We start from the raw sequence: 72089 nt of genomic DNA on the forward strand, positions 1-72089 counted from the left end.
ATCCCAGGACCTGGAGATCATGACCTGAGCCAAAGACAGATGCCCAACCAACTGAGCTACCCAGGTGCCCCTGGATTTTTTTTTTTTTGAGGCAGTTTATCATACTGGTTAATTGTGCAGGCTCTGGAGAAAAACTTCCTGGACTCCAATCCTAGCTCTACCACTTACTAGTTGAGTGACCTAACTAACTGCTTTGTGCCTCAGTTTGCCCATCTCTAAATTGGGGATAAAAAATAGCACCTGCTCATTGAGTTGTTGAGTGGATTGTGCACAACTGTTAATTATTTCTTGCTGAACACATATCAGCATACCTGGATAACAGTGAACCAGAAGCTTCTGACACAGCCAACATCTCCTTCCCATGTAGTAGGCATGGACACTGCCATGATTAAATTTACATGTGTCTTCCCCATGGCTAGTTTCTCAGACAACGCTCTGCCTCATTCTGCAAAGGTGTGGCCCCAAACTCTGAGCCAGCTCTCTCAGATGCGTAGAGCCCCTAATCCTTGAGCACTGACTGGATCTTGGCTCCTGCTTTAAGACCTGATTTCTCCCACAGAGCCAGCCATTTGGGGTCAGAGAGCAATGTCTCCTGACTGCTGTAAGTGCCCCTCCTATTACTTGACTATCCCCTAGCTGAGCGGGGATCTGGAGCCAACAAACACCCACCCAAGAAACAGTTCTGATGGCCCCAAGAAACAGATCGGTCACCCTTTAACAGACGCACGCGCACACACACACACATATATGACAGGAATGGGGCCACCTACATTGTATTAGTGAGAAAAACATTTTAGAAGGGATAGTTAGTGCATTTCCAATCACCAAGTCCTCAGAGGCTTGTCTTTCAGGTTCTAGACAGAAAGAATGTAAGATCTAGGTGTCCAAAAAAACATTTTTTTTAAGGCAAGGGGAGCAGACCCCCTAAGAAAAGCAGTGGGAGAGAGAAAGTGGGGGCAAATCAGAGGGGATAATAGGAGCTAGAGAAGGAGAGGTCAGTTGAAAGAAAGACTCAGAGGAGCAAGACTGAGGGAGGAGAGAGATGGGAAAGAGGCAGGCTGGCAGGGGGAAGGGGGGAAAGGGATGGAGGAACTCCTTCCACCCCAGCGCGATGTAACCAGTGCAGCTCCGCTTCCCAGGAAGGCTGCAGAGGTTTGGCCGATGGACCGGAGAGCTGCAGCTCCCCAGAGCCGGCAGACACTTTCCTCCCAACGTGCCCAGTGCCCAATGAGGGTGCCCTGTGCATGCTAATGAGGCAGTCTAGGACAGCTTCACAAATAATTGCTCAAAGTGTTCAGTAACTTACCAGGCTGGGAGTCAGTGGGCTGCAGAATGATGGGGCACAGCTCCTGGGGGACCCCCAGCAGAGGGGGCCTGGTCTCCAGGTACCCGGTGCTCACAGGTTAGTGCCTGCAAGATGACGGATTTTCCATTCAGTCGGGCACCAACCCAAAGGTAGGGAGAGCCAGACCAAAAGGCAAAAAAGAGGAGGGGAACCTGCTTGTGTTTTTGTATTTAAATTGTTTTTGAGCCCACGTAGCCCTGGGAGTCACATGCTGCCTCCAACATCACCGGAGTCATCACATGATACAGGTCCCCCATCATGTGATAAGACAATTCTGCCTAACTTCGGCCCCCCGCCCCCACCCCCACCTCACAGACTGACAGAGTGCTTCTGGAGGAGCCCCCCTCCATGCAAAAATCCGTGGTTGAGGGTGGGATGCAGATGGAGAACGCTCAGAGCCCACGCAACACTAAGATCTTGATGAATACTTAATACGCCTTTCTCTCTCCTCCTAAGCTACTGCGACTTGGAGCCGTGCCAGCCTCATTTGAATTCCAGCCTTTGTGAATAACTCAAGTGTCGCCACCGTTGCTCCAGCAATTGCAGGGCGTTTGAGCTCACACCATCCTGCCTCGTTCTGGAAAGCCCAGCTCGGCTGCCTCCCCGCCCCGCAGCTTCCATACCGCCTCACCGAGCAGTGGGAGTGGGGCGGAGGTGGGGAGACGGCGCCTGCTGAACCTTCTAGGCTTTTTTTTTTTTTCCCCTCAGCTGCAGTAAGAGTCAGGTGGGGCCCGTCTGGCTCTCTGATTAGGCTGTCTCCTCTTTACTTGGTGATCGTAGCTCTGCTCTGTCTGCAGGCACTCTCTCTCTCAATCTGCCTGTGTGCATGCATTTCTGTTTCTCTCCTTAATCAGGATACAGTTGAACGCATTTGGCTTCCAAATCTATTTGGCTCGTTTCCTCCCATTGCAGTAACCTCCTTTTCTCATTTATTCATTCACTCTAACGACAAGCATTTTTGTAGAGCCCCTACTATGTTGCAGGTCCTGTGCTGGGTGGTGGTGAGGAGAAGGGGAGGGAAGAGAGGGCGAGGAGATGCATAAAGTGAGGGGTCTGTGTTCTTGAGGTGATGCTGTCTGTGAGAGGCCCCAGAAACACACACAGAGGCAGCAGATGCACGTTTCAGAGTCACCCAAACTGCCGCACCAGTCCGTCTACACCTGAACCTCACCGCTACCTCCTTGCCCTCCATTCTGCCCAGTAGAGGAAATGGACTCTGGGCCATTTTTCTCTGCTTCATATTTAAAGCAAACGAAATTAAAGCTTTTTCTCTTGTTGCTCTCCACACTGGGGTTGGTACTAAGCTCTGATACTCACTCCAGTGAACTAGTAAGCTGTGTGGACCTTAGAAGGAGACAGAGTGCTTCCCTGTCGCTTTGCAATGTGGGGGCGAGGTCCAGCAAAGGAGGATGATGTTTTAAGGCCAGATGGGTAGCGGTGTAAAATGCCTCTCACAGGAAAGAGCCTGCTCCAAATAATAAAAGTTCTATACTGTTCTATACGGGAAAGGAGAGAAGGTGTCTGTGGCACACACAGATGACTGCTTACCCCGATGGAGTTTACGAGATGTGATACTTTGTTTCCTGCATGTGGCAGAATGGGGGTTTAGGGTGGAAATTAGACTTGGGGGTAGACTAACAGAGAATTTACATTTCTGTACACCCAAGTTTGTGTGACCGGGAATTTTGCATTTGCTATATCTGTTTGTGTTGCTCTTGTCTCCCCCAGACAACGAGGACCTCAAGGGCAGAGACCTTGCCTTGCACATTTCTACAACTCATATTCCTTGTCAACAAAATCCCTTTCTTGTTCCAACAGCAATGTTGCCAACCCCAGGGATGACCTGAGTGACTGCTCCAGGGGTGGGTATGTGACAGCTCTTGCCAGAGGCGGTGAAAGGGTCAACTGCTTGGACCTTCTGGAAAGATTTGTCCTACTTGATAAGAGAGAGGCTCGTGAGGAAAAAAGTCCTTTTCTTGCTTGCTACGTTTTGCCCCTTGGATGTGGTTACGGGAGTCAGCCACCATGTGACAATGAGATAAAGAACATCACTGACATGCTAAAGATGACAAAGAGGAAGGACAGAAGAAAACATAGATCCTTCATGGAACGGAGCTGCCAAACCGACCAGCTGTTTTAGGAAAATTAAGCAACTCTATGGTTTAAGCTCCTTTTAGCCAGATAGTTTCTCACTTGTGGTTAGATACATACATCCTAACTGAAACAGCACCCAGGGAATTTGGCAGCTGCTACCTGATCATCAATGGCCTTTGAAGGACAGCATCCGTGAAGCTGTGGAGACGGAAGCCTGGTGATAGTGGGTTAAGAAGTAAATTGGGCCCCACATCGGGCTCCCCGTTCAGCGGGGAGCCTGTTTCTCCCTCTGCCTGCTACTCCCCCTACTTGTGTACACACTCTCTCTCTCTCTCTCTCACTGTCAAATAAATAAATAAATTCTAAAAAAAAAAAAAAAAAGAAGAAGTAAATTGGAACATTCTGTTCTTGACAATACAGTGGACCCAACAGTCATAGAGAAGTTCTGGATAAAATATAGCAGACATTCCTTTAAGTCATAGCTGAGCTCTCTAAAAGGGAAGAAGAAACAAAACCAGAGAGCTAACCACATAAGTTAACCCTGTGCCAATCCTGAAGAAGTGGCGCTTGGTGGGGACATGGTATCCTTAGAAGATTGGGTTGTAGCTCTAAGCAGCTGTTGGTGACAAAGTCTTGTGCCTGAAAGCTGGAACTGAAATTTCCACATCAACTTAGGGACCTTAAAGCACTGTAGTCTCAGTGAAAATGTGGCACAGAACAAAGTTTACCTTTATGTCCAAACAAACATGGAATCTTGTGGGATTTAACCTGAATTCTAGGTCAGGGAAAAAAACTGACTCCTCCTGATAATTAAAAACCATGGCCTGTCCTCATGTGTCTTTAATGTTTGAATATACAGTTGACTCTTGAACAATGCAGGGGTGAGTGGCACTGACCCCTGATGCAGTCAAAAAGCCATACACAACCTTCGACTCTTCAAAAACTTAACTACTAATATCTTACTATTGACCAGAAGCCTTACTGATAACATAGTCGATTAATACATATTTTGTATATGTAATATATACTGTATTCTCATAAAGTAAGCTAGAGGAAAATGTTATTAAGAAAATTGTAACAAAGAGAAAATACATTTACAGTAACGTAAAACAAAAAAAAGTCCATATATAAGAGGACCCGCACAGTTCAAAACTGTGCTGTTCAAAGGTCAACTGTAAACCACTTTTATGACCCAGGAATATCAAAATAAAAAATAACACATAAAGGGGAAAGCCTTGGACAGGCAAACATAAAACTGATCTAGAGGCAAAGTTCTTAAGCCCAGGCCTCACAGAATTCCCACAGATTAAGGTCCCATTGCAGATGAGTTCATAACCCAAAATTATAAAACACCAGTTCTTTTAACACATAAAGTGCTAGTAGAACAAAGAGCAGGACAAACCCTATAAATTTTGTATAATAAAACAGTTGAGGGGCACGTGGGTGGCTCAGTTAAGTGTCTGACTCTTGATTTCAGCTCAGGTCATTATCTCAGGAGCCTGGGATTGAGCCCTGTACCCCCTCCACAGGCTCCCTGCTCAGCAGGGAGTCTGCTTGTCTCCCGCTCCCTCTGCCCCTCCTCCTGCTCATGCACTCTCTCTCTCTCTCTCTCAAATAAATCCTTAAAAAAACAGTTGAACGAAGTCTATTAAAAAAAACTTTATGCTTAACTTTTAAAAAAGAGGGAGTGCCTTTTGATTACAAATAAGATGGAACGACAGAAATTAGATGTACCTGTCTGCCTGAAATTGAAAAAAAAAAAAAAGACAAATATAAGACAACAGTTTTTTGAAGACGTTGAACATCAAATAACAAAGGACAGTGATCTGCAGGACAAAGGAAACAGATGAGTTGAGCCTTATTATTGCCCCATATTACTGCCCAGACAGAGGCTGCAATGCAGAGGTAGAACTCAGACTGAGGCTGGTGGTCTTCCCAAATCAAAGAGACGGAGCTGGGAGTCCAGGGAGGCCAAGCAGATGGAGTGTGCAGGGCAGGGTGCTGGCAGAGCTGCACAGAAAATGAACTCCAGAGACCTGCAAAGGTGCCTCCCAAGTCTTCAAGCTGAGTACATATCATCATATGCATGTGAGAAAACTACCTAGAACAATGGAAAAAACTACCCAAAAGGATTTGAGAGACCAAGTTTTGGGGCACACATAGGGCCAGGAATCACCCCTCCTCACTACCTAGGATGGAAAACTTCCTAATTCAAGGGTATCAGGTGCAATTGTCAGAAATGTTTTGCCTCAGTGGTAATGAATTACCCCTAGACTAAACACAACTCTGGTTTAGTCAAACAAACTTTAAAAGCAAGCCTTGAAAGGATCAACAAGGAACTTAGATGTATCCCATACCAAAGTTAACAATATTTAAAGAAACAAAAAAATAGCGAGCACACGTCAAAGGAAAATTCACTGTCTACCATCCAATCTCAAATATTATCAGACATGCAAGGAAACAGAAAAACATAACTCATAGAGAGGAGAAATCAATCAAAACTAATCTAGAAATGGCACAAAAAAATAGAATTAGTATATAAGGAAATTCAAGCAATTAAGATTATTATGTTCCATAATTATTCCATACAAGAAGCTAGAGGAAAGATGAGATATGTTAAGTAGAAACATGGACAATATAACAAAGAACAGAATCAATCTTCTAGATGTGAAAACTATAATGACTGAGAAGAAAATTACACTGCAGAAAATTAAAAGCAGATTATACTTGTAAGATATTAGTGAACCTGAAGACATAGCAATAGAAATAATCCAAAATGAAACACACAGAAAAAAAAGATAGAAAGAAAGGCACAGAGCATTAGTGAGCTAGGGGACAACTTTGAGCGGCCTAATAAACACATAATTGGAGACCCTGAAAGGAGGGGGATAGAAAAAATATTTTAAGAAATCATGACTGAAATTTTTCCAAATGATGAAAACGATACACATGCAGATTCAAAAAGCTAAACAAACACCAACCATAAAAAACATAAGGAAAACTATACCAAAGAACGTCATAATCAAATTGCTTAAAACCAATTATAAGGAGAAAATATTAAAAATGGTCAGGGATCATTTGCTGGAATTGCTATAACTAAAAAAACCCATATGCTTTTGTGTTGATAAAGTTGTGGAGGAATTGAAATCCTCATGCATTGCTGGTGAGAATGTAAAATGGTATAGCCACTTTGGAAAACAGTTTGGCAGTTCCTCAAGAAGTTAAACATTCAATTACTATTTGATCCAACAGTTCTGATCCTAGGTATATACCCAAGAAAAATTAAAACATGTTTTCATAAAAACTAATACATGAGTATTCATAGCAACATTAACCACAACAGCCAAAACATGGAAACCCAAATGTCTGTCAACTGATTAAAGAGAAGCAAAATATGGTATGTACTTACAATGTAATGTTATTTGGCCATAAAAAGAAATTAAATACTGATACAAGGTATAGCATGAATGAACCTTAAAAGCATTATGTTAAGTGAAAGAAGGCAGTCACCAAAAAAAACACATATTATATGATCCCTTCATATCGACTATCCAGTATAGGCACATCTGTAAAGAAAAGTAGATCAGGGCTGGAGAGATAAGGATTTGGGGGATGTGGTAACAGCTAAAGGGTATGGGTTTCCTTTCAGGGTGATAAAATGTTCTAAAGTTGATTGTAGTGATCACTGCACAACTCTGTGAATACACTAAAAGCCAGTGAACCGTACATTTTAAATATACAGTATGTGAATTACATTTCAATAAAGCAGTTATAAAAAATAAAAGAGGGGGCGCCTGGGTGGCACAGCGGTTGAGCGTCTGCCTTCGGCTCAGGGCGTGATCCCAGTGTTCTGGGATCGAGCCCCACATCAGGCTCCTCCACTATGAGCCTGCTTCTTCCTCTCCCACTCCCCCTGCTTGTGTTCCCTCTCTCGCTGGCTGTCTCTATCTCTGTCGAATAAATAAATAAAATCTTTAAAAAAAATAAAAAATAAATAAAAGAACAATGAGAGAAGGGGAAAGATATTTTACAGAGAAACAAAGGTAAGGATGACAGATTTTTGTTGGAAAAAATGCATATGAGAAGACAGTATAACATCCTTAGAGTCCTAAAAGGGAAAAAGTGAACCTAGAATTCTATACGAACAAATAAATCTTTCAAAAATGAAAGCAAAATAACAATACTTTTAGTCATATAGAAGCTGAAAGAATTCATCCCCAGCAGACCTTCACTCTAGGAAATGTTCAAGGAAGTTCTTCAGGCAGAAGAAAATGATGCCAGATGGAAATCTGGATCTACATAAAAGAATAAAGAGCACAAGGAATGGTAACTATGTGAGTAAATAGAAATACTTTGCTTCTTGTTATTTAAATCTCTACAAAAATAATAACAATGTATTGTAGGTATACAAAATAAGTAGAAGTAAAGTATATGACAAAAACAGCACAAAAACCAGAAGGGCAGAAAAAGAAGTATAATGTTGTAAGATTCTTATACTAACTACATGTGAAGTGGAGTATCACTTGTAAGTGGGCTGCAATAAGTTTAAGATGTCTACTATAAACCATAGAGCAAGCACTAAAATAACATAATTAAAAGTCATAGCTAATAAGCCACAGAGGAGATGAAATGGAATAACAAAAATATTCGTTTCATCTAAAAGCAGAAAGAAAAGGAAAAGGGAAACAAAGAACAGATCATCTCAGCCCATTCATATCAACAATCACATTAAATGTAAATGATCAAAACACCCATTCAAAAGCAGAGATTGTCAGATTGAATAAAAAAGCAAGAAATCAACTATATGCTAAAAGAAACCCATTTTGAATATAAAATACAAATAGGCTAAAAATACATGCACAGAGAAAGATTATACCATGCTAACATTAACCAAAGGAGGGTTGGAATGGATCTATGAATACTGAACATAGAGAGATGTCTACTACAAGAGATAAAGAAGGTAATTTCCTAATGACAATAGGAGTTAATTCATCAAAAGGATATAACAAACTTAACATTTATTCACCGAGTAAGAGAGCTTCATAATAAATAAAGCACAACAGATAGAACAGTCAGGAAAAACGGGCAAGTCCACAATTACAGGCAGATATTTCAACATCCATCTTTCAATAATTAATAGAATTAGACAAAAAACAAGCATAGATGACTTGAACATTTTGACAAACGCGCTCTAACTGACATTTATAGGACACTCCAAGCAAACAACAGCAGAATACACATTTCTTTCAAGTGCACATAGAATGTTTACCAGGTTAAACTACAGCCTCGGTCATAAGACAAATTTCAATAAACTCAAATAGATAAAAATCATACAAAGTATCTTCTACCAAAATGGAATTAGAAATCAGTAACATAAATATATTTGAAAAATCTCTAAATATTTGGAAACTAAATAACATACTTCTAAATAACCCATGGGTGAAAGGAGAAATCAAAAAGGAAACTAGAATTTTGAACCAAATAAAAATAAAAATTTAACATATAAAACTGTGTTGGATGCATCTAACATGGTATTTAAATGGAAATCTGTGACACTAAAATGCCTATACTAGAAAAGAAAGACCTCCACTCAATAACTTCAGCTATTGCCTTAAGAAATTAGGAGGGGAAAAAAGCAAATAAAACACACAGTAAGCAGAAGAAAGGAAATAAAAAATTAGAATTGATATTAACAAAACAGAAAACTAAAAGATAATACAGAAAATCCATGAAACCAAAAGCTGATGTTTTCAGATCAATAAAATTAATAAACTTCCAACTATGCTGATCAAGGAGAAAAAAGAAGACACAAATTAACAATATCAGGAATGAGAAAGAAGGCATTGCTCCAGATTCTATGAATATTAAAAAGGATAAGAAGAAGATACTATGAGTAACTGTATGTTGATGAATTTGACAATTCTGATGAAATAGGCAAATGCCTGGAAAGACACAAACTGTCAAAGCTCACTCAAGAATAGATAGATAACTTGGATAAGTGTTGTATCTATTAAAGAAATTGAAATTGTACTTAAAATCTTTTCAACAAGGAAAATTCCAGAGCCAGATGACTTCAGTGAGTAATTGTACCAAATTCTTAAGGAAGAAAAAATTCCAATTCTACACCAGTTCTTCCAGAAAACTGAAGGAGGAGGAATATTTCTCAATGAACTCTACAAAGCCAGCACTATTCAGATAGCAAATTCAGACAAATACAGTACAAGGAACATAACTAAAAATTAATATCCCTCTTGAACATAGATGAAAAATTCTTAACAAAATTCTATTAAATTGAATTTAATATCATATGAAAAGGCTACCACATAATGATCCAGTGGGGTTTATTCCAACAATATAAGGTTAATTTAACATTTAATCGATGTAATTCACATAACTAGAAAAGAAAACCCACATAATTATTTCAATATATGCACCCCCAAAATATTGGACAAAACACAACACTCATTTCTTTTTTTTTTTTTTTAAAGATTTTATTTATTTATTTGACACAGAGAGAGAGACAGCCAGCGAGAGAGGGAACACAAGCAGGGGGAGTGGGAGAGGAAGAAGCAGGCTCCCAGTGGAGGAGCCTGATGTGGGGCTCGATCCCAGAATGCTGGGATCACACCCTGAGCCGAAGGCAGACGCTTAACGACTGCGCCACCCAGGCACCCCCACAATACCCATTTCTAATAACTCTCAGCAAACTAGAAATAGAAGGGAATTCCCCCAACCTGATAAAAGGCATCTATGAGAACAATCTACAGCTAACATCACACATAGTGGTGAAAGACCAAAAACTTTCCCCCTAAGATCAGGAACAAGACAAGGACGTCTGTTCTCACTACCACTATTCGACATTGTATTACAGGTCTTGGCTAGGGCACTTAGGCAAGAAAATAAATAAATAAATAAAGGCATCTAGATTGGAAAGAAGGAAAATTGTCTTTATGTGCAGGCAAAAGGGTAATTTATATAGAAAATAGTATTAAAAGAGTTACTAGAGGGGCGCCTGGGTGGCGCAGTCGTTAAGCGTCTGCCTTCAGCTCAGGGCATCATCCCAGGGTCCTGGGATCGAGCCCCGCATTGGGCTCCCTGCTCCGCTGGGAGCCTGCTTCTTCCTCTCCCACTCCCCCTGCTTGTGTTCCCTCTCTCGCTGGCTGTCTCTATCTCTGTCAAATAAATAAAATAAAATCTTTTTAAAAAATAAGTTACTAGAATTAACATGGTAAGTTTAGTGAGATTTCAAGATACAAGACCAATTTCCAAAATTGTTGCTAGACACTAGCAACTATCAGAATGGAAATTTTAAGAAATACTACGAAAATATGAAAAGCCTGGGGACAAATCTGACCCAAAATGTGTAAGTCCTATACACTAAAAATTACAAAACCCTGAGAGAAATGAAAGAATATCTAAATAAGTGTAAAGGTACCGGGGTTTATGGATTGGAAGACTCAGTATTGTTAAAATGTCAATTCTCCCCAAATTGATCTATTGACTCAATTCAATCTTAATCAAAATTCCAGAAGGAGGGGTGCCTGGCTGGCTCAGCTGGTGGAGTGTGTGACTCTTGATCTCAGGGTTCTGAGTTCAAGGCCCACACTGGGTGTAGAAAATACTTAAAAATAAAATCTTAAGAAAAAATCCCAGAAGGCTTTTTAAAAATAAAAATTGGTAAGTTGAGTACATACTATTAGTGTTCATAGTAGCACTATTCACAAAGGCAAAAAAGTGAAAATATTCTAAATTTCTGGACAGAAGAATAGATAAACAAAAATGTGGCATATACATACAATGGGCTATTATTCAGCCTTAAAAAGAAAGCAAATTCTGACATGTGCTGTAACATGGATGAAACCTGAAGGAATTACACTAAGTGAAATAAATCAGACACAAAAGGACAAATGTAATAGAATTCCACTTATGTGAGGTTAAATTCATAAAGAAAGAAAATAGAATGGTTGTTGCCAGAGGCTGGGGGGGGGGGAGGAGAGATGGGGTGTCTCTGTTTAATGGATACAGACCTTCATTTTGGGATGATGAAAAAGATGGATGGTTGTGATGATTGTTCAACAGTGTGAAGGTACTTAATGCCACTGAACCGTACATCCAAAAATGGCTAAAATGCTAAGTGGTGTTATGTCCATTCTACCACAACAAAAATGTTGATTCCAAAATTCATGGTAATATGGAAGGTGTAGAACAGTGGGGGGAAACTTTGAATCAGATCAAAACTGGAGAATAGAGTTACAGTAATCAAGACAATGTAGTATCGGTGTAAAGACAGATGCAAAAAACAGTGGAACAAAACAGGAATTATGGAAGAAGACCCACATAAACCTGGCCAATTAATGTTTAACAAACCTGCAAAGGCAATTCGGTTGAGAAAGTTAGTCTTTTCAGCAAATGGTGCTAACAAAATTTATACATATGCTAAAAAACAAACAAATACTTCAACCCCTACCTTGTACTCAACAAAAATTAACTCAAAATGGATCACAGGGACACCTCCCAATTCATTTTATGAGACCAGTGTTACCCTGATCCTAAAACCAGGCAGATATCACAAGAGAAAAACATTACACCCAATATCCCTTATAGATGAAAAATTCCTAAATAAAATACTAGCAAACAATTCAGTATCATATAAAAGTAATTATACACCATGATCAATTGGGATCTCAGGAATGCAAAGCTGGTTTAACCTATGAAAATAAATCAACATAATACACTATATTAAATAAAGAACAAAAACCACAGTATCATCTCAATAGACACAGAAAAAGCATTTGACCAACTCCAACACCCCTGGACTCAGTGAACTAGGGACACTCAATAAACTAGCAATAGAAGGAAGCTCCTTCAACCTGGTAAAAATTATTTATGAAAAATTTGGTGCTACTTAATCAGGAAAGCCTGACTGCTTTTTCCCTGGAAACAGAACATGACAAGAATGTTTCCTCTTGCCACTTCTATTTAACATCACCAGAAAAATTAGGCATAGAAAAAAGAAAGAGGGATCCAAATTGGAAAGGAAGAACCACTGTTTCCAGAGGACATGACCTTACATACAGAAAATCCTAAAGAACTCTACAAAAAACAGTGAGAGCTAATTAACGAGTTCAGCAAGGTTGCAGAATACGAGATCGATATATAGAAAAATCCATTGTAGTTCTATACACTACTAATGAACAACAAGAAATCAAATTAAAGAAGCAATTCAGTTTATAATAACATTACTAAGAATAAAGTACCAAGGAATAAGTTTGTCCAAGAATGTACAAAACTTGTACACTGAAAACTACAAAACATTGCTGAAAGAAGTTAATAAGATATAAAAAAGGGAAAGATTTCTTGTGTTTATGGACTAGAAGATTTAATATTATTAACATGGCAATACTACCACAAGAGATCATTGTAATCCCTATCAAAATCCCTGATATCTTTTTTTTTTTTTCCAGAAATGGACAGTCTAACCCTAAAATTCATATGGAAATGCAAAGGACCCAGAAGAACCAAAACAAAATTTTTTTTAAAGAAGCAATTTGGAAGACTCATACTTCCCAATTTCAAAACTTATATAAAGATGCAGTGTGGTACTGGCTTAACGATGGGCATATGTATCAATGGAACAGAATTAAGAATCCAGATATAAACCCTTACCGTCATGGTCAATTGATTTTGGAGAAGGTGCCAAGATTCAGTGGGGAAACAGCAGCCTTCCAACAAATGGTGCTAGGACAAGAGAATGTCCACATGCAAAAGAATAAAGGTGGACCACTACCTCCTACCACATGCAAAATTTTACTCGAAATATATTAAAGACCTAAATGTAAGAGCTAAAACAGTAAAATTCCTGAAATGTAGAAAAGTAGATTTTCATGACCTTAGACTAGGCAATGTTTTCTTAGATGTGACACAAAAGCACAAGTGACAAAAGAAAAAAAATAAGGTAAATTCGACATCAACAAGATTAAAAGCTTGTGCTTCAAAGGACACCATAAAGGAAGTGAAAAGACAATCCACAGACTGGGAGAAGATATTTGCAAACATATATCTGATAAGGGACTTGTATCCAGACTATATAAGAACTCTTGCAACTCAACAGTAAAGACAAACAGCCCAAGGGAAAAATGGGCAGAGGATCTGAATTGACATTTCAAAAAAAAAAGAAAAAGATATGCAAATAACCATTAAGCCCATGAAAAGATGCGCTTAACATCATCAGTCATCAGAGAAACACAAATCCAAACCACAATGAAATATCACTTTATATCCACCAGGAGAGCTATAAGCAAGAAGAATAACAGTAAGTGTTGGGGAGAATGTGGAGAAACTCTTCGAACACCACTGGTGAGAATATAAAATGGTAGAGCTGGGGCACCTGGCTGGTTCAGTCAAGAGAGCATGTGACTCTTGATCTGGGGGTAAATTCAAGCCCCATGTTGAGCATGGAGCCTACTTAAAAAAAAAAAAAAATGGTAGAGCTGCTTTGGGAACCATTGGGCATATGATCCAGCAATTCCACTTATAGGATTGAGAACTGAAAATACACATCCACAGAAAAACTTGTATGTGAATATTCATAGCAGCATTGTTCATAATAACCAAAAAGTCTGAAACAGGTCAAATGTCCAACAAGTGATGGATCAACAAAATGTGGACTATTCAGTCATAGGAAGAAATGAGGTACTGATACACCCCACAACAGGGCTGAATCCTGAAAACGTTTTTTTTTTTGGTTGTTAAGATTTATTTATCTAATAGAGAGAGAGCGAGCGAGCATGAGTGGGGGGAGGAGTGCAGGGAGAGAGAGAAGCAGACTCCCCTCTGAGCAGGGAGACCAACAGACGACACGGGACTCAATCCCAAGACCCCGGGATCTCAACCCAAGCCAAAGGCAAATACTTAACTGACCGAGCCATCCAGGCACCCTGAACCCTGAAAACGTTTATGCTCAGTGAAAAGAAGCCAGACACAGAAGGTCACATACTGTATGATTCAGTTTACATGAAACGTCCATAATAGGCAAACCCACAGAGGCAGAAAGTAGATTAGTGGTTGCCAGGAGCAGAGGTGAGGAGGGAACAGGGAATGACTAATGGGCATGGGGTTCCTTTCTGGGGCGATGAAAGTGTTCTAATTAGATGGTGGTATCAGTGGTACAACTCTGTGAATATACTTAAAACCACTGAATCATATATGTGAAAGAGGTGAACTTTATGGTATATGAAATATATCTCAGTAGAGCTGGTATTAAAAACTGGATCATCAATCTAAGCTTAGAACCAAAGTTATAAAGTAAGCTTTCTGAATTTGGGTTAGGCAAAGATTTCTTAGAAATGCCACCAAAAGCATGGTCTTTAAGACTGAACATGTAAGCTGGACTCCACCAAAAGAAAAAACGCTGGGCTTCAAAAAACAATGTTAAGTGAATGAGAAACTAGCCACAGAATAGGAAAATATATTTGGATATCACATATTTGATAAAGGGCTTGTACACAGAATATATAAAGAACTCTCAAAATAGTTAAATTTTAAAATGGGTGAAAGATTAGAACAGACACTTGGCTAAAGAAGATTGGCAAACACCACATGAAAAGGTGTTCAACAGGAAATGTAACTTAAGTGTACAATGAGATCCTTCTTATCAGGATGGCCAAAATAAAAAGACTGGCCACACATGTTGGCAAGGATGCGCAGGAACTTGAACTCCCTTACACCGCTGACAAAAATGAAAAATGGTCAGCCCCTTTAGAAAACAGTTGGGAAATTTCTTAAAGTATTAAACAGACACCTACTAGATGATCCAGGAACTTCATTCCTAGGTAATTATTATGAGAAACGAGAGTATATATGTATACATAAAAAAGACTTGTACCTGTATGTTCACCACAGATTTGTAATATTCAAAAATTAGAAACAACCTGCATGTCCATCAATAGGTGAATAGATAAATAAAGAAAAATAAACTTTAAAAAAATCCGATTCAGCAAGAAAATAAATGATACATGCCATGGCAGGGATGAATCTCAAAATAATTACACTGAGTGAAGGAAGCCAGACCCCCCCCCCCAAAAAAAGAATACCAACTGTATGATTCCATGTATATGAAGGTCTAGAAAATTCAAATTAATTTACACTGTTAGGAAGCAGATCAGTGGTTGCTTGGGGGCTGAGGATGGGGAAGAGTAAGACAGGGCCTTCCAAAAGGCACAAGAAAATATTTAGAGGTGACAGATATGTCCATTATCTTGATGGTAGTGATGGTTGATGGTTTTACAGGTATACGCATATGTAAAAATTTATCAAATTTTGTTGTTTAAATACAGCAGCTTATTGTGTGATAATTTATTATTTTCATTTATTTCATTTATTTTATTTTATTTTATTTTATTTGAGAGAGAGATAGTGACAGAGAGCACAAGCAGGGGGAGCAGGAGAGAAAGAAGACGACTCCCCTCTGAGCAGGGAGACCGGCGGAAGACTTGATCCCAGGACCCCGGGATCATGACCTGAGCCGAAGGCAGATGCTTAACTGACTGAGCCACCCAGGCGCCCTTTATTGTGTGATAATTAAATCTCAGTAAAAATGCTTAAAATAAAAGAAAAATAGCCTGTGATGTCTGAGTATTTGAAACAATAATTGGGCTAAGAGAAAAGCGCCACTAAATTCAGTATTAGTGTACCTAACACTGTATGTAATAGCAATAGCTGATAATCTAAACTATCAATAGGTGACTAGTTAAATGTTACATTTATACAAAATGGAATATTATGCAACTGTAAAAAAATAATAGGAACATTTTTTTAATGCATTGATAAAGAAAGATGTCCAAGTTTTATTAGTAAGTGAAAAATGCAAAGGGCTAAATAGTATGCTCCATACTATTTTGCTCTAAAGTTATTTGTATAATAAGGAAAAGTAATAAAGAGAGTGTGTCTGTGTGCATGTATATATATAAAGAAACTCTGGAAGGATATACAAGTACCTAATAACAGTGGTTACTTGGGCTGAGGGGTAATTATTGATGGAAAGTGTACAAAAATGTGTTGAAACTCTTCATATTCATATATGCACACACATAAACATATGCATACATAACACTAAAGGGCAAGCCACCAGCAGATATTTTAATACTATTATTGATCACAGAGAGTAGGATTGAGGAATTCCAGTTAAACATGATGAACTGCATAGATTTACCTCTGCTCCTTCCTTAAAGTGCACCTTGATGATAATGAAGAGGGGGAAAGGCATGAAGGAACAAGAACAAGAATAGGCAATAACAAGTTTTGGAAGGTGAAATTCACATGGAAGTGGTAACTGACCTAAAGGACCAGAAAATCAGAGGTCTAAATCAGAAGCCCAAAGCCAAATTATTCATAACACAGAAGCCCAGGAAGATCCAGAAGACACTGATAGCAAGTACTACTGAAATCAGCAATGCAGAGAGGGCCGAAAGAGAGAAGACAAAGCCGCTCACTCTGGCGGAAGAGTGGAGACTAACTCTCTGGAGAGTTGTAACTCGAGCAGCGGTTCCCAACTTTGGCTGTATGTTGGAATCACCTGGGAGATTCTAAAAAGCGTGATGTTCAGGTCATACCCTGATGTATTAAATCAGAAACTCTGGGGGTGGCATCCACCCAGTCTTCAGTACCAGTTAAGCTCCCCAGGTAATTGCAATACACAGCCCTTAGGAGAACCGCTAAACGGGAGAGCCTCTGCATTCAAGGACATTAGGCATAGCTGTGCACGGCTGTAATCAAAATAGGGAGAGCAAATGTAACCCTTTATACTTAATGGAGCCTACTTATCTCCAGAAAAGTTCCTGGTAGCCAGGTTGGTAATTATACTGCTCCTCCACTAGCCTGCTCTGAAGAGTGGAGAATTCCACTGGTGGGGAAACTAGCCCAGGAAAAATGCTTGAGAGCACACTTACCATGATGAGCACTGAGTGATGTATGGACCTGCTGAATCACTCTATTGTACACCTGAAACTAACAGAACACTCTCTGTTAACTGTAGTGGAATTAAAATTTTTAAAATAAGGGGCGCCTGGGTAGCACAGTCGTTAAGCGTCTGCCTTCGGTTCAGGGCGTGATCCCGGCGTTTTGGGATCGAGTCCCACATTGGCTCCTCCGCTGGGAGCCTGCTTCTTCCTCTCCGACTCCCCTGCTGTGTTCCTTCTCTTGCTGGCTATCTCTCTGTCACATAAATAAATAAAATCTTAAAAAAAAATAAAATAAATAAAATTTTTAAAATAATTGTTCAAAAAAGGAAAATGCCTGGAAGATATTGGCAGCTGGGGATCCGCTAATAAAATGATCTAATCAGATCAGCCTATGATAGAACCCACTTGACAAACCTTGCACACAGTTTCTAATGCAAAGAGCATATAGGAAAACCTTAAAAAAAAAAAAAAAACCCTATCACATCTTCACCAACCCTGTTACACCCATGAAAAAAGAACAGGATATTATAAAAAGGGAACAATAAGAAAACAAAAAAGAATTCTGAGAGATTATAAATATGCTAGCAGAAATAAAAATTGGAATATGTCAAGGAAACTTTGCAAAAAACAGGTATGGAAAATAGGAGAAAAGATACATCAGAAACCAGTGATGTACTGTATGGTGACTAACATAATATAATAAAAATAATAAATAAAAATAAAAAAATAGGAGAAAAGAAGTAAGAAAATCAGAGAATCAGTCCAGGAAATCTAACATCTAAATATATGTCCCAGGGGCGCCTGGGTGGCTCAGTCGATTAAGTGTCTGCCTTTGGCTCAGGTCATGATCCCGGGTTCCTGGGATTGAATCCTGCATCAGGCTCCCTACTCAGCGTGGAGCCTGCTTCTCCCTCACCCTCTGAACCCCTCACCCCAGGGCTTGTGTGCTCTCTCTCTTGCAAATAAACAAAATCTTTTAATTAACAAACAAAATGTCCCAGATAAATATGGAGAACGCTATCCCACAAGTAATAAAAGATGGTTTCTAGAAATGGAAGACCTGAGTCTCCGGATTGAAGGGCTCATAGAACATTCAGCAAGATAAATTTTAAAAGACTCACATCAACACACATCATCAGATTTTTAACGTACTCAGGATACAAGGAAGTTCCCGAAAGTATCCTGGGAGAGAAAAATATAACAAAAACCAGTCAGGAGCCACAATGCCTTTGAACTCCTTATCAGCAATGCTGGAAGCTGTATTATGAGCATTGTCTGCAAGTATGAGTGAAAATAACTTCCAACCTACGATTCTCTACCCAAACCATTAATCAAGTGTGGGGGTGGAGTAAGAACATTCTTGATATTGTAGGCTCTCAAAAAATGTACCTCTTCACGCAGCCTTTCTCAAGAATCTACTAGGGCATGTGCCCTTCACCCCAAGTGAGGCAGCCAACCTGGAAAGAGAAAGATATAGGATGGAAGACACAAAGATCCACTGCAAGGAGAGGGTGAGGAAAATCCCCAGGATGGTAGTAAAGAAACTTGCAGGGTCATAGCTGTGTGGCTGGCCTAGAGGACAACCAATTTTTACGGGAGAGTTATCACAAGAAAAAAAGATAAAACTGAAAGGCCACTTGATTCATTTGAATATACTGAGGAGAGATTTACATTTTTTGGTAATCTATAGGACATGCAACACTTTAAAAAATAAGTCAGTTATTAATTCCAGGGAAACCCAAATTTTACAGGAAAAAGAATTCTAATATACCAAATGACTTGATTTTGAACTACAGATATAAAGACATAATTATGTCTCCCATCATCTTTTTTAAGTAAGCTTTACACCCAACATGGGACTTGAACTCATGACCCTGAGACCAAGAGTCGCATGCTCTACCCACTGAGCCAGCCAGGTGCCCCAATACATAATAATGTCCATACCATTTCAATGTAGCCCAAATGGGAACTTTCATTTGGAGGATGGGAAAAGATACATGGGTGGGGTGGGGAGGGAGATGAGGAACTGAAGTCCGTAGTAGCTAATACTTGAAACTGAAACATCAAGGGAAGAGTTCATTCTTTATATTCAATGGTGTTTTTGTTTTTAAAGAAAGAACTAGAAGAGTTGGAATTGATTGCATCTGAAGCGCTGAAGTCAGGGTGCAGTGGGGTTGGGGCAGGAGGCTCAAGTGCTTTATGTCTTGAATAACTTTGACGTTTTAGGCGATGAAGGGCTTTGTTAGAAATAAAAGCAAAACACATTTTAAAAGCCTGCAAACCGAGGATGCATATTATGGTCTGAGCGAACTTAGTGAAAAGCTAACCACCACAGACAAATGCTGATGGAAATGCCAAGGTGGTGGGAGGAGGGAGAACCGGGTTGGTTTTGGACTTGCAGGTAACTCTAAATGCCTGAAGGCAATGGAACTTTGTTTTACTGGCACTTTTATTGCCAGTGACATTTAACCTTTTCAAATGTCAATTGGCCATTTGTATTCTGTGTAATAGTTGAGTTTGTAATTTTTAAAAATTACAGGGGGAAGAAAAGAGTTGCTATTTTCAAGAACTGCCTGCAGCTTCTTCTGCTCTCTAATGGTATAATTCATCACAGGAAGATTGTTTCTTGGCTCAGAAAAATACCTTAAAAGATGGACAGCCTGTGGTGTAGGACAGAAAAGAAGCAAAGACATTGAACACAGGTTAAATGAGAGGATGTGATGTATTCTGAGGGAAATGTCACAAAACTTAGGAAGACCGAGAGACTCTACCATAGTGAGATCTGAAGAGAACAATCAGCATCAGGAATAGATGTCAGGGAATCAGAAAGGAGCAGACCAAAGTAAACCACATCTCACAAGCAGTATCAGAAATATTGGGGAAGATCTTGGGTTTCCAGTTGACTGACAGTTTGAAAAATAAAGACCTAAGCTATTAAAGAGAAGCTGGTATCTTTTCTTAAAAGGAAAATTGACCAACACTTGGGTTATGTAAAATAAAACTGTGGATAAAAAGATTTAATCCATCTAGAATTTTCGGGTGTGAAAAAATTTTTCGCTAAATGGTAAACCAGTTTTATCAAAGCTACTTACGGAAAAATGGACCTTTTCCACATTTGTTTATGCTGAAACTGTTATTTGATACTTCTTTATTTGGGCCAATTTCCAGAGTTTCATTCAATTCCACTGATCTGTCTACCGGTTCTAGTACAGACACTATCATGATTCAAAAACTGTGTATCTCCCCTCCACCCCACACTCTGTGATAGCCAGGGGAATGAGGCCTCTGTGGTCTGACCTTCGTGGCAATGAGACCACATACAGCAAATCAGTTTTTGGATGGAACCTTCCCCTATCCCCATCAACATCGTAGCTTATGCTTCAGGTTTCCTTTGTGCAATTTCCATCATATTAAAATGACCACAAAGGGAGTAATCTTCATATGCTCCATAACCTACCATTGTCCCTCCAGGTTATGAGGTGTTTGTATTGCCCAAGATCTTCTATTTGCACTTCCCAAGAGTCCATCTGCTTTCTCAAGGAAGAGAATTCTGGGCATCTGTCTTTAGTTCTTAAAAAAACACAAACAAAAACACAACTTTTAAAATGTGGCATTGTGGCAAAATCCCACATTTCTGACTGTCTGCCCCTCCCATCCTTTCTCTGGACTCTAGCACTGATACCGTTTCCTCCTATGTTCACTTTTCATCCAACTTGCTTTTATTAGTTTTAAGTTTCAGGACATGAAAAAGAATCAGTCTACCAGATTTACTTAGGTCATTAAGCTAAGGTTAAAACATTAAGCTAAGGTTACCAAAATTTTAAAGTGTCAATGTTTCTACAAAAACGATTTTGAATCCTAAAGGTATGTCCATTCTTTCACTAGTAACTCTTACTACTTTAGACGTTAAAAATGAAGAATTAAATTGAAAAAGATCCACACTGGCCAAGCCAGCTTCATAGCAAATTACTAAGTAGCCAGATTTCTGAGTGGAAAAGCAAGATTCACTCTAGTGTTGGTTCAAAATTGGGATCACTGTTCACCCGCCACTAGTTTTTTGTGAACTGTATTAAATTAGCAATAGCTATTCTTTAAAAGTCCTCTTAATATGATCTTATAAATAATCTCAGAAGCCTGTAACAAAGAGAAGCCTTGATGAAGTGTGTAGACTGCATTACTCAAAAGAATTCTCATTGAAATCTCTGAGCATTCCTGTTAACCCCGTTTTTCGTATTAGTGTGCTCAACTGTTACTCACACAGCAGAGCCACGTTACCCTTTAAGGGTTTTAGTGGCTTACTTTATTCAATTCTTTCATGATCATTTGCGATTCTTAAAATTAATTAAAAATACTAATGCCAAAAGAACGTGTTTGTGATATATAAAAAGAGAAAGCAGAGCACACTATATATACACGTACCTATGTATTAGTGAGGCTTTGTTAAAACAAGAGACCAGCTGAAATTGGCTTACATAAATAGCAATAGTATAAAAGGGCTCAGAGAAGAAGAGCTTGTGCCAAACCAGAGGTTTTGTTCCACGTAGTTTTGCACAGTAAGAACAGCATTCATTAGGGGCGCCTGGGTGGCACAGCGGTTAAGCGTCTGCCTTCAGCTCAGGGCGTGATCCCGGCATTATGGGATCGAGCCCCACATCAGGCTCCTCCGCTAGGAGCCTGCTTCTTCCTCTCCCACTCCCCTGCTGTGTTCCCTCTCTCGCTGGCTGTCTCTATCTCTGTCGAATAAATAAATAAAATAAAATCTTAAAAAAAAAAACAGCATTCATTAAAGGAGTTAAAGACAGGAAAAAGTGGACAAGACAGATGGGGACACGTGCACAAATCGGGATGAATAAACCATTAACTACCTTTCTAACTCTAAAATCCCAGGCTTAAAAATTTGGAGGGGATTTATTTAGTGCTCTTCATTTGGCATCCTGAGACTAGTAAAGGAGTTATTCTCAGGCCCCTGATCGTTAAGGCTCTGTAATATCCTTGGCACACTCAAGGAGCTGGTTATTGGAAGGATACTATCTTCCAAGCCTATAGTAGTTCAAAAATTATTTTCCTCCCTTAAAAATGTTGACGTATCGCTGGTTTCCAGGAAGTTTGCAAAATTTAACTTCAAGCTAAAAAAAGTTACTTCATCTTATCAACTCAAATATTATTATGTGCAAGGCGTGGTTTGGCTTCCGGAATATAAACCCCACATTCCTTTTGAGGCCCTCTCAGTCCATTGAGGATGACAACCAGAGCCCACAGAAAACAACTGGAGTGTCCTCACAGCATATTCAGTGACGTTATTCCACTTTGGGTGCATATGGGGGTGGGGAGGCAGGCACTGTGAGGGAAGAGTTTAAAAAAAAAAAAAAAAAAGGCAAGCTAATTCTTGAACAGTGGGTAGGAAACTGAGACAGGCAAAGGAGGAAGAAAACTCCAGCCAGACGAAAACAGCTAGAGTAGAAGACACGGAGATAGACGATGGCCTTCCCGGGGTCCAGCAAAAATAGGTAAGTCTTAACATGTGATGTCCCACTCCTCTCTACATGGCAGGGCTGAGTTGGACTAGTTAGGCTTGAGTACCCAAGGCTGGACTGAACCTTCACAGGCAGTGGAATTTCCTGGTCAAAGTAGTATCAGACATCAAAAGTTAGAATTTTTAAGGATCAAATAAATACAAGCAACTAGCACAGTGCCTGGCAGGTACTTCTTACAATTTCTTTTAAGCCTTTAATTTCATTAAGCAGCCCATTCAGCAACCTTATTTAGGTTTGAGAGTTAAGCTGTTTGGGTACAGGAAGATGGATAAGGGGGAGCAGGTTTGGGGAGTGTCTTGTGGTGGAAATGATGGGGTTCAGGCAATCACAGAAAGGACAGACAGTAGAAAGAGTAAGGGAGGAGTTAAAACCTCAGGCCTAAGCAAGGCCAGTAGAGGATGGAGCTGAAGACCAGGCTGCAGATGAAAGATTGGTTTCAATTTAAGAGCACAATGGCCACAGATAATGAATTCTGGAAAACTGTCATAAGAGTGTACTGCTGTTAAAGGGAAGGTCAGTTGAGAGTAAAATCAAAGGCCAGGAGCCTACCTAAGGAAATTGACCTCACATGATGAAGTTTAAGAGTCCTGGGTGCTAGAATCCTCAAATGAACGTGGGCGATATGATCCTGATCTGGGGTCCTGATTAGTACGAATGGAGAGGGAAGCCTAGCTGGAGTACCTCAGAGTAGAAGTGGTAGTAGGTGTTGTGTGGGGTGGGGTGTGGTGGGGCTGCGAGGGGCACAACAGACACCTTCAACCCCAGTGACCGAGCCCTTTAAAGAAAAGTTGGTTTCATTTAACTTAACACACTTAATTTTGACAGACATGTAACAAGCTTAACTCAGTCCTGAATGGCTTTCATGAGGTCAACAGCATCTGTGACACACATTTATCTCTTTAAATCCTTTCTTTAAATACTAAAAGTTGCATTAAAAACACTCAGTGAAGTATTTTTGCATACTGTCCCGATGGCCCAGTCTGGAAATCCTGACCAGGCATGGACACCGGAGGTTCATAGAGGTAGCTGCTAACGTAGGTACTTTCCTCTCTCACAACTAACAGTCCAGGGGTACCTAGGACCACCCTCAGACTGGAGCTGGTCTCTTCTCCTCCTTCCAGCCACTGTCATCTTGATCCCTGTCTATACTGCCTTGTTTCTGAGGTACCATTCTTACCCTAACTCCCCAAACCCTTTCAGTAGCTTTTCATTACCTATAACTTCCTGAACCACAGCCACAAAGGAAGAGCCCATCAGTCTAACCTATGCTCCTGGACCTCCTGCTGCTTGCTCTTGTCAACAGGGCAGACTCGGCAGGCCACAGACGCTCACAGCTGTGTGCTTTAGCTGGCACTTTATCAAGGAATTTAACATTGGTTTATCAGGGTTTCAAGAAAGACAGAACCATAAACAAATCACAATTCCTCGTTGCTCAAATTCAAGTCCAAACTTCTAATTACTATCTTTGTTTAAGACCCTTTTCGATTTTTTTTCAACCTGTTCTCCAATTAATCCTGATTTCTTATTTCTGGCCACCTACTACCAGCCCACTGATGAAGTCTACCTACCATGTTTACTTCATCATTTTGTATATTTGGTGCAGCTAATACTACAGGCTCAAAGGCTATTTTAAATGAGGAAATGGAAGGGGGAAGAGACATGACACACTTCCTCCAAATAACACAAACATTCGACATTTGAAAAGTTTACTGAAAACTTTTATTGTAATCAAAAAGTGACATAACGGGGTTGTAATGAATTCAGCAAATCATTCTGCTGATATTTTAGAACTGATACCAGCTTTTGCCAGGCAATTAAAAAAATTCAAATGTGAAAATTTCACAGTACAGTAAACTCCACCCCAACTAATTAATGGTGGTTAAAAATAATAGGCCCTAGCAAAACCTCTCATGTTACATGGTCACAACTCACAATTCTGTACAAAAGTTCGTGTTATAAAGCTCTGATGTAAAAATCAAATAATCAAGCAGCAATATTTTAAGTGCAGCACAGGGTCTTCCATATCATTATTTACAAGGCTTGAATCTCTTTACATTATAACAAAATTTAATACAGATGACTTAGTAATTAAGTCAATTTTTTAAAATCTGTCCTTTTATACAGGGACAGATTTCACTTTTTGGTCATCTTTCTCCTTCTCCTTTTCTTTATCTTTGCTCTTCTTTGACTTCTTCTTCTTGTGTTTGTGTTTTTGGCTTTTTTCCAATTCTACTTCAGTGCCTGCGTGCTTCTTATGCTTCTTATGTTTTTTATGTTTCTTGTGCTTTTTCTTTTCCTTCTTCTTCTTCTTCTTCTTGCTGTCCTGACTTTCTGCAGAGCTGGCACTACTGCTGTGGCTTCGGGTTTGGCTTCCAGAAGGGCTATGACTTCTACTAGGACTAACGCTAGGGCTGCTTTGACTCTGGCTCCTAGCCGTGCCTATCTGGCCGCCTGCTGCTGGGTCCAGGCTGTCTTTTGCTTTCTCCACGACTTTATCTTTCAGTTCCTTAGAAACTTTTCCTGAAGTTTCCTCCTCTTTTACAGACACATTGCTTTCACTGTCACTTTCATTATAGTCTGGTTCAAAAGCAGCTTCATCAGTTTCTCTAGTTAAGTCGGAGGAAAGTCGGGAGGAGTGACTTAACTGCGGTTTCGGCTTGACCACATTCTTGTCAGTCTGCCCAGGAACTTGCTCTTTTTCAGTCTGTGGGTCTGGTGGGTTAAGCACATACGGTGGTAATTTATTGCCACTTGACTCTTTATTGTTCCTTGCTTCTAACATGTGCTTCTCACGATCTTTACAAGGATTTTTATCTACAGGTTTTGTCTCTTCACTTGGGCGTTTAGTATCATAAGTGGCTCTTTGATCATGAGGTTTTTTGTCTCTTGAGGGACTGGAATTGCTCTTTTTGGGATCTCCTGTTCCTTTTTTGGGCAAGTCTCTCTCCTCCCTTGGCTTAGCTTTCTGTCCAGACGCAGAATCTTTACTTCGAGAAGGAGAGTCTTTTCTTCTTGTTAATTCATTCCTTTCATCTCTACGTTTGGAACTTGAGTAATCTCTGCTGTCATAGTCGGGTTTTTTGTCTCTGTTGGGGGTAAAGTCTTTAGTTGAAGAACCTCGAACGGAATCATGCTTATCTGAAGTTCTCGTCTCTTTGGAAGATTGAGACAGACTTTTAAAATTTCCCTGCTCATTCAGACGGTCCAAGTTACTATCCTTCTCTGGCTGAGTGCTGTTCTTCCTCTTCTCAGGGTTTTCCTTCTCTAACACCGAATGATCTCGATCTTTGGTCTTCCCCTTTTCACTGGATGCAGAGTTTTTTGAACTTTTGATCTCATGCTGTATAAGTTCGTGGCTCACTTCCTTGGTGAGTTTCTGAATTTTCTCTGATGACTCGCTTTCTTTTTCGGTATACTTGACTGTATTTAATGGTTTAGTGCTAACATTTTTAATAACACTGGCGGGTTTTCCTACACTTGGTATAGGCTGTGTGGTCTTAACATCTTCTTCTTCAGATTCAAAGTCATCTTTATCCCATTTGGACTGAGGAACCTGAATCATAATAATAACATCTTCAGCAGGAGTTGTATTGTCATTATTATACTCTTCCATAGTTTTAATGACAGTTCGTTTTGTATCTGTTTTTTCTTCAGATTTCCGCACAGGACTGCCTCCAGTTGAGCTCGTACTAAAAAAAAATTAAAATATTGTTAGTTTATGATGAATTTAATGAAGAATTTACTACTAGTGAACACTGATAAATATAAAAAGGCTAAATTAAACATAAATGTCCTTTTAACTCTCAAAAGCCAATGGCCCTACTCTGATGGAGATTAAATGATTAAAATGTAGGATTGTGTAAAAAGAAAAAAAATGTGGCTCACCCACAAAATCTACTTACAACCTTCAACTCCTTTCTTTAAGGACAAGAATAAACCAGCCTAACCCCTTCTTAATTAACATACCACGCTTTAGAAGCACAAGCACTGACAAAATGAAAGGAAATTCTTTCCCAAAACACACACCCACACCCAAGCACCCATAATCAGTCACCTGGTATAATCCACAAGTGTTGAGCTGGATCCGTCAGCTCCAGCTACTTTGCGTCTGACCTTTCCTTTGACTTTTTCTTGTTTAACTTTGCTAGATGTTGACTCCAATTTTTCAGAGGGTTCTTTTGTATTAGATACATTTTCTGTACTTCCAATTTTTTTACCAGTTTCTCTGTTGAGCTTGATTTTTTTGGCTGGAGCAGTTGATGATGAAATTTTGTCTTTCTCAGGGGTCCTATCCATCTTTTCAATATCAGGTTCCATTTTGCGCTTTGGTGATGGTTTCACTATTTCAGTCACTTCTAGTTTAGAGATTTTCATTGAAGAGGATTCAAAATCTTTGTCTACACCCTTCTCTTCAGTTTTTCTTTTTCGTTTTTCTCCCTTGCTGTCAGGTGGCTTACTTTTCTCACTAGGCTTCTTGGCCTTTTCTTCCTTATTAGTTGGCTTTTCTGATTTGACATCTTTGGAGTAATCCTTCTTCACTTTTTCCTCTTTGACTGGTTTTGTCTCTTGGTGTTCTTTTGTCGACTTAGAGTGAGCTTTCCTGGGGGTACCAATGATCTTTTCATCTTTTTGGGAGGAAGATGATGATTTAGCACTGTCAGTCTTTGGAGTCTCCTCTTTGGCTTTTTTAAGTGGAGGTTCAGATCGAGGAGATTTTTCACGCTCTCCGTCTAGTTTTTCTTGAGGTCCCTTAGCAGGTTTTGCAACGTTTTCCTTTTTGGACACAGTAGAACCATCATTTTTCCGTTTGGTCTTATCACCTTTCGCTTTTGGTTTGTCTTTCTCCCTCTTGTCTTTTTCAGACACGGATTTAAAAGTGATAGATTCTGCATCCATTGGTTCATCCCTAACAGGTGTAGCATCATCTCGACTTGGGAGAACAAACAACGAGTCTGTTTTATTTTCTTCACCACTTGTAGGTTCTCTTGATTTCCTAGAAGTTTCTAATAATTCAGGGTTTAGAAAGCCTTCACTTTCCTCCCCCTTTCTTCTTTTCCTGTGTTTCTTATGTTTGTTTCCTTTACCATCTCCTGGAGCATTTTCACTCTCCTTCTCTTTCGACTTTGTGTTGTCCTTCTGATTGTGACTGTCTCTTGTTGAAAGCTTTTCTGGGTAGTTGCCACCTAAATTTCGACTCCTATGACTTTGTCCACCAGCATAATCTTCTCTGCGGCCTCTTGTGAAGGGAGAATTCCTGATATTAAGAGGCAAAAACCTCTCTGGAGAAAAGGTCTCTCTATTTGCTGATGGTCTAGGCTGTGCTCCAGTAGCATAACCTATTTTATAATACTTTTCATACCACTCTCTATATTTTCTCTCCCATTCTCGGTAACGCTCTTTTTCAAATGGGTCTCTAAAGTCAACACTCCTCCCATAATAAGCTTTCATGTCATAAGGTGGCGGAACTTCTCTGTATCTATTAAAATATTCACGTTCTGTTTCCCCTTGAGGCACATTACGTTTATTGGGAGATTGTCCCCTAAATGCTTGAGGAGATCTTGACCGTGAATGGTATCGTCTATATGGGGGTGACCTTGACCTAGATCGATGATATCCATGAGATCTAGACCGTGAACGGTAATTTCGGCTCTTGCCTCTGCCTCTTCTGGGGTATGGAGGTGATCGTGAATAGGAACGAGAGTGGGAGCGGCTAAATGATCGAGAATAAGAACGTGAACGTGTTGAACCAGATCTTGACTTAGAATAAGTATACGAACTTCTTGAATATGATGAACCACTATAGGGAGATTTAGACCTAAAAACAAAAACAAAACAATAGTTGATAGTTGAGAAATATATACAAAATAAAATACAGACTCAGATTCTAGCACGCTCTCCTCACGGTTCCATCTTTCTTTATATCAAATTTCATCTTAGATGATTAAAGAGGCACAGTGACCTCTACTGGAATGGAATAAAGTACACAAAGATCAGAGCAATAACTTGTTACAAAACAAAAGTGAAATCTTGACAATTAGAGTGAAGCGCATTAATGTACCGTGAGTTATATGAGCTAATTAACATTAAACAAAATGCCAATTAAATTTAAATTTTACTTCCTATCTGGTTATTTTAAGCAGGAGTAATTTCTTTGCCCTACATTGGCCAATAGTCTAGCTTTGAAAGGAACCACATTTCAAATGTAAGCTTAAAAAAGTAAGTCTTTTAAACAAACTTCCAGGGAATTTTTATAATTCAGTTTTTCTATCGATAAAGCAATCTGTATTCTACCACTACTTCATTAATTACACAGGTTAATGTTCCAGCAAGAAGCTGTAGCCTCAGGTAAAAGGGTCCTCAGAAATGTTCTTTGGCTATTCCTCTATTTCTTTCCTTCCACAAACATTTCCCAATTATTTCACGCTACAAATAACTTTGAGGGACAAGGGCAATTTAATCCCCATAACTGCTAGTTCTACACAATAGAATTTACATTGAGACATTATTTCAAAAAACAGATATTGGGAAGTAAGCTACATGTCCATTTCTATAAACCTAGACCGAATCAGAAAAATTCCGTAAGTGCAATGTTATTTATATCCATAGCTAATCCCTGGATATTCAAAGTCCCATTTGTAATTCTGTTGTGAAGGCTTGCAAAACACTAACCTGGAAAATGAGCGCCTACGCTCCTTTTGAATCTTTTTGTATTCCATCAATTCCTTAGCAAAATCATTTGTAAACTCATCTAGCTTGGACTTTTTCTTTTCCCTAGTAAAATAAAGTTAAAGAGTGAAAGTTAACAAAAACCATTTAAGAAAACTAACAAGACAAATGTAATTAGATCATGAATGAAATGAATGAAATTGCCATTAGTTTTCCACTTTAAAACTATTAATAACTAAGAATCCCTGAGGAAGTTGCTTGTATGGCTTTGGTTTAATTTTTAGGTGATTTTTCTTGTACTAACTGGAAACACTAGAAAATGTTTCCAAAGATACCTGGTTTAATGTTACATCAGAAAATGAAAGTGTATGAGAATTGCAAATTAAAACACTCACTCTTCTTTTAGCCGTCGTTGCTCTCTATAGAATTCTTCCCTGGACAACGGGGGTGCTTGTGTTGTTGGGATGGTATTTGAGTGAGCTGTCTGCACTCCTGACGATACCCAAGTTGTCGATAAATTGGCCGGAGCTGGAGGAAAGCCTGGAGGAGGGACACTATAGCCAGCAGGTGGCGGCTGGCCAGGAGGAAACTGAGGAGAGAACTGTGGAGGAGGCACACCTGGAGGGAGAGGAAGTGTATGGGGTGGGGGCGGGTACAAAGGAGGGGGTGGCACAGGCACAAAAACTGGCGTTGCTGGTAGCGACGGTCCTTGAGTTCTCTGTGATCTTTCGCTGTGGTGTCGTCCGCGGTTTATACTTCTGGAGAAATAAATTCCGAGATATTATTCCCTCAAACAAAAACCACCCAAGACACGACAAAGTAAGCTTGTCTTTTCTATCCATAATTATCTTCAAACTTACAAACGATGGAATAGAATTAACTATTCAAATAAGCATAGGAACTTAGTTATCTGAAAACAATTTTTAAGGCCACTTGGGGACTGAAATGATACAGGTTTACAGGGCCTTCTCTCTAAGGAGACGCTATATTTACAAGGTCTCTTTTGTGAAGTTCAATTCATTATCACTTCACAACCATCTTTTGTGACTTCCTAATGTGTCATTTAAAGGAACTGATAAGGTTAATGCCTCTCTAACCGAGGCCTCCCCAAAATGCCTTCCAGACCAAAACTTTTGATGAAGAAAAACCACTTCCTGTAATCCTTTGAGGTAGGAAGTGTGGAAAGGATCCTTCTAAGTAGTACTTCAAAAATACCTAGAACTTAGGTATTTATAATTTTGTATTTCACCTGACATTATATGCATCATGAGCATTTCCCGATGTCATTAAAATGTCTTTAGAACCACAGTTTTAAGGGGTGCCTGGGTGGTTCAGTCAGTTAAGCTTCTGCCTTCGGCTCAGGTCATGATCTCAGGGTCCTGGGATCAAGCCCCACATCCGGCTCCCTGCTCAGTGGGGAGTCTGCTTCTCCCTCTCTCTCTGACCTTCCTCCCTGCGTGTTACCTGCCCTCCCCCACCACAAAGAAAGAGTTTTAAATGGCTTCATAATTTTATTTTGTTTTTGCATTTAAAGTACTTTTTATTAATTTGTTACATTTTTTAAAAAACTGGAAGTATAGTTGACACACAAGGTTCAGGTGTGCAACACAGCGATTCAGTAAGTCTATACCTTATGTGAGGTTCACAGTGTAACTACTATCTGTCATCATACCACCCTATCCCGATACCATTGATTATATTCCCTATGCTCTACCTTTCATCCTCAAGAAAATAAGTAATACTCTTAACATTTATAATTAACAGCTAAAAATCTCAATATTTTATTTCTAAGGGTTGGGTGAAAATAACAGTGCTGGCCAGTTTCTGAATTGTCTCCCATCAAAGAAATAGTGGCTTCTTTAAAAGGTAGGCTTATTTCTGTTAGGCTAAGGGTTCTTTAAATTATAAATAACTGGTACAGAACAGCAGCATCATGGCTTTAGATTTTAAGCCTCTTTTCAGAGTCTGAATTAGTAAATACTATCTTCTATTAACATGTGATCTAGTAACAAAGTTATTACTTAGCAATTCTCAATGGCATACTAGAAGATACCCTTAATATTCTTGTTATAGAGTTAATTTAGAGGCCCTTTACCCTGGTGGCGAGTGTGACCTAGATAATAAGACCTAGGGCTTACTTCGCAGAATAACACTGCTTTCGCCTGTCCAGGGCAAGAGCTTCGAACAATCTCTGTCTCTTCTTTTGGAAAAGGGAACGTGGGAAAAGATTCAGACAATGGAGTCTAGAAGAGAAATAAATGCAAGTCTTCTTCACACTTGGGAGGTGAGCTAGTTAACTTTCATCTTAAATTAAACTGGCACCTTAAATGTTGTCTGGGCCTTAATGACTTCTTCCACCCTCAAAAGAGTAAATGTAAGCTGATATTCTGCCATGTGCTGGGAGAAAGTGGTCATTGGGAAAGAGTACTAAAGACGTAGCCTAAAACCATCATTTAAAGACTAAATGTAATCTATTCTTCTCTAGGCTTCAAGGGCAACTCCTGAGGACTTGAGTGAGATAAGCATAAACCAAATGACCTCCCTCCCCTGCCACTGCTGTGCTTTAATTTCTCTGTGTTGTATTTTTCAGCGTGTCATCCGATCACAATATTTCAAGATGTTTAACAAGCCTACCTGTAGCAGCTCCTCTCCCCCCTTCTAATTTGCTGCGGTGGAGAAACCAGATATCCAAGCTTATTGGAACTGTGCGGAAAGATAAAATGGGCTTGAGTATAACACACGATCTCTTAGCACGTAGACTTTAAGACACATATTTTAACTATTTTAGAAACTTTTTCCTCTCCCTGATCCCCATTCCAAAATTTGTTCCAGATGGAGGAGATATGAGCAAGTATTAAATTTACTTAAACTATTTTTTCTGATTAATTATTGTGACAATAATTAAACCTCAACGTACAGTATTTTTCACAATCTGGTATTCCATTTAGCACTCTACAAGTGACTGTGAACTTGTTACAGAAGAGAAATAGAGCCCTTTTATCTGCTGGGCACTGTGCAGCTGAGCTAGTTAGCACTGTTCCAACTGTGCAGATGAGGCAATGGAGCTGAGGAGTAAAACCCCATATCACTGCTAAGTGCGGGGGCTGGGACTCCAACCCAAGCCTATCTGCCTCCAGATCCTGTATTCCTACTACTAATATAGTCTGCTAAGTCTCTCACTTAGCCCACTTTTGAAAATAAAAAATCTGACTTATCTTTCAAGCAAACATGTCAAAGTTTGAGAATATAAGCCAGTTTATATAAATTTATAAGCCTGTTTATATAGATTATAGAAACAGAAATGACAGTACACATAAAGACCATTCATAAACAAATATACTAATTTTTAATGCCACAAGACCATCAAATACAAAGATCAAAATTCTATGGATTTTAATATTTAATAAAATTTCACTAATACAAATTATTCAAAATGAGAAATTCTGTGTTTGGTAGCCTTAATATGTGTTTACTCAAATCAAATTTTGAAAATCCATGTTAAGGCTGGGAAAAAGTTTATTAGCTTTTATTAGCACAATAAGTGATTCAGTATTTAAAATACTCTTTCAAAAAAAAATACTTTCATTTACTTCTTGTCTATTCATTAACTGAGATCCTGTTGAGATCACCATTTAGACATGAGAGTAACAAGAATTGATAAGAATTTATATTTTACCATTTCAAGAAAAGAATTACTTATTCTTTTAGAAAGGAGTTCTTCACATAATCTTGAATTTATGACATTTTACATAAAAACTACGTTAACACGGCATATGAAAGAGGAGTTTACAATAAAAGATATTCAGCAACAAAGTAGATTATAATTCCCATTATCTAGTTCAAAAGCAATTATCTGGAGATTTTTAAACATATACTTACTGTTCCCAACCTGGCCGACCACCACCCGGACGAGCAGTGTTTATTCTTACTGGACCTTGGAAACAAAAACAATAGGTAAGTATAAAACAGCATGTTACGTAAAGTTACAACTATTTGTGAAAGGAGAAAATGTTCAAGACAGAATTTTACTCACCAGTTGTGGGGATCAACTGTCCATGCAACAGTGACTGTCCAAGCAAAGATGGGGTTCCAAGTACAGGTACCTGGTAACCCTGTAGGAAAAAAACATGAATAAAAAGAAACAGTTAAAAAGAAAAAAAAAAAAAAAGAAAAAAGAGGGAGAGTTAAAAAGAAAAAAAATCAAACAAAACCCAGAATAACTACTGTAAGACACAACTCCAAATTTAAAAGCCAATCAAACTTACCTTCTCCTCCATAAGAGCAGTGATTGCAATTGAAGAGGCCCCCTTTGAGTGCTCAGGCGCAAGGGCTGCGGCCGGCAGTATTTTACTATCAGAGTCCCTACAAAAAAACATAGTTTGCGATACATTAAAACGTCATCAGAAATGGAGGATTCAGAGTAAAAAAATTACTAAGTCTTTTCGCCCACCACCTGCATTAAGGTGAGTTAAATCAAAGCTGATGAAAACTTCTGAGGAAAGTGAGAGGACTGAACCTTTGCAGAGTTCCTCAAACACACACTGGTAAGTAAAAAAAAGGAATCTCCTTAAGGAGTCCCATCTGTGATAGCTATGATAGAAACCAGTTCAGTGGTTAAGAAAAATAAAGCTTAAAAAAAAAAGAAAGTCCAAGTGTGGGACCTAAAGAACACAGGATTAAGAGTAAATTCTACTTCCAGCTCCACCACTGAATCAAAGGGGTGATCTTAGAAAAGCCAATGAACTCTGAGACAAATTCTCACTGTTAATCACAGCATATCAGTGAGAAGTCTTCCATATACATGTAAAGGTCCCAGTCCTTAAGATTTTTGCTTCCGTAGGTCTGTACAGACCCCTTTATTTATTTTTTTTAAAAAGGTGGTTGATTATTTAAGAATTTATGAGCCACTGGACTACATAGTTGAAGGTGCTTTCTGTGTCTGAAGTGGTTAGGATTCAAGTGAGTTTTCATTGGTCTTCTACCTAACAATTCGTTTCTGATTTCTCTACCGCCACCAATGTTTTATTCCCTCTACTCCACCGATCCAAACTGTGCTTAGTTCTGCTCAAATCGACTCTAATACCATCACTATGACCACAAGTGAATTCTCTTTATGATTCAACATTTAACAAGGGTTGCTGGCAACTTGTATAGTTCTTGATCTTGGGATGCCTAATCATTTGCTGAGTGAATCTCCTTCATTTGCCTTTTCCTCCAATAAGAGTAAGTCATCTCTAACAAGGAAACTTTTAGAAGAGGGTTACTTTATTGAGTCCTCCACCTTACTGAGCACAGTGATTCACAAGGATGATACACACTGCAGGCCGCTACAACTGCTAAAGCAACATACAACAATAAAAAGCTGTATTACTGATCTCACTTTTTTCTGAATAGTGAGAGATGCAAAAAGACTTACCGGAAAGGTCCATCTGATTTTTCTGAGTGGACTGATATGGAGACTGTCGCCGTTATATCAGGTACAGGAGCTGGGGTAGAAGATGAATTTCCAGGCACAGGAGCAGCCAAAGACGACGGGTTGGAAGTTAAGGAAGACATAGAAGGAGCTGGGTGAGTTGATGAAGATGTCACTGGAATCATCAGAGGATCCTGTTGTCTTGATATTGGAGACCTCATCAAAGGTTGTAGGTTCCGCTGAATGAGTGGTCTCGGAGGTGGTATTGGGGGTGGGGGTGGGGGTAACTGTTTTCGTAGTCTTTTTGTATAACCAGTTTCATTTTTGAAGTTATTAACAGCCTACAGATACCAAACCGAAAAATGGAGGAAAACGTTAAGGCTGTATTTACTCAAATTTTAAAAATTTTTTCAAAAAAGGGATACAAAGATAGTTTACCTGTCGTAAGAATTTATTGGCAATTAAAGCATCAGGAGAGACATCATTTTGATGGCATGTTGGACATGTATGATCATCTGATTCCAAGAGTGCGGTTCTTATACCTATGTCAAATAATTTAAATATTAATAAAAGCAGAGTACAAACTCAGTGTTTAGGGAATGAATTACAAAGACCACTCATATCTAATCAGTTACATTATTGTTTCCAAGCACACATCACACTAATCATTTCTAAGATTAAGAAACTTAGAAATAAAATCTCTCGCCTGACCACTCCTCTGCTCTAACTTTTCTCTACCTTAAAAACAGAAGTCATGAATATAATTTCAACAAACATTTAAACTGAGAGAAAAAGCACTCTTTCCTAAATATTCTCTTTGTTTAGCTACTAGTTGGAATATTGTAGGGGAAAACAATAGAAATAAGATATAGTCTAGAATGATAAAAACTTTACATGGCTAGCAGGCTTTTAAAGACAGCCTCACGAGAAAAGTACAGGTCAAAAACCAGAAGCGTTATTCAGGCAAAGAGGTCAGCGACACCTTCAGCACAGTGCACAGGAATAACACTAAATTAATAGATTCACCGATTATGCTTCAGCGTAGTAAAAAAATCCAGTAATGTGGTTTGTTAAATCTAAGACACACTCTGAAGCAAATCTTAAGTGACCTCTTCTTGACTTTGGTCTTCACTAAAGAGGCCCCAAAATAAAAGATTTATATCCCAAAGCTATGTTTAGAAATGAAAAAGGCAGAGCAGGATTGAGCAGTGAAATTTTCAGATGATGCCATTTTCATCTGGGTTAAGAAGGGGCAAATTCAGAATAAGTGGCAGAAAAAACCAAATGCTAATATAAATGATTCGAAAAAAAAGTCAATAAGTCACCGCATGGCAAATGTTGGGTAGTATTTTTACAGAGAGTTCTCAATCACTATTAGGAATTTTAGAATAAGCTATTTTTCACAATCCAGGAAAGGTATTTAAGTACCATTTAAAAATATTTCCAGAATATCTAAGTCCCAAAAAGCTTTCAAAATTTTGCCTACCATTTAAAATGTATAGGAAACAAAAATCCTCCATTCCATAAAACCTCACTACAGCTACCCTGATGAAGGTATCAGAGGTGGTCCATTCTAATAATCAACAGGACAAAGAGGCGGTTGATAAAAAAAAAAGTGCAGCCACAAAAACGGTTCTTGCTATTAAATGCTCACTGATGAACTGACCAATTACCGACATTTCATACTTCATTATTAAAACCTATAATGTTGCTTAGAGCCTTTCCAAGTAAATACACATGTTCTGAGATCTAGGTCTTTGAAAGTTCAATGTTTCTTACATTCATCGCAGTAACTGTTTCCACAGCAGGGAATGACAACAGCATCAGTCATAATATCTTTGCAGATGAGACACAACAATTCATCTGGAATAGGATCATCTTCTTCCGAAGAAGAAGATGGCTCCTCTGGTAAGAAAGGTGGTTTTTCTTTCTTCCCAATTGCATATGCTTCTCTGTAAAAGAAGGTTTTACTGTTTTAACACTGTTAAGAAGGCCAAGTATTTCCAAGATATGTACATGTTCTACTACACCATATGCGAACTTATAACGCGGTAATGATGCTAAGTTTGTTTACACAAGTACAATACCTTCCAAAATAAGGGAGTAATTATGAACATCCTCCCCCTAAACAACAAAAAGACATAAAACAAAATCCTAAACAAGTATAACAAAAAGAAACAAACACTATAAAGCTGGCTAACAGGATCTTAAGAATCTACAACTCTAGAACTGAGGGCCGGAGAATAAAGGGACACATTCGGTGCCACAAAATTAAGTTTAAGTGGCAGAGACAGGATTTGAACTTAGACATGACAATGCCCTAATCACAATTTTCTCTATCCTACCAGGTTACTTGAAAAACAAACGAAATTTCTCCTCCACAGTCCAACAGTGTGAAGGTATTAGAGTGAATGCCGTACCACAGGAAACAGAAATTGGTGCTGACATTACACAATCAAGGGAGATAACCTCAAGGGAAATAGGACACTACCAACCACACCAGTAGCTAGAAGTAGACTGCAAAACCAGTGGTCTACTTATGATCAGTATTTTAAAAGCGAGACTAATCTATTTATAGCCCACTAAGAAATACTAATGACTTAAGTGATCGGAGTATGTGTTACAAAAATATAAAGTAACACTTCCATCATTTGGGGTTCATTTTTTGGTAGAAGTGCATTTTGCAGAAATGTTGTACATTTAATATATTAAAAAGAAAAAACATAATACACTATTCTCAGACTTGTCACCACTATTTTGAACACCCCCATCTTCTCTGTAATCAGGCAGATTTATAAAACACAGGAATTCCTAGATAAATTCTTTCTACCTCATTTAGGAACAGAGTGTGTCAATCTCAACGCTGGAAATGAAAGAATCTCAGCTGTACAGAGTAGGGTACCTTAGGTGTGTTATTTGTGTTGCAGTTGCTCCATAGACATCACCACGATTCCAGAAATAAGTATCAATTTGCTTATGCCCCATTGTTCCCAATTTGTGAAAGAGGAGTCTCCCACTGCCCAAAAGAGAGAAAAGAAAAAAAAAAAAAAAAAAAGAGGAGAACAGAGGATAGAAAAAGAAACAGAAGAAGAGTCTGAGTTGCTTATCAGTGGTGTTAGTGGAAAGGGTGAAAGTTTCATTTAAAATATTTGGGCTCCCATTTTCCCCAGTATTTGCTGTGTGTTTGGCACAAATGGGTTTTTGTATTTCAGCATTCAAAAGCAATGAAGTTAATTATTAGTTAGGGTTCACAATGGTGGTGTTAATTTTTTCAACACAAATTTCTATTTAAATACTTTTACTTGTATATTTTATATTAAGATGAAGCGGTCTGCTCTTAAATTGTGTCTGTAAAAATCATCCATTTCAACCTAAATTGTTTGGAAGCATGTATGAAATGTCTGAATTAGAAACAGCATAACAACAGACTGCTCTAAGATGAACCACAAAACACAGGATGGCGACGGAGAAAAAATAGATGGGGGTGAAACTGAGAAAGTGAACAAGGTTGGGAGTTTGGGAGAACATTCATCCCTATCTGTGAACTAAAACAAGGTACTATTACTAAAGTGCATACTTGAAACCACTCCATCTGTTCCCTATCATTCCACAGCATAGCCATCTTTCTCCATCACCCTCACCTGCTCACTACACTGCACTTCAACACGACAGCATGAAACTGAGGAAAACTGTGCTGCACATTTTCCCTGTCACTATGAACACTGCCAGCTATTCTCTAAATTGATGTTTCTCAAGGTATGTCCTGAGGACGTGCTCACTTCATAATCCACTGGAGGACTGGTTAAAGAATGCAGTACAAAGGGACAATTAATACTGTGCTCGATATTACGTGAGTTCACAGCTGCCCAGGGCAACTGAAAATGTAATTAGATGTATCAATAAGAGCAGATAAAATGAGAAGTTATCTAGTTGAACTATACCACTAGGTTTTCACATCTATCCATTTCATTAAAATTGACTCATTAAGTAAAATCTGAAAACCCACTTAAAATAAGCATGAAGCTGTAGCATATAGCGCTGTAGCTCTTCTAAGCTAATGGCTTAGAAAATAAACCATATTTTAGAATCTTCACACTCACACAGTATATCCAAACTTGTTCAAGAGGACTCAACTTTTCATTTATTCTTGGCACTTATATTTGCCTTGACATCTTGTAAAACGTTTATGCTTAAGCCTTTTGTTTCTCAAAAGGATTAAGGTATTTGTCTTCTTCACTTAAAAAATGTAGACAGCATATAAGATTATGTGGGAGTATGTGAATGAGGAAGAAAGCAGGGTATGACAGAAAAAGAAAAAAATCAGAAGACTACAAGGGAAGTGGCACTCAGTGATAACAAAAAACCCCAAATCCATTTTAAATTTGCATTTAATGGAGCAGACTGCAGCCTCTCATTCTTCACACAGAAATGCAACACATGGAGACTAACAGTCTTGCTATACAATCAGTGCTCACAAGAAATCCAAATAGCCACGTTATGAGCCCGAGACTACAGAGAGTACTGGCGCCTGGCCGGATGGCGGCCTCACAGGTCATACCTAACTCGCATACTTACGCATCTATAGTTGGTATTGCGTATTTTCCAGTGTTGGTGAGCATTGCACCTTTCATGTTAGGATCTTTCACCTCCATCATAAAACTTCTGGGAATACCAGTGCTCTTTTTAATCCTAGGACCAGATTCAAAGTTTTTATCCTATTCGGAAGGAAAAGGAGAAAGGAGGAAGAAAGAAAGCAGTTACCTTTACTTAATATTAAATAACACGCAGTGCTCATTAACTGCTTCTATTATTTGTAGGGCTTTACACTCTCATTTAATCATCACAACAGCCACGAGAGGGAAATGCTATGAGCATCTCAGTCTCACAGAGAAGAAACAACAGGCCTAAAGAATCAAGTAGTCTGCCCACGCTCACGCAGCTATTAAGTGGCAAAGCCAAGGTCTGAAGCCCGGCAATTGGGCTCCAGAGCCTGTGCTCATTTGCCACTGTAATAGAAAAGGCAGTAGTCACCAAGAAAAAAACACAATGGCTAAGAAACAATTAAGAAAAATAAGGTGTACCAGGGTTTCCACTTTGGACTTACCCCATTTGTTGGGCAATTCTTAATATAATGGCCAGGTTTACCACAACGAAAACAGGTATAAGATGGAGGTGGTGGACCTAGAGGTTTCTTCATGTAACTGAAAGGAAAAAAAAATTATATGTACACAAAAACTTGAAAAAATGATGCTTTTGATTGGGGGGGAAAACCCACCCCAAAGTACCTATTAGTATGAAGCATTTATGGACTTACTTGATTGGGTCGTATTCATGGCCAGATTGCGACATCATTGCTTTAATTTTATCTTCTTCAGAAGCATTGGCTTCAGCCAGATTGGCAGTCTGTTTAACAGGTAATTATTTGACACACACATTAGAAACACATTTAAGACCACACAGCCAAAGACAACACCACTCATCCTGTAAAGAGCAGTATCTAATCTTGCATAAAACCTAAAACTGAAAACTATTTACATGTATAACCTAGAAGAGGCACCGGGAGTTCCTTAGGCCATTACATGATGTTTGGGTGTCTGCAGGGCTGAGGAAGATTGTTCTGGGGGCACTCAAACCTTAGACCCTGTTTGTATCTTACATTAAGATTTGCATATGACTCCTCTAAGAGTTAAAAACAGATTAAGGAAACACTTGATATTTTAAATCTTAAAAATAATTCAAGTGTCACAACACAAAGACTTACAACTTGGAGGTAGGGTTGTAGATAGAACAACTGAACATATTATGCAGCTGATATTAAGCCAGAAGGCTCTTTAAGCAGTAGCATCAGTTTCAAATTAAGTGCAAAGCACATGCAACTGAGCACTCATAATTTTAAATCCAACTCTCCAAAGTCTTATGAATTTCATTAATCTTTAAGGTATTATACACAGAATAGTCTAGATATAAGCAGGGTCTAAGGGAGTGAGTCCTAATAACTTTAATCTTCAAGCATCTAGCACTCACATCAGCCATTCATTGGGTTTTATCTTTACATTCATCCACAAAACAAGCAACCAGTTTTAACATTTTATTGTAATTTTATATACAAAGAATGCTTAACATTAACAGAGCTTAGAACAACAGCAACATTTACAGAAAACTGGATTACAGATGTTGAACAACTAATTTGTTTGAACCCAAACATTAATTTACAAAGTTAAAAAAAAAAAAAATCCCCCAAACCTCCAAAATTCCCCAACTGCTTCCCACAAAGAAACAATGGTAGGAACAGACCAAAACTCAAATATGGTCCTTACAGCACATAAGAATTAAAACCGTGAACTATAAACTGCTTAAGAGGTTAACTCTATGCTAGACCACTTTGCATTAGAAAATGGTAAGAGAGGATGGTTTCAGCCCACTTTGTGTCTTAGAATCATCAATTTTAATGTTTAGTTTTCCCGGAACAAGAGCTTAAAAAGCTTATTTGTTACGAGGACATTTTTGGGGGATACATTCTAGGGTAAAAGGACACAACCTCTAACAAAGCCAAGGATAAGATAGGGACAGCACTAATGGAAAATCCATCCAACTCATTAATCTTGGTTACTTAAGTTTGGTTTTACATTTCTGATAGTAGGGAAAAAAGGATTTTTGGAAAACTGGAAGACTTCCTTCTTGCTCCTAAAAAAATCTGTCTATTCTGTAACATAGGTCTTCTTTTTTTTAAAGGCATGATTTGCAAGCTACATCTATTGTTTTAAAAAGTAATCCATCACTAGTGCTTTCCCAAACAAAAGTACACATTGTTGAGCAGAAAATGCAAGCAATTTTATCGCAAAACATGGCATATACAATTATTTCAGGAGGTAACAATTTGCCCCTCTGCCAAACATACACATTGGTATATTCCTGCAAACAGCTTTATACATTTACACAATTCATGTAGTCTGTGTTCAAACAAATTAGGTTGTTTAAAACTTTTTCTAATGCAGACAGACTACAAGTCTATAGCATAAAGAAACAATTTTAACACATTTAAAATGTTGACCTTCATGGGATCAATTCAAATATTCAAGAAATAACCGTGCAATCGTCCATGTAAAGGAAAGCTTCTATTTTGGCTGCTTAAAGAAAGTCCACGTAATTTACAGCCAAAACCAGGAAATTCCTCCAGAACTTTGTTAGTTTCCAATGTATAATTAAACAAAATGTATGAGGGAAAAAAAAAACCAAGTAAGTGTAGCTTCATGTGTTTCTTCTGTCTTGAAGATGAACAACACTCCAACATTATGGTGAGGCTGCCAAAATACTCCCCCTATCTTCTCAAAACGGCAACTACTCTTTACAGGATAGTAATAATGTGTACAATGTTTTCGCAAAATACATCCTCCCCCAACCCCTCTTCAAACAATTGTTCCACATTAAAAAAATACGATGTTAGAAAAAAATTTATATTTTCAAGAATATATATATATATATATATACCTTTGTAAGCTGGGCCAGAGAAATAGACGCAGAAGAGTCATCAATCTGTTCACAAAAAATTAAACACACATTCAAGTTCCACACTGAAAACAACTGAAAGTGATCATTTAGTCCCTACTGCCACTTAATGTTCAAATATTGGGCATTTTCTTAGACGTTTTCTAAAGAATGTCATTTCCAGTTTTAAAGCTGAAATTGTAGCTCACCCTGCTTTACCCTTCTCTACGTATTTCACACACAGTAAAAGGTTAAAGTTGAGGGGGACTCAATTACAATGAAAAAAAGAACAACAATAGGGTAAAGAAAAATATATCACAGAAAATGTGTTCAGAGCACTGACTAAATATTAAAGAAGAGTCCCGTGTCTATCAATGGTCTCTAAATTGGATAATGCTTAAGATAATGTACACTAGACGAGAGAATAAGAAATCTAACTTTCCTGGAATGCCATTATATAACATTGTAAAAACAAGCAGCTCTTTAAAGGCTCAGATAATTGCTTTAATAAAACAGCTCCCACATAATTGCTACTTTTTTCTCTATTTTTGAGCATGTACTGTTCATTCTGAATAAGTTTGTTTATTCTCCCATACAAAGAGTAAGAATGGCTTCTTGCCAAAGAAGCCACAGCTTTATCAGGGCAAAGATGTTAAGGCAAAAAAAGGGAAACCAAAGGTAGCCTGGGCAAAGGCAAAGAGGGCTATTATAAGAGGATGGACTTTAATGTGTGAAGAAAGTTCATTTAATCAAATGGAACAAGTATTATATATTGAAGGATATAAGAAGGATTTTAAAAATGTATTTTCAAATGTGATATTAAAAAATGTTTATTTGATCCCTGAAATGATTTTAATGTTTTTAGAAGTGTATGTGTATGTGTCTACACACGTACGTACACACACACACACATACACACCCCTTTAGCATATAACTCTAAAGATACGATTTCCCTGTTTTTAAGTGTGCCAAAATGAAAACGTTATTAGCTTCCTATGTAGTAACTGGGTTGCTTATTCAACAGGTTATAAATTCCTCATGCATTATTGGTCAGAACTCTTGTTTAAAATGGAGAGGATGTAACGAGATGTCTGGATCAAAGAAAAACAACAACAACAACAACAACAAAGTGAGTCTCCATCAGGTATTTTGCAAATACTCCAGAGAACTAAGAGTATTAAAATAAAAGCAGCATGACTGAGAGCCCCAAATAGAAATGTTACCAGTTTCAATATGAAGTTCTTAGCACACTGCCTACCACAGTAGGAGTTCAATAAGTAAAAATAATATTGGCTAAATTTAAAATACATCTTATAAATATCTTAGGGTTTTAAAAGTTAGTTTAATGGATATTACTGGGATGCTTATTTAAAGAAAAGATTCTTAGCTCCCCACTGAGGCATGGCAGAGTTTACAATGCAGTAACTCCACATTCCTAATACACAACCATACAATCCACCAACGTGTTCTTACTCTCATCTAGCTTTTAAGTGCTCTTTTGTTACAGAACTAATCTCAAAGGGAAGCTTAAAGAAAAAAAAAATACACAAATATCCTTCTTATCCAGAATAAATTCTGATCATCTGTTTTGAAGAGGGTTACATTTTACATCGGCTAGGAATTATTTGAATCTAAGCAGCAAGAACTGAACAATTACTGTCAGGCATCATCTATGTTTCTAACCAAAGAAACATATTAATAGCCTTTCAAAATAAATCCATTACGGTCTACAATATTAATACTGATCGTTTCTTTAAAAGAAAGCAGCTATATTAACTTTCTTACAGCTGGAACTAAAATACTAACATTTTTTGTTCTTCCCATTCCTAAGATACAGCTGTCTTTTGGTTCTTAAGCCGGGCTTCCTTGCCCTTTTAGTTTTCTGCCAACTTGTTTTAGTATCCTATAAAGTGGTTTCAGATATTCAACAACATCTACATCACTTTTTTTTTTCCACCAAACAATTACTCTAGCACCTTAAATACCTTAAAATCCACAAGGAAGTAAAATTTACCACAAACCGAGAAAGGCATCCAACTGTTTTCTGCATATAGCAAGGTACTAGAAATTAAGTGAAAACTGCCGACAAGAAATGGTTTTAAAATGACTAGGAATTTACATGTCCTGAGCATGAATAAATGTATTAACTCTTAGATATTAATGATTTAAAAAATGCACCATGTTAAAGAAAGTAGTATTTTAAAAAAACTGATCAATGCATACTTTGGACATCATTAAAATTAACCCACTTCCCCACATCTAATTCGTGGTCTTGCTTCTGGGAGAAAGAATCTGAAATTTTTTATGCCACCTACATTTGCTTGAAATTAAAGGATCCTACAAAATGCGATTCTGATATTTAGTAAGCAGGAAGAACACCCAGCTTTGCAGTACCAACATGGAAGGATGACTAAATAAAACAAAGCTAAGGAATATAGATAAATAGCCATCCTTGACCACAACTGGCTTAGGTTACCAAAAATGTACACACATTTACTTTTATTAATTAGAAGTTAGAAATCTGGTTTGGTGGCTCTATCTTACTTGGCTTTTGTGAATGTGTACAATAACAGGTGATTTGTAAAATGGGCATTAATTATGCTTGATGAATATATCCTCATCCTAAACGCCAGCAATGTACCCCAAGCAAATAAATGATGGGGATATTATCTAATGTTTCCATTTCAGACATTCTACCTAAAAATTAAAGCCACTTTAAAAGTATCAAAAAAAAAAGAAAAAAGAAAAAAAGAAAAGAGAAACCTAAATAAGCATAAAATAAACTGCTTCTTGTAGTGTAATACAGACATGCCAGGGAACACACAAGGCTAAAAGAATGTTAACTTTATTTATGAACATGTGATCTGTGTTTATACACATGCTAATAAACAAAAAGGAAATAACTGTTTTCAAGAAATAAAACTTCATCTGAATTAGTTTAAATACTATATAAAAGTACTTTATACAAAATTTGTGTTACATTAACTACTACAGTCACCAGGATAGTCACTCTAATTTGTGCTAGCATTTGGATACATAAAATCAGTTTTAAACCAATCACCAGCAAAACAGAAACTTGGACAGTTTTTTACAGCATTATGCTTGAAAAACCAAAAAACCAAACCAAAACAAAAAACCAAAAAAACCAAAAAACCCAAAAAACAAAACAAAACAAAACAAAACCAAAAACCAAAAAAACCAAAAAACAAAAAACCCCATATACCCCGGGGTGCATGGGGGGGACCCCAAAACACTAAGTTTTGATCTTTGAATCACCATATTTTAGTTCCATGAGAACTAAAGGCCATATACTTTAGAGAACAAGTCCAAAGTTCAGATATTCTATATTATCATGTTTAAGATGCAATGATCCAAGGTTAGTGAAATGCCTGATACACAATTAAAGATCAGTAGTATTTAAAAAGGATAAAGTAAAACAGCAAGCAATACCCTTGAATTCTAAATCAAGATTTCAGACATCTTGTATTGTGTACAGATCAAGCCTGAGCAGTAAAATGTTTTGAGAACCATCAAGTTTACAGAACCCAATTACTACAGCCCTACGCTCCGAAACAAATGTGTCACCCCACAACTTAGGAATACTGCTCCCTTTTACTTACGACCTCCAAGTCAACATAGTGTCATACTCAAGCTATGATCATAAAAATTAAGATGTTATCCCGGTTAAGCGGAGTTACCTTTGATGAACTACAGCTTTCAATTAGCTTACAATTAATGCAGCATTTTATCTCTATGAGAAAGAGGGAAATACTTGAGTTTGGAGAACTATGCAGGCTGGAAGTGGAAGACCTTATATTAAAATTTAAAAACAATGTACTCAATTGTATAAATCACCAATGAGACATTTATATACTCACGGGGGCCCAATTTCAGGTCTCACTTTATAGTACAGATATAAACAAAGAATAAAAGCTTGAAATTGCCAAATAAGACAAAACTAATAAAGCTGCATCAAAAGTCTCTGGAAAGCTCTTTTCTATATGTGTCTGAACTTGGAGAAAGCATCAAAGTTTAACATTAGCTTTGCATATTGCTAATGCATTTTCTAAAGCCATCAATCAGGCAGGAAAAAAACTAACAAAAACTAAGTGATACAACGTGAAAATGGCAAAATATACACTCCAAACATTATTTTTATTGCAAGAAACAAAAAGCACACAACAGCCTGTACATACATACAAAATACTAACTATAGACAGACAGATGTAGAACATGTTATCATGTTCATTAGTGTAAAACCTACACGAGCTAAGAAGAATCATATACATTAACTGTACAACACAGTGTCATACAGGGAGGATGCTATATTTAATATGAAACAGTGTTTTTTGGGGGCACAAATTACCCATTTCTACAAAGTAAGTGTGCAAATTATGCCACATATATCCATATTCAACTGAGCTGTCATCAAAATACATTTTATTTACAATATGTACTATGATCAGTTGGATATTAAGTTCTAAATGATTTACTTCACTGCTACATTATAAAGGTAAAAGCAATGTGTAGAAAAAGTGTGAGATTGTGTTTTTACATACTGCTTTTGAAGTTCCCATCACTGGTTCAGTTCGACTTCTAAAAAATAAACAAAAATGAAAATGGCATTAATTATAAGCAGCTATTTACGGATTTTTGTGCTAAAACATTCTAATACATATCTCTAATCACGTATCTTTATGCACACAAATTTCTTTTAGTAAAAAGATTTAAAAACAACCAATTTCCTAAGTTATAAGTACACTACTTTGATTAATCTTTACCACCTTTAGTTTAAGACTTATTTGTGGCAATAAAATAAAATAAGATAAAATAAAATAAAATAAAATAAAATTCCGTACTAAGGAATTCTAGAATAGGTGTAACCTGCCATTTACAATAGATGTTTTCTCACAGGTATTATGAAGACCTTTTGTTAACAAACACTGTAGCTATTTCTTAATAGACTGAACAACCAAATTACATTATTCCCTGGTTTTCTAATAGACAACAAATGTAAATTTTCATACATCAGATTTTCTTGTTAACATTTATAATTTGGATCCCTGAGAAATTGCTGTGCTCCAAAAACTAAATTTCAAGTCCAGAAAGACAGGCTGATAGTTACTTTAACTTCTTTTAAGTCTCAAAACAATGACCAAAGATTAAACGAGAATTCTAACTTCCAGAAAAACTCAATATAGTCTGACAGTGTATTAGTTCAAAGAATGAGTTTGATGGTTATGAAGAACTGAACAAATTGATTTTTTAAAGTACATACAAATAAAGCCCAAGAAGAAACTCTTTTAAAAGTCCTCACAGGAAAGGGGACAGGGGTTGAGTTGCTAAATACAGCGCTTAAATGCTCAGTCGAAGTTTACGCTATCCTGACTACAGAGAAATGCTAGTGCGCATCTGAAAGGAGTTTCTAAGTTTACATGTGATTTGCAAGTCCTGGATAAAAATGAAGCTTTCATAAACTCAGAGGCATATTACGAGACAAACAGATTACAAAGGAAATCGCACAGTGAATTAACACACAATTTTAAGAGGCAACTTATTTTCCCATGTACTTCAAATAATTCTCTCCCTAAGAGTTTCTTAGTATCAAAAAAAAAAAAAAAAATCAACTGAAAACTGAATGTTTACTGTTTTTAAAAAGCACTTGGTAAATTACAGTGTAACTTCACACTAAATTCCAGGAATTAATTATTCCCTTATAATTTCTTAAAATTACACAAAATTAAAAGCACATAAGTCACTTGGCTTTTATTAAAAAAAAAAAGTATGCAGGTTTTTAAGTTGGTGCTATACAGAAGATATTACACAAAAGGATCTCCAAATGCTAGAACATGGAATATAACTTTATAGCAAACTAACGACAATAATTTTAGAATGAATTTGCCCATATGAGGTAAAGCTCCAAGAAATGACTATTCTACCTCAATTCCAAGAACACATTCCATTTCCCAGGACTAGCAAATTCCAGAATTTTTCATTGGCCAAAAGCAGAATTTGCCAAAATTTCAAATAAGGCTACCTAACTTCTAAGTGGAAATTACCCTTTTCACATTATTATAATTCTAACGCTGTTAAAATTGCAAGGAGGCAGGTAAAGTTAAAAGATATATTTTAATTCTGCATCTTTCATGAATTCCTTAAGCTCTAGGCTGGTGCTAAAATACTGCTGTGTTCTTACTCCAATAATGGGAGTCTACGATGGGCCAGGCACTGTTTAATTCTTCCAGCTCTCTTCTTGAGTCAAGTACTCATATCCCTATATTATTTTGAGAAATCTATTTTGAGGCTTAAGATAACTTACCCAAAGTCACACAACTGGCGTGAAGCAGCTACGGAGTCAAACCTAAGCCAGATTCCATAAATCCTATAAACTCTACAGCTTCCCAACAAAAGCCCCTTTTTGAGGAGCAAATGTTAGCATTACTAAACACTCTGGATGCCATCAAAATATTTAGGACAAATCTTTTAACATACTTATATAGCAAAAAATTCTTCCTGATAGCTCATACTACTAACTACAGATTAAGTTAACTAAGGGAAGAAACCAGGAAAAAATGAACCTATCCTCACAGTTTTAAGGACTAAGAAGATATTAAGGTAATGACTACAGTTCTAAAATACTTGTTCTTTCTCAAAAAACAAAAAAGTCTATTTTGAGGACTTAAATACATGAGATTTGATAAATACTTACATAACATACGTCTTGCTTGTAGATTTAACACCTCCAATAGGAATTCTTCTAACAATTACAGATGAATTCTTAGGAATTAGAGCATTATCATCAGTATATTCTGTAAAAAAGAGAGACAGTTGAATTTCTATTTGGCGATTTGGAGAAGTCAGTCCTCAAGAATTAGAAAACTTCAACCAAACATAAATTTTATGGAAAATGTACTTAAATTTAAAAGAGCATTAATCACTACATGTTCCTTGCATCTGGATTACTGTTATTGTCAGAACAAATATCCAAAGCCATAAGGAGGTTCTCTTCAAAGAACACCAAATACTCTCAGCAGGTTCTTGACTCTAGAACTCCTATTTCTGTGGAACCCCAAATCTCAGTAAGACTAAGTCATGCTTTAGTTTATTTAAGCATCTTAACTATGAGAAAAAGCTGTTATTTAAAATGAAGGCATTCTTTCCGCCCTAGCCCCTCAACCTATTACTAAAAACAATAGACTAAAGAAATTATGACATGTTTTGAATAGAGAAAAAAGTTTTGTAAAAAGAATTAGTAGTGGGATACAACTTCAGATAGAATGTTGATTTAAGGCCCTTCTAAGGAACCCTTAATTAAGACTTAAAGACTGAGAAGCTAGACGGATATACAAAAAAGCTGGACAAAGAGTGTTTCAGATAGAAAGAAAAGCAGTGAAAAAAAAATCATAGAAAGTCCAGAATAGCTGGAAGATAATGAAAGAAAAGAATGACTTGAACTACAAATAGAAAGGTACAGATCACACACTGATTTATATTTTGTTTCTAAGTACAACAGGAAGTCACTGAAGGATTTTAAACAAAAATGATAACAATTTGATTTACATTAATAACAAACAAACAAGGTAACTCCAGTTATCTTTGTGGACAATGAACCCATAGGGGAACAAAGAGGGTGACCAATAAGGAGGCTGCTGCGAAGTCCCAGTAAGAGACGATGGTCTGTGCTGCGATGTGACAGATGAAGGGAGAGAATCACAATGTTTTGAGGCAGAATTGATAAGGCTATCAATGGATTTAAGGGGGGCGATGAAAGAAAAAGAGCAATCAGGCATAAAAAACTGGGTTCCTGGCTTAAGCCAACTGGAAGAACAGTGATGTAACTGAGAAGAAAACAGAGAGGATGAATGGATCCTATTTTTCTACTCTTTAAACTCCCTATTACTTGCAATACTTCTGGAAGAATGAAATTAAGAGAGAACCTGGACCAATTAACTTAACTATGGGTAAAAAGCTTTCCTGAGAAAGGAATCTGTAAAATTACTAAAAAGAAAAATAGGGAGATAGACATGAGAATGTACCCATCTCCCCCAATCACACAATCAGGTATTAGGGTTCATTCTTTTAAGATTGTGGAGTTTACTTGCTTCACTTACTCAGCACCAAGTGGCTGACTACCTCTGTTCTTCCAGTTACTCTAATTTATCACACATGTGAGCATTTTAAGCTTATATATACTCTATTAATTTTAATCATAACATTATTAGTTATTTCCTGTTACAAACTAAACTGCTCAAGAAAGGGTTCTTTTCAGTATATTTCAAGGAGTAGACTGTATCTCACAGGCATCCAATCACAGCGATGCAATTTCCTAGACCGTTAGAGACTATCATCATCTTGATAGTTCATGATAGTTCCAAATTTCAAGCAAGCTCTGAGTAAGAAAAACTGGATGATGGGAGATGTTCAAAAAATAAATTTTAGAAACAAAACTTGGTGTCAAACATTTGACAAAGACTTTCTGAATATGTAACAACTTTCAAAAGCATTCACTGTAGCCTTCCAAGACAATTTATTAATTTGATCAGCACAGTACTGTGTCAGACTAAAAGTCACACGCCCCAACACCAGATGCTCTGATTGACCTTTTAAGTACCTGAATTACACTGGTGACTTCCTACCCTTAAAATACTTTACTAAGTAGCCTTTTAGCTTCAAAAGACCCTTTCCAGGTGCCAGTGTATTTCTGATCCAAAAATATGAAGACCATTGATTTCAGAATGAAAAACAAGATGAATCTGAGAAATGGATAAGAGTCTTTTAAAAATACTTCATTCTCAGCTTTCAAATCTTTCACACTTAAGTTCAGAATGAAGGTTTGTTTTGTTGGGTGTTTTTGTTTGTTTGTTTGTTTGTTTGTTTTTGGAGGTGGGGAAGAAGCTGAAAGGTAGGAAAACAAATTTATATGGGAAAGCTATATTAAAATATAGGCAGATCATTTGGGATTTGTTTTGAAAGGTAGTCTAGAAATAAAGGAGCAGAATTCTTACATCTAAAACATGAAATTCTGATCCAAGCATTTTGGTCTAATCAAGATTTAAGGGTCCTAAACTTGGACAGATTCCTGAAACTCTAAGGAATGTTTTACAGAAATGTAATATACTGGGTAATTTAAACATTAATTCAAACAAATTAAAGTGATCTAGTTCAGCATCTTCTCCTAGGCAATCTCCTAACTATGAGGCTATAAACATTTTTTTTTTAATTTGACAGAGAGACAGCCAGTGAGAGAGGGAACACAAGCAGGGGGAGTAGGAGAGGAAGAAGCAGGCTCCCAGCAGAGGAGCCCGATATGTGGCTTGATCCCAGAATGCCGGGATCACGCCCTGAGCCGAAGGCAGACGCTTAACGACTGAGCCACCCAGGCGCCCCTACAAACATTTATTTTGTACTCTCTAAATCTAATGGTGTTAAACCCAGCCCATTCTTACTCAGCTGCCTGTGACACGGGGCACTAAATTTCCCGTAAAATTCATTAAGCGACTATCCTCTGTGTTACCACCAATATTTTTTCCTCCCTTAATTTGAGGATTGCACAAAACACACTCTCTCTCCCCAGAAGCTCCTTCTCTTAATCTAACATCAAAGCTTTCTCCAGTAAGGACAATTCACACAAAACATATAAAAGAAAATATGCTGCTGGGCAGAACACTTCCCTGGCTTTCAGGGTTTGTAAAAATAATACATCACATAATTTCCTGGCTTAGAAAAGAAAATAACACAATGTCACAAAACTCTTAGATTTTTGGACAAGAATTCCATCAACTATAACTTACTCCAATCTAACAAAGTTGTATTCAATTATTAGGTGGAGAAAATGAACAAAGTCTATGATAAAATCATTTAATACTCCAGTAAAATGTAAAACCTGCCCAAGTATAGGACTAAAATTGCCTTAATATTCTTTACTTTCATTTATATTTTCTTCCTCTCATTTTTAAGTATCATTAACATATCAGCATGTCCTGAAATTCTTATAAGCCCAATTGTCCTGTGAAGTGCGGCTACAATACTTAAGGGACACTTTTGGCGGCCTTAAAAAAAAAAAGTCTTTCCTTTAAGGTATTTTCTTGAATAGTATTTTAAAAAGCTGTTTCTCAACTGCTCATGAACAGCAATTTTTCCTCTCCTTAAGTAGAGGATTCTACACATAATTACAATCAATCACCAAAGCTTCATGTGAAGTATCCCTTAGGTATGACATTTTAAAAGGTGGTGGGGGCAGCGGAGAATATTCTTTCACGTGTTACCATGTGACTAAATAAAGTTCTTTCTTAACGAATTATTTTTGAGTCATGCCATTTCTTAATATAATTATACTTACATCTGGATGTAAATGGGATACAGCTCTTTTACATGACAAGATTTACTCTATTAAAAACTACAGACTAGGGGCACTGGCTGGCTCAGTTGGTAGTGTGTGTGACTCTTGATCTTGAGGTTGTAAGTTCAAGCCCCACACTGGGTGTAGAGATTACGTGAAAATAAAATCTTTAAAAAACAAAACAAAACCCAAAACCCCATATAGGCTAGAAGTGAGGGACCTCCCCCCAATTTCAACCCAAGTCACATCTTAAGCCAAATTTACTGATCGATAAAATAGCCTAAGCTAATTAGAACTTCTTTATTTCTTCTCATCCCAAAATGACCTACTGAAAACTACACATCAGCATTACAGTAACGAGAAAAAGAAACCAAAACAAAGGCAGAACCAGAATCTGAAGAGACTGTTTATCACACTGTCATTTCTAATGTTAAATTCCCAACATTACAAAATGCTTTTAAAAAGGAGAAAGAACTTAATTCCTATTAGTGGCTTGTTTGAAACTCATGTGGTAGCAGCCTACTATTCTCCATATACTAGTAACAACATAATCATGTAAAGTCTAGCAATTACTACTTTAAAAAACAAAAGCCTTTACTTTTGATCTTTACTAAATTGCTACTAAATTTTAAGAGTAATGTGATGAACTAAGACCTCAACCACTTAATTATTGTATTACTAATTCTGGAATTTACACACAAAAGTGGTAACATAAGAACACATCAAGTTCCAAAAGCAATTCCAACATTAATGACTGGATGGATTAAATCCTCAAAAATATTTAAGTGAGGATCCCTTCCCCACAACACAGGCAACTCCAAACTAAAAATAAATTAAGTGCACAAGGACAGGAAGAAAAGTAGTACATAAAACCTGCCACTGAACCCCAAACCGCTGTCAGGTTAGAGAGTTAGAGAAGTATCTCCACTGCTGCTTTAACAAGTAAGAAGCCTCCATATGCTCTCCTCCCCTCCTTCTGGTGAAAAACAAACTGGAAAACGCCACAAGGCAAGCACCCCAAGAACCTGGATAACACCCCTCTCCCTCCCCCACCAAAATCCTCATTTTAAATAACATTTGAGAATAATCAGACTTCAACCTTTCAGATTAGCCTGTTACCGATGATCGCATGTAAGCAGACATCAAATAAGCCAGTTAAACTCCCAGGCCGACCGCTGCAACCCTTGGGTCTCAATGAAAGTTGTACCAAAAGTATTAGAATGAACAGTCCCACAAGAGACGTAATGGCGGTTAGCCTTCTGCCAGGCAACCAGTATCTAGCACAACTAGTATCTATCTTCAACCAGCAACTATCTGGAGCCCATGTGGCTCTTACCTTCTTTCGTCTGCGCGTTGGTGATCTGCAGGTCGCAGTCGGCAGCTTTCAACTTCTCTCTCCCCATAATCTGCTTCTTTAAATCGCAGAGGGAGATGTGAAGCCCATCAAAGGTGACGGTATCATAGTTGAGTTTAGAGGAAAATTTATAATGCACACAGGACATGGTGCCAAAGGATTCCTAAGGTTCAGCGAGGAGACGTGGACACTCTCAATATATGTATATTTATAAACTTAAGAGCAAAATATGTACACACACAAAACACTCAAAAGACACCGAAGGACCCTAAGGCCTCAGATTAAATACCCCCCAACCACAAGCAGGGGTTCGTAAAAACAATAATCCAGAACCCCCCGCCCCCCCGATACTCAGAAGCACTTCATACGGGAGGAAGCGGACGAGGACGGGGAAAGGGGAAATCGAGAATCCGCCAACGGGCACAATGTCACCCGGCTGGGTCCCCCTCGCTCATGCTAAGGGCCGGCAGGAGACGGGGGGGCAGGCGGTGCAGTCAGTAGCGGTCAGTCCACACGTTAGAGTCCGAATGACCCCGCGGGGTCAGGGGTCCATAGCGCGGCCGCACCTCCCGGTTGGTCTCTCTTTCCGTGGATTGGGGTGACCCAGGCCCCGGGAGAAGGTTGGGGGAGAGGGCCTAGGCCCGGAGTCCACGAGCGGCCTCTCGCCTCCTCCTGGCTTCCGGACGACCGGCGTCAGCTTCCCCAGGCCCAGGCCCCCCCACACACAAACCCCTGTCGCCTGCTCCCCGGAGGCCACGAGCGGCCCGCGGCCTAGGCCAAAAACGCGCGGTCGGCGGAGGAGAGGCCTTCCCGCAGGCCGCCCCCGGCTCCGCCTCCCCCCCGCCGCCGCCGCCGCCGCCGCCGCCTCAGACACAAAGCCGGTACTAGGCCTCAACTAGGCCTCGAAGCACTTCCTCACCACCCCGGGCCCCAGCCAGCGGCCGGGTGGCTTTGGCGGACCCTGGGGACGCCGCCGAGGCTCCCCGACGCTTCCTCTCGCCGTGTGCTCCGCGCTTCTCTCGCCTTTCGCTCCCGTCGCCTTTCGGCCCCGAACCGCGAGAGGAGGCCCGGAAACCGCCAGGCAACGGCAAGGGCTTCGGGGCTCTCTTTTTGTTTTGCCCCCCTGCCGCTCTCGGGCCCTCACCCAGCGCCGGCGACACCTCCAAGCCAGGCACTATGGCGGACGCGGCCTGGCTTCAAGCGAGCGCCCCACTCCGGGGTCTCTTAAGCAGGGATTGCACGGGCGGCGCGCGCGAGGCGGGGCTGGCGTGCGCCGATAGGCGGGCCGGGAGGCGGGGCCCGCGGCGTCACAAAGCGCACCGGCCCGCCCACGTGACCCCGCGCTTTGTGACTCGGAGCGCGGAACCTGAACCAGCCGGAAGAACGGAAGGAACCATCTGCCTCAAGAAGGAGGGGGCGCTGGCCGGAGGGCCGGCTCACCGGGCGGCTCCGGGGCGGAGCTCGGATTTCAGCTGCTACCGCGCTTGTTAGTCTCCGCGGTAAAGTGGTGTGCCCGGGGGTGGCCGGCTAACTCCCTTTCCCCGCAATCCCCAGCAACTCCCCCAGTTCAAGTAAACATTATGGTTGCTATGCAGTGAACTATGGTTGCTATGCAAGCGCCCCCTAGCCTCCCCTTCCAACAAACCAGTTACCTTCAGCTCTTCCTAAGTGGAAATTCTGGAGCAGCCCCCTGGGTGGAACTGACAAAACCACCACTATAAAGATTTACCGAGCTCTCACTATGTGCTAGGCACAGGGCTGAGCTCTTTGTAACACTGCCAGGCTCTGGAGCCCAGTTGTCGTAGTTGGAACCCTAGCCGTGGAGGTCAAGATTTAACTCCTCCGTGCCTCAGTTTCCTTGGCTGTAAAGTGCAGTTTAAAATTGTACTCGGTCTACGGGGTTGTTATGGATTAAATGAATGAATATGTTCCCATTGTTTAGGACCATGCCTGGCATATGGTTCAATGTCTCTCACACGTAATTCAATAAATGTCATTTTAACAACATCAACAAAAACCCCGAAGTGGTCAGCGCTACCATTGTCTCCGATTTATAGATAAGGGAACGGAAACTAGCAATCGAGAACTTTCTGAATTCGCAGAATCAGGGGAATGCCTGCTTTGTAGCGGGGTCCAAAATCCCATTCCTAATTGTAAACGAAGGGAACTGTGCCAAGACCCCCCTGAGTGGATTGGAGATTATTTTTTCCTTGGGGCATGGGGAAGTTATTATGACATCCATAAAATTCATACTGTAACAAAATTGCATTCATAAACTGTAATAATCACTATAATTTACAGTGCATTTTCCTCATCCTCTCTGGATTTTTACTGGCTTGGGCTCAGAGAAGTTAGTCACTGAGAACAAGATCACGCAGCCATGATGGGACAGTTTGCCAGGGACTTCCTAAATACACACACCCAATCTTTACAGAAGGTGGTTTAAATTGATCATCTTGTCAGGAACATTTTCCTAAGGCAACCTTTGATAACTGACCAAAATTTTCTTGCTCTTGGGTCCACTTCAGAATGGCTGCTTTTCTTGAAAAACCTGTGTGAACCAAAGGGGGGAAATTACATCTAAGGAAAGAAAAGGTGGACAGGAAAATGAAGTATTGTATTGGTATTCACACCTCTAAAGTGGTAAATCTATATTCTTTCACTGGTCTTTGGCTAATTCCTCACACTTAATTCAATACTAATTAAATCAGCCTGTTGGGACTTGAAGCAGGCCACATTCTCAGGATAGAGTGGGTTAGAATCCTGCCAGAAGATGAGCATGTGTCCTTGGAAAGATAGTCAGTGTTCTGATTTGGTCCAATGGTTCTCCTCATCCAAGAGCCCTTTACAATGCTTTTGGAGACCTCACTCTATATCACATTGAACAGGTCAAAATTCACCCACAACCCGCATTAAATGTGCTTGTGATGGGATTTAATTCAGTTGCTTGCCTAATCGACAAAATGTTACTTTTGGTTCATTTCACGAAATTCCTTAACGAATCTCAACTTTGTAAATTTCTGTTGGTAATATGGAGATGCTCTCCCTGCCACTTCTCCCCTCACCCCACCCCAATCAATATTCGTGTAAGCCCTTTGGAAAAGCCTTTTGTACTGTACCTACCTTTCCAAACTTCTTATATGTAGCAAATCTGGAGCTCCCACCTCCTAGAATTTGAAACCTTTGTCACTCTCAAGCCCACTGTACCCTCACATCGCCACCAAACACATACATCTAGTGGACCCCCTACCTTATTTTCATAGGCCGACATTTCCGTTTCAGAGAATAGAATTGGGACACCCAAGAAAGTCTGCCAGTCTGCAGTGGAGGACGTGTGTTACTATCCAGGCTCTGGAGGTTAGAATGAGATCTACCCTGCCCAGGCTGCTACATGCTCTTATAATCTAATCCCACCAAGTACCCCAACAGCAGATTCTGAGTCTGGCCTCCGCGTTCTCAGCCCAAATTCACAAAAGATAGATAGATCCTTTATATCATCGATGTATCTTTCCCAGATGGTTCATTGCCTTTACATTTTCTTTATTTAATACTGAAACCTACAAAAAAGTTTTGCATTTTTATGTAATAAAGTCCATCAATCTTTTTTCCTCATGGTTCTTACCTTTACTTGTATGTCGTAAAAAGTATTTCCTAGCCACTCAGCACCCACCTTAGATTTTTATTTGCTTGTGTTTCCTTCCAGTTTATGTATGGGGATCATGATTTTAAATTAAACTCTGTAATCGATTTGAATTTTCTTGTGTGTAGGGTGTAATATAAAGCAGAGACCATTTTCTCCCTTTTTAAATTATGAAATATATTAATAAAGGAGAAAAAGCATAAAATATGTATTTATGGTTTGATGCAAATTATACATGTGTCTTATAAAGGGACTTTCTTTTGCTTTTTAACTATTTATATTTTATGGCAATTTATAACAGATTGAATGATTTTAGTTTTTATAAGATTTTTGCAACATTTTACTTGAAATTTTTCATTTTCTCTTCTTGGCAACATTATATTTTTTATTTTTTTAAAGATTTATTTATTTATCTGAGAGAGAGAGCATGAGCAAGCAGGGGGAGGGGCAGAGGGAGAGAGAGAATCCTGAAGCAGACACCCCACTGAGCAGAGAGCCCCACTCAGGAGTTCAATCCCAGGACCCTGAGATCATGATCTGAACCAAAATCAAGAGTTGGCAGCTTAACCAACTGAGCCACCCAGGCGTCCCTTGGCAACATTTTAAAGCACATTTAATTTGTCTAAAGCTAAAGGTCACTGACTGATCATATGAACTGACTTTTTGTGAACAATCTAGTTTCCCCATTATTCAGTCATTCATTCATTCAACACTCATTCAACTGGCAAAATTAAAAAGGCTGACAATACCATGTATGGGAGATGGGGATCAATGGGATCCCCCATGATCACTGGGGGGTTTGGAAGAGTAACTCTGGAAAATAGGTTGACATCCTCTTGCAAATTTAAGCATTTTTATACCCTATGAATCAGTCATTGCATTCCTGGTTATATATACCCAAGGCAAAATTTAACTCATGTACTTCCATGAGAATTTCACGGGACCTCTCTTCTCAGGAGCAAAAAGCAGAAACAACCAGAATGCCCTTGAGAAGGGAATGAATGAATACATGATGGTCTATCCCCAGACAGTGGAGTATAATGCAATAGTGAAAATAAATAAAATAACAGTAGATGTAACAACATGGCAATGGGATCTTTTTAGCTGTTCTGGAGTCAGAAAAGCAAGTCTCAGAAGTTGACATACCATACCCTTCTTACAAATTTCAAAAACAACTCAAAGCCAACAATGCATTACTTAGGAGGCAGACAAATGCAACGCATCTGAAAACTGGCAACCAGGAGACACAACATTCAAGACAGGGGTTACCTCTGAGCTGGAAGGATGAGACAGGTGAGGAGCCCAGAGGAGATAGGCGTTATCAGCAGTGAGCTAATTCTTGCGTGGGTTCACAGGTAGTCTTTAGTGTACTGAAAATGGACAAATAAAGAATACTTAAACTAAAGGGGAATCATGCACAGAACAGTAAGAGGTCATGAGATTAGGAGTATGATTAATGTGTCCCTGGGGTTTCATCTCTCCTTTCTTCCTACCGCCAGCAAAGACTCTCACAGTCAGAAAAAAATTAGGTCCCTTTCAGAGCAACAAAACACAGGCTAGCTCCCTAAACCCTTTTGCAGCACTGAATGCTGTAACTGTAAATAAAACTCATGTTTAGCTTATACTTTTACAATTTGGTTCTAGTTTTCTTGTGTTGAGATCAGGGAGGGGACTTGGCCATCAGACTTCTTGGATGCGGGGCTCGATCACAGGACCCTCAGGACTTGATCCCAGGATCTCAGGATCATGACCTGAGCCGAAGGCAGATGCTTAACCGACTGAGCCACCCAGGCGCCTCTATCCGGTGACTCCTAATTCCACTCCACCACATAAAGGGAGGCCTGGAAACCAGGAATGTTTTGAAGAGGCGAGGCCTCATAAAAGTGCCAGGGGACGTTATATATAGAAAGACATACGCCACACTTGCTTCTCCAAGAAATTCCAGGGCTCTAGGTAAACGCAAAGGAGGAGCAGGAATGGGAATGCTATTGAGCCAGAGCTGAGGCAAAGCACAGATCCTTGGCCAAAGCCCTTCTCTCTCAGGTGAATGTGACCTTTTTATTCATTCCCCAGACATGAACTATGTAATGAGTGACCAGGGGTACCAGGCACTGTGCTGGGCACAGTGCAGTGAACAAGTCAAAGTCCCTGCCTGCAGGGAGTTTGCGATAAGTAAAGGATTTTAGAGGCTCCAAAACTTGCTGTGTGACTTTGGGAAAGTAACGTAACTTCTCTGGCCCTTGGTTTCCTCCAGGGCCTCTTTCGTGGGTCCTGTGTGATTATGCTTGATGTAGTGCTCTGCTGTGATCATCATGACCATTCCGCATAATTTGCATTTTCATTTTGCACCAAGCCCCACAAACTATGTAGCTGATCTTGGTTTCTTGACTTGTGAAACAGAGTTAAAATAGTACCTTCCTAGAAACAGAAACCAAGGGTTACGGGAAGGGGAAGTGAGCAGATGATGTTCAATGGGTACAGAGTTTCATTTTTGCAAAAACAAAAAAAGAACAACAATGTTCTAGAGCTCTTTGCGTAACAATGTGATTATACTTAACACTACTGAACCGTAAACTTAAAAATGGTTAAGCTGGTAAATTTTATGTTATGTGTTAAAAAAAAAAAAAAGACCAAAATATAGTACCTTCCTTATAAGGTTGTTAACATAATTCCATGACAGAGTCTGGCACAGAAGCATCATGTAAATGTTGTTTGGAAAATAAATTTAAGGGACACCTGGGTGGCTCAGTGGGTTAAGAATCTGCCTTTAGCTCAGGTCATGATCCCCAGCCCTGCATCGGGCTCCCTGCTCAGAGGGGAGCCTGCTTTTCCCTCTCCCTCTGGGGCTCCCCCTGCTTGTGCTCACGCTCACTTGCTCATGCTCTCTCTCTCTCTCTCTGTCAAATAAATGAATAAAATCTTTTAAGGAAATTTTTTAAAAAGAAAAGAAACTTAAGCAGCAAATGCTAGAGAGGTTTCTTTGAAGTTGAAATGCTTCCATCTTGGATAAGCATAACCACAAAACAACTATGGCTAGCCTTGGCCTCCCATTTCCTATTCACCACCCTGCGCCAAGTACTTTGAATGCAGATGTCTTTAAATCCTCTCAAGAACCCTGTGAATAGGTCCCAATATTATCCCTATTTCATAAACGAGGCAATGAGGTTCAGAGAGGTGAGGTCATGTGCTTGAGGTCACAGAGGAGCTGCAATTTAAAAAGGGGTGTGCCTGAATGGGAAGGGCATTCTCATAACCACTGACTCTATTTTACTGCCCAGGCATCCTTCCGAGGGGCCAGTGGCTGGGGGGCCCTCCCTTCAGGTACCAGGAGCGAAGCTGGTCTGCTGCCAACAGACTGTCCCCTGGCCCTCCTCCCTCTGTCTTCCACTTAACCTCTACTGTCTTTGGTCCTGTGTTTTTATCTTGTCTCTGCTCCTAGATTAAGGCCCCAGACCTCATCATCTGCCTCTTCTATGTCTTTCCTGAGGCACCTGGCAGGTGCTCGGTAATTATTTGGGGAGCCCAAAACTGACTCTTGATAAGTGGTTCTGCTTGGCTTCTCCAGCAGTAACAAGCTTGGTAGATTAAAGCAGGGCAGTGGCCTTGAATGTCCCCTCATCCTCCCGAACCTCCCTTGAGGAAGTGCAAGCGGGGACGCCTTTCAGGCTCTGTGCATGCCCCTCCCCGACTCTGCATCCAGGACGGTTGGTCTGATAGACTGGGCTACGTGCTTCACGTGTACTATCTCACTTCACCTTACCGTGACCCTGTGAGGTAGGTCTGATTCTTTTCCTGATTTTACACAGGAAGAAAACAGGCTCACAGGGGGGAGCCCAAGGTCACACAGCCCAGAGGTGAGGCCAGGGTCACAGCCAGTAGGGATGGAGCCAGGATTCGAACCCAGTTGGTGAGCTTACTCTCCCCGTCAGGTAACCCTCGGGGAACCCCCCCCCCCCCCAGTGGCATCTGTTACACCTTGCCGGTCTCAGATGCACAATTTGCCTTTAGTTTGCTGGCTTTGCTCCTGGAGGACGCTGGTCGGGAGGAGAGGGGAGATGAGAGAAAGTGGTGATGGCAAAGGCTCTCATTCATCTCCTAGATACTTATGGAGTGTTCTAGGCATGGTTCCTGACAGGCTTCTGGTGCTCAGGTCACAGCAGCAACCATGGCTGGCAAAGCTGTTGCTATCTTGCAATTTCCATTCTAGTGTTGGATACAATAAGCACTTAGGCAAGCAAAGGAGAGATAGCTATGGAATGCCATAAGTATTTTTTTATACAAATGGAATTATTTTATTTTATTTTATTTTATTTTTATTATTTATTTATTTGTCAGAGAGAGAGAGCACAAGCAGGGGGAATGGCAGGCAGAGGGAGAAGCAGACTCCCGCTGAGCAAGGAGCCTGATACGGGACTCGATCTCAGGACCCTGGGATCGTGACCTGAGCTGAAGGCAGATGCTTAAACGACTGCACCACCCAGGCATCCTGGGTATATATCCTGCCAGTATTATGAAGAAAATAAAACAAGGTTAGCAAGATGGAGAGTGATGAGGGAGGGTAGAAGAGGGGGATTTACACCAGACGGCCACTGTGAGGAGGCAACATTGGAGTTGGCATTTGAATGACGAGAATGAACTAGCCTTGTGAGGTTCTAGGGGAAGAATGTTCTAGGTAGGACGAATGGCAAATGCAAGAGTCTTCAGCTGTGAGCCATCACAGTGGAAAGGCTGGTGTGGCTCAAGTGTGGATCATGACAGAGAGTGACTGAGCTCAGGTCAGAGAGATTAGCAGGCGTCAGATCAAGTAAGACCATAAAACCCACTTAAACAAAGTTTGATTTGAGAGAGGAATGTCCTAGAGGGGTATGAGAACTCAGGGCCATCTTGTTTTTGACATTCAGGGCAATTCAACTATGGTTGGTACCATGGGTTCCTACCACCCAAGTTACAGCTGAACTATACCTTCTGAAACATCCCGGGAGTTTGTGGTATCCTGAAGGGGCTCAAGATAACTGGTGCTGTCAGGTGTGGTTTATCTTAAAGACAGAGGTTGGCTGACACGGCTGCCATGGTTCACAGCATCTTTCCCAGTGGTCACATGACCAGGGTTGTGGCTTCAGACAGGAGGGGAAGGATGATCTCAGGGACAGCCGTCTCTTCCTGCAGCTCCTAGAACCTGTTCCACCTGTCACGCAGGCTGGTGACATAGCTCCGTCAGGAATGGGTCAAAGGTAACCCCAATTATCTAGTCCTATGACTCGGTAAAGAGCCAGTGAGTCAGGAAAAGGAAGACAGGGAGGGGAAGGGAATGCCTATATTTGGGCACTGGAGTGTGCCAGGGCACGGAGCTCGCTCCCAACGCAGAAGCTGGAGAGCCTGATTCAAGCAGGTCTTTGCAGGTCCTGCAGGTGATTCGGAGGCACAGCCAGGATTAAAGACCCACCACATTCTGGGGTGCACGTGGCTGAAGACACAGAGGCAGGTGCCACACAGCCTTTGTGCTAACCCGACTCTGCCGCATACGGCCATGAGGGGCACTGAGCTCGCTGTCCAGTGGAGCTGACAGTAATAGTACCTCATTCATAGGCTTTTGCAAGGATAAAGCCCCCGAGGGCAGTCCCCACACAGAGTAAGCGCCACGTAAACATCGCCTCCTGGTGCTACTTCACTGCCCTTCAGAACCACCTTGTGAGGAAGGTTATCATGATTATTCAGATTGACAAATGAGAACTGAGGTGAAGTGACCTTTCCAAGGTCATACTGAAAGTGTTTTACTTCAAAACAAAAAGGAGAAAAACCAAACCAAAACAAAACAAAAACCCAGGACTCCTGGGTGGCTCAGTAGGTTAAGGGTCCAGCTCTTGATTTCGGCTCAGGTCATCATGATCCAGGGTCGTGAGATCGAGCCCCACGTCAGGCTCTGTGCTGGGTTTGGTGCCTGCTTGAGATTGTCTCTCTCCTCTCCCTCTCCCCCTCCCCCACTGCCCGCGGGCACACGCCTCTCTCTCTCTCTCTCTCTCTCTCGCTCGCTCGCTCTCTCTCAAATAAATGAATCTTAAACAAAACAAAACAAAACAAAACACCAAAATGCAGTCCATTCCTAAATGCTCAAATGATCTGGGGTCTGATGGGTCCATAGTACCCATTGCTCTGCAGACGGGTGAGAAGAACACCTTTCTTCCAGGGTTGTCTGGAAGGTGAAATATGGTAATTCAAGAGCGAGGCAAAATTTCTCTCCTAGTCATGGCTGAGTAACCCCTCACAGATGGGTCCTGCACAAATAATAACTATAAACTCTGAACGAAATGCAAAAAAACAGAAAAACACACAAACAAAAAACACCCCCCCCCGCAAAATCAAACTACCTGTAGACACTGGGGAACGATCAAAAAACAGGCAGGTGCTAGAGGGATGTCGTCACTTGGAAGAAAGGGACAGCGCAGGTTGAGAGTCCTTGTTTTCCAAGCAGGCAAGGGAGGGTGGCCAAAACTGCCAAGATACCCGGTTTTACCAGCCTGAAGAACCAGAGGTCAGGGTACGCGGAAACACAGGCTCTGGACGTTGAGTAGGGAATCCTGGGAAAGGAAGATCCAGAGAAAGGGAGCCCCAAAGTCTATGTATGAGCCCTCCCCACATCTCTAGCAGAGCACTTGAAGACATAGCTAACCCTGGGCAAAGTGAACTGATGGCTTCAACTGCCACTCATCCCCGCGGAGGCGGTCTGCAGTTCAAGTTTAGACAAATTAACTGCCTGCTTTAAAAAAAGGAAAAAAAAAAAAAAAAGGATGAGACAAGCTGTTATATACTGATGTGGAAGGGTATTCAAAATATACAGTTAGGTGCAAAGCAAAGACCGGTGTATAATATGCTTCCAAAACTTGTGTGTGTGTGTGTGTGTGTGTGTGTGTGTGTTTATATGTGTATATACACTCACACACATATTTGTATATCTAAATGTATATACATGTAAATGTGTTTACATCTACATGTATCCATACATACTTGTATATATCTAGAATATTTCTGAGAAGCCGAAAGAATCGACAAAGTAGTAACAGTGATTGTCTTCTGGGAAGGGAAAACAGAATTGAACGGTTGGCCCAGCGACAGAGAGGAAGAACCACATTTTCCCCCCTTCGTTTTTTTTTTTTTTTTAAGTCAGATTCATTGAAGTATAAATTACATATGGAAGAATTCACTCCTTTTTAGTTTACACTTGTCTGATTTTTGGCAAACACATGCGATCACGAAGGAAATGCCGCAGTCAAGATATAGAATGTTTCCATCAGCCTCCAAAATTCCTGTGTACTCCTTTGGGGTCAGCCGCTCTGTACCCTGAGCCCCTGACACTCCTTGACCTGTTTTCTGTTCCTACAAGTGGGCCTTTTCCAGCTTATCATGTAAAATAGAATTATATAGTCTGTTGCCTTTTGAGGCTGGCTTCTTCCACTTAGCATACTGCATTTGAAATGCATCCATCTCGCTATAATACCAGCAGCTCATTCCCTTCTGTTGCTGACTAATCTTCCATTGTATGGATGCCCCATGGTTGGTTGACTCATCAGTTGAATATTTGGGTTATCTCTTGTTCTGGCAATTACCAATAACACTGCTACAAAATTAATGTGTAGGTTTTCCCATGAACATAAGTTTTCTTTTTTTAATTTAAATTCAATTAATTAACATATACTGTATTATTAATTTCAGAGGTAGAGCTCAGTGATTCATCAGTTGCATACAATACCCAGTGCTCATTATATCACATGTCCTCCTTAATGCCCATCACTCAGTTATCCCACCCACCTGACCCTCTCCCCTCCAGCAACCCTCAGTTTGTTTCCTAGAGTTAAGAATCTCCTATGGTTTGTCTCCCTCTCTGTTTTCATCTTATTTTATTTTTCTCTCCCTTCTCCTATGATCCTGTTTTATTTCTTGAATTCCACGTATGCATGAAATCATATGATAATTGTCTTTCTCTGATTGACTTATTTCACTTAACATAATACCCTCTAGTTATATCCACGTTGTTGCAAATGGTAAGATTTTGTTGATGGCTGAGTAATATTCCATTGAATATATATACACCACATCTTATTTATCCATTCATCTGTCAATGGACATCAGGGCTCTTTCCATAGATTGGCTATTGTGGACATTGCTGCTATAAACATTGGGGTACAGGTGCACCTTCATGTATTTTTATCACTCCCAAAAGAAACCCTGAAGCCATTAGCTGTCATTCCGCATTCATACCCGCCTGACCTTTCCGCTCTCTGCCCCAGCCCCACCCCAACCAACAATTTACTTTTCTCTATTGATTTGCCTATTCTGAACCTTTCATATAGTTGGTATCATACATTATGTGGTCTTTGGCGTCTAACATCTTTCACGTAGCATGAGGTTTCATTTAACACACATGTTTTCAAATGTATTAGTACCTCATGCTGAATAATTCCCCAGCTTTTTAATGGCAGAGTAATAAACCAATCCGTAGAGTTCTGTTTTTCCATCCATCAATTGATGAGTATTTGGATTGTTTCCACTTTGGGGCTATTATGAATAATGCTGTATGAACGTTCGAGTACAAATGTTCGCATGGACATTATCTTTCAACTCTCTTGGTACAGGAGTGGAATTGCATGGTCATATGGTAATTCTATGTTTAACTTCTTGAGGAACCACCAGACTATTTTTCCACAACAACTATACCATTTTACATTTGCATCAGCAATGTATGGGGGCTCCTGTTTTTTCACATCCTCACGGACACTCGTTATTGTCCTCCTTTTTGATGATAGCCATGTGGTGGGTGGGCAGAACGTCCTATCGTATTGTGGTTTTGGTTTTCATTTCCTTATTGACTAATGACGTTGAGCATCTCTTCATGTACTTATGGGCCATTTGTATATTTCCTTTATCTATACATATATATTCAAATGCTCTGAACATTTTAAAATCGGGTTATTTGTCTTTTTGTTATTGAATTATAAGAGTTCTTTATGTAGTCTGGATACAGATTCCTCATCAGGTATATACTTTGCAAGTATTTTCTCCCATGATGTAATTTGTCTTTTTACTTTCTTGATGATGTTCTTTGAAGGACAAAAGTTTTTAATTTTGATGAAAACTTCCATTTTTTCTTTTGGTATCATATTGAAGAAACCAGTGCCTGATCTACAGTCACAAAGATAGATTCTTACATTTTCTTCTAGGAGTTTTATATTTATATCTATATCTAGGCCTACGGTTCATCTTCAGTTAAGACTATTCTATCCTCATTGAGTAGCCTGGGCACCTTTGTTGATAATCAATCAGCCATAAATATACGTTTGTTTCTGAACTCTCAAATCTATTCTATTAATCTATAATTCTATCTTTAAATCAGGACTATACTTTCTTGATCATGACCTGAGCTGAAACCAAGAGTTGGATGCTTAACTGACTGAGCCAACCAGGTACCCCCTTTTTGAGTTAATTTTTGATTACGGGTAAAGGCTCATTTTTGTTTTGTTATTTTGGGTTGGCAGGTGTTATAGTACTGTTTGCTCAATAGACTGTCCTTTCTCCCCTGAATGCCTTTTGAGTTTTGTTGAGAGCAACCCATATATATGTATTTTCCTTTGTTTTATATATATACACGTATACATGTATATATATTAACTTACATATACATATTTCTGTGCATATATACATATATATGTAGAAAGTGCATAAAATATGTTTAGTTTAAAGAGTAATTATATACAGGGGCACCTGGCTGGCTCAGTCAGTGGAGCATGGGACTCTTGATCTCAGGGGTGTGGGTTTGAGCCCCACACTGGGTGTAGAGATTGCTTAAAAATTAAAAAAAAAAAAAAACCTTTAAAAAAAGGAATAATTATATACAGTACTACTCAGGTCCATCTCCAAATACAGCCCCATTCTTCTCTCCAAGAGTACTGACCATCTTGATTTTATAATAATAATCCCCTTGTTCTTAAAGATTTACTGTGCTTGTATGCGTCCTTAAATAATTTAGCATAGTTTTGACTGTTTTGAAATGTTATTATATGAATGGAATCTTACTGTGTTCTTTTAAAATTTTTGATTGTGGTATAATACATATAACATAAGATTCACCATATTAATCATCTGTGAATGTACATTTCACTGGTATTAAGTGCTTCCCAGTGTTATGCAACCATCTCCAGAACTCTTTTCATCTTGCAAAACTGAAACTCTGTACCCACTAAGCAGTGACTCCCCATGACCCCTCCCCCGAACGTATTCTTTTGTATCTTGCTTCCGTTGTTCAATATGATGTTGGTGAGAGCTCCCTGTGACATCCCACATAATGACGTAGCTCATTCATTTTCATTGCTCTATTGTGGGGCTTCTCAAAATCGGACCATCTGAGAAGTCAAAACTATTTTCTTTTTCTTTAAAAAAAATATTGTTTTTAAGATTTTATTTATTTGACAGAGAGATAGAAAGAGAGCACAAGTAGGCAGAGAGGCAGAGAGGGAGAAGCAGGCTCCCTGCAGAGCAAGGAGCCCGATGCAGCACTCGATCCCAGGACCCTGGGGTCATGACCTGAGCCGAAGGCAGCTGCTCAACCGACTGAGCCGCCCGGTGGCCCACAATTATTTTTATATTACTGACGACACAGACGTAGTCTATAAATACTAAGACGTTATTTGTCTTTTTAAATCTTCATTCTCTCATGAGGGTACCGTGGAGCTTTTGAGAAACTACGTGGTGTGTAATATTGCAACAAACCTTAAATAGAAGCAGATATAAGAACTCATTTGTCTTCCATTAAAGAAGACATTAACGAGATTTGTAAAAACGTAAAGCTGCCATTCTTGCTAGTTAAAAAAAGAGTTATTTTTCATACTAGTATGATCCATGTCATACGTTTATTATTTTTAAAATGAATAAACAAAGAGATATATTAAAAGTTTCTCAGTTTAGGGGTACCTGGCTGGCTCCGTTGGTAAAACATGTAACCCTTGATCTCAGGGTTGTAAATTTGAGCACCACATTGGGTGTAGAGATTGTTTAAAAATAAAACCTTAAAAAAAAAGGGTTCTCACTTTAAATTTCTCATTTGGTAAATACATACAGATATAACCCACATAAACAAAAGCTCTTTGGGAGTAGCTGGTAGTTTTTAAGAAGTGAAGAAGTCCTGAGATTTTAAAGATTGACAATCTTTTTAAAGATTGCCAGGGGCACCTGGGTGGCTCAGTCAGGTAAATGTCTGCCTTCGGCTCAGGTCATGATCTCAGGGTACTGGGATCGAGCCCCCTGTCGGGCTCCCTGCTCAGTGGGGAGTCTGCCTCTCCCTCTCCCTCTGTTCTCTCTCTCAAAAATAAATAAGAATCTTTAAAAAAAATTGACATCACTGCTGTATCATATTCATCCTATGAATATGCCACAATTTATTTATACATTCTACTGTAGATGGAATATGGGATGTTTCCAACAGCATTAAGAATAATACTCCCATAAATAACCTTGAACATGTCTCCTCCTCATGCACATCTTCATGAGGAAAGGAATTGTACATCTTCGACTTCGAGAATGACATACTGTTTTCCGGAGTGGTCGTACCCACTTGTTCTCCCACCAGCTCGACATTTGCATCAACATATAGAATGACAACACTTTTAATTTTTTTTTGGCCAACTTTACAGATGTATGATAGAGATCTACTTTTCACCGTGTATTCTTTTGTGTATTTGGAATTTTGTTCCGTGTGCATGTGCAATTATGAAACTTGCTCTGTGTGTGTGTGTGTGTTTGAAAAAGAAAAAGTGTAACTGGGGAGAGGGGCAGAGAGAATCTTAAGCAGGCTCCACACCTAGCCCAGAGCCTGATGTGGGGCTCGATCCTACCACCCATGAGATCATGACCTGAGCTGAAATCAAGAGCAGGATGCTTAACCAACTGAGCCACCCCCAGGAGTCCCATGAAACTTACAATATATGTTTTTTTTTTTAAGATTTTATTTATTTATTTGACAGAGACAGAGACAGCCAGTGAGAGAGGGAACACAAGCAGGGGGAGTGGGAGAGGAAGAAGCAGGCTCACAGCGGAGGAGCCTGACGTGGGGCTCGATCCCATAACGCCGGGATCACGCCCTGAGCCGAAGGGAAACGCTTAACCGCTGTGCCACCCAGGCGCCCCTACAATATATGTTTTTAAAGAGAAAATTTGTCTTTATAAAACCACTTTAAAATAACTTTCCATACAAATACGTTGACAGTGCTTCTATATATTTTTCCCTGAAGAAATTTCCTTGGAAAAACGATGTGCTTCTTGTCTGCGTGTCTTATTTCTTTGGCAAATATGGGCGAATGGCAGAGCTGGAATTTTAACCCTCGTGTCTCTCTTCCTCCAGGCTCTTTCGCTTCTCTTTAGGACAGCACGGTGACAGGCAGCAGATCTTTTCTAGTTTTATTTTATCTTTTGATTTAGTTCCAAGCCACCTTCCCAGAAGGATGCTGCTGATGGCTGCCCCCTAGTGGACTCCCGCAAAACTGCTTCTACTGGATGTAAGAAATCCCCTCTGCGCGCTGAGCTCTTTCCGGCGGGAGGGCGAGGCCTCCGCTCTGTATTAGCATCTGCTTCCCGTAGAGAACAAACGCACTGATAATCCTCAGTAAAGAAATGACATGCTTACCTTGACAGCATAAGAATGCTCTTGGGGACTGATCAAGGTCAGCCTGTACCGTCCCAGCTTTGGTTACAAGCTTGGCTTGGCTATCAGATTTAAAAGGCACGACGGGCTTTAATCCAATACACTTTCTCAACCTCAGCACTGTTGACATTTTGGGCTGGATAATCTTTTGTGATGGGGGGCGGGGCGACTGTGCTGTGCTTTGCAGGATGTTTAACAGCTTTCTTGGCCTCTACTCGTTAGATGTCAGTGGCATCCTTTCCCTAATTGTGACGGCCAAAAATGTCCCCAGACATTGCCAAATACCTTGTGGGGGGGCACAACCGTTGAGAAGCACTGTAATAGAGGGATACAAACCGAGAGATGCAGCTTGCACGTCTTTATCTCATCGGGAAAGCCAGCACTGCCCGTGTCCAGAGCTTCTCTTGCCCCCTCACGCACCCGGCTACAATGGCAAGAGCCAAGGCATGCATAAACCTCCTTTATACAGAGAAGCCTCTGCCTTGATTTCTCACCCATCTTTGATGCCATTATTACTCACGTGGGCTGAAGTCTCGCGTGCAGACTCAGAAAGCAACGGCTACAGGTGCCCGACGTTCCACGTTTATCTTAAATCTTTGTTTTCCAAAGAGACTGCAATGGGAGAACTCAAGAGACCTGACATCGCCCCCAGGCAGTCCTGCTTTAATCTAAGCCTGAAGCTAACCAACGCTTTACTTATCTACATAAGCCATACCCAGCAAATTAGAGTTGGTTTACTAAGTGGTTCCCCTCCCTGCAGAGACGCTATTCATGCCCCACCCCATCCCCCAAACCACCACCACCAAAAAAAAAAAAAAAAAAAAAAAAAAGGAAAAAAAAAAAAAAAAAAAAAAAAAAAGAGGAAGAAGAAGAAAAGAAAAGGAAAAAGAACCAGGCCTCTGTGTCTGCCAGGCCCTACACAACCTCAGCAGCTCCTTTCCGCTTCCCCGATCCCTACATCATCCCCAATGAACTTCATGGGGCCATCGAAAATCTGGGCTTCTGGGGTGGCTGGCAATGGCTTACTTTGCCCCCTCACTTAAAAGAGTCTGCTGTATGTCATGTATATTGTCCTGGTTATGGGTTATGGTACATTGATTCTATCTAGAAACACTCGTCAGCATGCTCGAGACATCCTGAAATGTTCCCCTAAAAGAAGAGTCTGGGAAAATTTCGCAGGCCACGATTCCACTCCAAGGACACCAAGATTATTTCAAGACATGGGTGGCTTCTTACATGGCAAAGTAGTCTAGGGAACATTGGCAGCTGCTGGAAATGTACTGGGGCCAAGGAAATTCTGGAAATCTCAAAGAGTCGCCTTTTCTACTCGAAAATCCCTCAGAGATCCTTACTTTCCCTCCCTCCCAGAACCCTAAAGTAATTCAGGAGAAACAATCCGTCTCTTCCCCACTGTTCAGGTTGCTGAAAAGATCAGTCACGAACTTGAATTTACTGATGGCCATTGGGGAGGCCCTGCCTGGGGTGGAGTTGTCTCCAGCAGAATTCCTCCGGAAGCCAATCCTGCAACAAGGTTGTGGGAAAAACTAGTTTATTTTAGCGGTTGATCCCAGGAAAC

General features: G+C 39.5%; 1 protein-coding gene and 1 long non-coding RNA gene across 3 annotated transcripts; one reads left to right on the forward strand and one right to left on the reverse strand.

The window, feature by feature from the left end:
• Positions 1-22159: 22159 nt before the first annotated feature.
• LOC121103770 lies at positions 22160-32837 on the forward strand. The gene is made up of 3 exons (XR_005836026.1): positions 22160-22904; positions 31768-31881; positions 32188-32837. It is a non-coding gene; the product is annotated as an uncharacterized LOC121103770 (long non-coding RNA).
• Positions 24633-55407, reverse strand: RBBP6 (RB binding protein 6, ubiquitin ligase). 2 transcript variants are annotated; one of them, XM_008697153.2, is made up of 18 exons: positions 54171-55407; positions 49205-49304; positions 47055-47091; positions 42499-42543; positions 40325-40413; positions 40115-40211; positions 39586-39725; positions 36790-36962; positions 35449-35552; positions 35014-35351; positions 33863-33959; positions 33631-33709; positions 33477-33531; positions 32232-32300; positions 29993-30355; positions 29601-29702; positions 26986-28746; positions 24633-26620 (listed from the first exon to the last, which is right to left on the reverse strand). In XM_008697153.2, exons 1-18 carry the CDS (start codon positions 54334-54336, stop codon positions 25048-25050), a joined length of 5388 nt encoding a protein of 1795 aa, XP_008695375.2. In that variant the 5' UTR covers positions 54337-55407; the 3' UTR covers positions 24633-25047. The 2 variants fall into 2 exon arrangements, with proteins under 2 accessions (XP_008695375.2, XP_008695376.2); XM_008697154.2 differs by lacking the exon at positions 29601-29702.
• Positions 55408-72089: the final 16682 nt, after the last annotated feature.

This window comes from Ursus maritimus, unplaced genomic scaffold (assembly GCF_017311325.1).
Source record: "Ursus maritimus isolate PB19 unplaced genomic scaffold, ASM1731132v1 scaffold_2, whole genome shotgun sequence".
In the NCBI taxonomy this organism is placed as follows: domain Eukaryota; kingdom Metazoa; phylum Chordata; class Mammalia; order Carnivora; family Ursidae; genus Ursus; species Ursus maritimus.

Coding starts and splice junctions, on each gene's coding strand:
- RBBP6 (XM_008697153.2), bottom strand. CDS start 54,336: ATGTCCTGTGTGCATTATAAATTTTCCTCTAAACTCAACTATGATACC. Junction 33,710..33,862: donor CTGCTCTTATGGAGGAGAAG/GTAAGTTTGATT, acceptor TTTTTCCTACAG/GGTTACCAGGTACCTGTACT. Junction 33,532..33,630: donor ACAGTTGATCCCCACAACTG/GTGAGTAAAATT, acceptor TTTGTTTCCAAG/GTCCAGTAAGAATAAACACT.